This window comes from Lygodium microphyllum, chromosome 29, assembly GCF_053477565.2.
Source record: "Lygodium microphyllum isolate KBCC chromosome 29, Lygodium_microphyllum_v1.1.10, whole genome shotgun sequence".
Lineage (NCBI taxonomy): Eukaryota > Viridiplantae > Streptophyta > Polypodiopsida > Schizaeales > Lygodiaceae > Lygodium > Lygodium microphyllum.
In genome coordinates, this window is record NC_141163.1 from 56,287,584 (window position 1) to 56,359,672 (window position 72,089).

A 72,089-nucleotide genomic window follows, 5' to 3' on the forward strand; every position below is an offset into this window, starting at 1 on the left:
TGTTCACGCAAGGAATGAAGTCACTCCTACAATGAAGTATGGACTAGTTATCTTCGAATATAGAACCATAAATTGAACTCCACTAAAACATTCTGAAAACAAGTGCTTGTGGATAAATAGACAATAATTTAAAACCATATTTAATCATGATTTTTGTGTGATGAATAAAGACACTCCTCCTTATGTTAACATGAGTATAATACAACAACTAGTTTTGTAGAGGAGCTAGATTCGGGGGCATAATTGAGATCTTCTAGGAGAAGAAAAGCAATGGCTTGGAGATTTAATTGCACATGTTTCCTAGTTAGCATTAAACCTCCAAATTTTGTCAATATGCATAAAGCTATAATTTTTAAGATACACATTAGGGCTGGTTCGCACTAGCTCTTTGAGTGCAAATGGGAATGCAATAGGGTGTTGATTCCTTACAATCACGTTAGGGAGATGGGAAGCATTTCAATGGGGAAAAGTTTACATTAATGTTTTACAAAGGGTTGACTTTTCTTTGCTATTGATGGATGACTGCATCAATGTTTCATTTAATTAGACCAATTAGAATTGTTGGCACTGTAAACCCTACTAAACCTTCGCTAGAATTGCTTGAACTGCTCTTCTCACAAGTATTTGTAGGGGTTGTGGAAGGCTATCAAAACCCCACTCCTCCTTCACCGTGTAGGGGCGACAAAGCTTTTGTGGGGGAGGGGGGTTACCTGGCCCCTACTAGAGCTAGTATTTGTAGGGCTTGTGGAAGGCAATCAAAACCCCACTCCTCCTCCACCCTGTAGGGGCAACAAAGCTTTGGTGGGGGAGGGGGTTACATGGCCCCTACTAGAGCTAGTATTTGTAGGAGTTGTGGAAGGCTATCAAAACCCCACTCCACCTTGTAGGGGCGACAAAGCTTTTGTGGGGGAGGGGGGGTTACCTGGCCCCTACTAGAGCTGGGTGCCACCCGGCTCTTAGATAGATGATTGATTGCACTACCGTGATCATCATCAGTTCAGTGCGGAGGCAGCACGGGGAGAGAGAGAGAGAGAGAGAGAGAGAGAGAGAGAGAGAGAGAGAGAATGGCTGGATCAACGGACAGGCCGCTTCAAGAGATCGCGAAGGCTTTCTCTGATCTGGCGTCGGGCATGGGCAACGCGAACCCCCAAGTTCAGGTTTCAAAGTTTGCCCGCGCTTGCTCTCACGTTTCCATCCTCTTTGGCTGCCTCGGTTTTGCCTTCAAATTTGCTGAACGAGATTACGTCTCCAAGGTACATTCGCGTTTCGGAGGCATCGGTTTAGGGTTTAGGACCAGAGCTCTGATTTGACATTATGAGAGAGAGAGAGAGAGAGAGAGAGAGAGAGAGAGAGAGAGTGAGAGTGTGTGTGTGTGTGTGTGGGGGGGGGGGGGGGGGCGCGGGGGGCGCTACAGCATTACTGGGATGCATACCACCTACTTCTGTACTCTAACCTTCCAGTATTCTGAGAGTCTGCACTCTAACCATCAGTCTAAGAGCGAACCTGGAGGAGTAAGGCTCCACATTTTATTTCAGAATCGATCCCAAGAAGATATGCTCGTGTTCACTTGTATTGGCATTCCTGCCTTCTGTATATAGTAAGGATTCGTTTGGAGCTGGTTGAAGACTCACACTGTTAGAGGGTCATCTCCGCTATGGGCAGGCGGGACAAATGAGCAGCCCATCAGGCAGGTAGCGGGCACCCCAGGGCAGGTCGGACAATTGGGAACTTAGGCAGCGCAGGTTAGACAGGCAGGCAGGTCCGACAGGTCAGGCTGCAGTCGACAAGCAGCAGTCTGCTCATTATGGCTGTAGGTTGGCCATATTCATCTGTCTGGCCTGATCTATTAGTGGGCAGGTTGGACAGTTGGGCAGGCAGCGCAGGTCGGACAGGCAGGCAGCACAGGCAGGTTGGGCAGCGATCGGCTCATATATGGCTGCAGGTCGGCCATATTCAGCTATCCAACCCAAGTGCTGCGTTTGCTGATCAGGAGGAGACTTGTGGATCTGATTTTGCGAAGGAATCAGCTGGACTAGTGGTGAGAAGGCTGCGTTCTGAGCTTTTGAAGCATATTTTGCATTGTCATCGCCTTTGATGGTGAAGAACTCAATGAACGAGTGGAGGAAGTCTTAGCTGGTGTGTTGTTGAAGTTAGAGGGTGACTAACCTAGAAGCGTGACAAATTTGAGGTGGGAGAGGGATGTTTAGCGACATAGATTTCCAGTCTCTGATGGACCTCAAGGTCCTTGTTCTACTTGCGCTTCCCCAAGCTCAAAAGCTAGATGGAGACAGCTTAAGCATCCAGAAGGTGATGATGGAGGTCCTATTGGAGTCATATGATCTTATGGAGTTGGTGACTGAAAAGATCTACCGTCCAATGGTCAAGGATCTTAGAACTGTTTCTACTTTTGAGAGAGAGCTGATTTAGACAAGGGTCAAGTGCATTGGGAGAAGTTGAATGCTCGCATCCACTCTTTCATCTCTCTCTCATGCATACCGATGGTCATTCTGCATGTTAAGCATATGACGGGTGCGCATTAGATATGGCTGCATTTGGAGTAGCTTTAGAAGTGGATGATGTGCATGAAGCAAGTGTCTATGGAGGTATGAATGCAGATGTTGGATTCCAACATTGCTCCATGAAGGATCACATTAGCAAGCTGCAATAGCTGCAATAAGAAATTCTCAATGCAAGAAAGGTGATCTCCTCCAAAGATATGGTGGTTGTCTTACTAGCATAGTGACCCGCTCGGTACAATGGGTTTTATTCTTCTTTAATCGCTTTCGGATGGGTTGATATCATCACATGGGAAGAATTGGTGCCCATGGTGTTTGATTAGGAGGATCGCTTCAAGCTAAACTCTCCACAGAAGGGGAAGTTGGAGGCTTTAATAGGCTACAATTCAAATACAAAGAATAAGGGTAAGGAGAAAAAACGGAACAAATCCAAGGACGACTTCAGTAGCCACAAGTATAGCAAGATAGAACATCGAGTTCTCGACGCCAGATATTGTGTGCAAGAGCATCCTCATTTGTGGTAGGTTTACAACCCTATAAAATCTTGGCAAACGAATCTAGTTGGCTTGTATCTTGGCTGGGCTTTGTGTGCCCGTTGGTGTCTCGGAGAAGTGAGTAATGTTTGAATCCTGCATAAGTTGATGAAACCACTGGGGAACAACAACAAACTCATCTTGTTGTGATGGAAACTTAGACCTCCGTACCCGTGATGCACGTGTTGGGATAGGGATTCCTCCTCACTGGGTGTAAGGGTACACCCCCCTCATTAGAAAAAAAGGGGTCCCTTTCTATCGGTTCAATATCCTTGGGAAAAACTTGAGGGGATGGGGAAGGAGTAGAAATACTTGATGAAGAAGAAGGAGCCGGCAAGGGTTGATGGGGAGCAAATGAAGGAGAAGGAGATGGAGGAGGAGGAGTCATAGACGAAGATGGCGCACTAAATGATAACTAAAGGATAGAAAAATCTTGACAATTTGGCAAAAGAGGAATAGTTGCCACTTCACAAACTAGGACGAAAGAGTTGTCACTTGACACCAATGGTGATAAAACCCCCCCTAGCACGCATGTCCTTAAGCCAATCATGTTGTCAGGTCATATGTGAAGAGGCTCCATTGTCTATGAGCCATGGCTTCTTCTCAATGGAAGAAGCAAGTGCTGTATCTTCGACCTTGAATAGATGGATGAAGACATGCTTTATAGTAGCTGGGGGAGCGTTAGGATCTTTGGAACCTACCTTTTGGCTTCAAGTGGAGGAATTTTTGCCAGCACTTCTTCTCCAAATGAGTACCTTTCCCACGGTGTGGGCTCTTCGCCTTGGACTTCTTCTTGTCCTTCTTGTCTTCCTATTGCTTGTTATTGTAGGCCTTCTTGTTGTCCTACTTGTTTCTCCCTTCGGGACCTATTGTAAAAGTCTTTGTGAAGCTGAATCCACTTGCTTTTGTTTCTTTGAGTTGCTCATTGTGCTCTAAGACAAGTGGAGTCGGCTCCCAAAGAAGTGTCACAAAGTCTAGAGGTAAGCAAGCTGGTGTAGAAAACATCGTACTTTGGAGATGGCAACCGGGTAATTAGAATCATTGCCATGTCCTTTGATGAGATAGTTCAAGGAAGGGATGCAAGGTCATCACATGTTCTCCAACTTATTGATGTGATCCTTCATAGGAGTATCATCAACATAGAGTATCTTGAGTTTCTTCTCTAGGGTAATACGATGGGCAAAGGTCTTTTCATGGTAGAGAGAAGAGAGCTTCGTCTATTATTTGAAATCTGGGCACATGTACAAGAACAAAATCTTGTAGACTTGTGAAGAGAAAGGATTGAGCTCGAGAGTTAGAGCTGATTCCATAAGGTAGCGTGGCCAATCATAGAACCAATACTAGGATCCTTCATTGGACGAGGAATAGGGATGGTAACAAAAGATCATAAATAAAAGGTATCAAGGAAAGTGGCCTTATAAGTCAAACAATGCATAATCGACTACACCAATCGACTGGCGTTATATCACAGGGAGTAGTTCGACGCATAGAGTAAATCTTCTTTTGGCAATGAAAGAACTGACACTTGTATTGAGGGTGCTGCGATAATGGCTATGCAAGGGATGAAAGTATGGGCCCTGTGAGAAACATGTAAAGAAGTGGAAGGGAGAGAATGCTGCTTGGATCTTCAAGACTTGTTAGAGTGAGGGTGCTCTTCTATTTTCATCTCGCTTATTGTGACACTTTGTTTGTTGGGGACATTTATCTTGAGAAGAATAGAGAGACTCTTTGTCTGTGTCACGAAAACCATTGAATTGTTGGGACTCCATAGCTCTTATAGACTTGCAAACACACTAGAAAAATTTCTCTCTTGATGTTAAGCATTGTAACGACAAAATGCATTTTCCTAGCATTGAAACCCGAAATGCTTGAAACTCTTGAAACGTTTCACTGAAACATGAAATGCCCTGAGTGAAATGGTAGGCTAAAATAGAATTTTTAAACGACTTGAGGTTTGCGTTTTTTTTTTCCAGTGGCTAGAGAGTCACTGAAAATCTTGCCACTGAAAAAGAAATGCAAAGAGCGAGAAACTCTCTACTACTAGTGTGTGAAGGGAGGATGCGTGGAGTGGAAGCCTGCTAGTGGAAGCAAGAGCTATAGTGGAAGAAGCAAGAGAGCAAGAGCAAAACGCATAGGATGTGGGAACTCCAATAGTCTCAATGTATGACCAGCCTTCCCTTATTGAAACGTCATTGCTAAAGTGATAGTGATGGGCGTCCGCCATGTGCAGTGTACAAGTATGCGAGTATTGTCAATGTAATGAGTACATGGGTGGTTAGGCACATGCGCCTGTACCCCCAACCTTTACGAGGATTAGGAAATTGTCATCTCATCCAGCGCCTATCAGTTTCCTAAGGAAGGTAAAATGCTCCATTAAGAGACTTTTAGTGAGCAGATCAGTAGAATCTTGGTCAGTTGAGATCTCGACAAGCACGATAGACTTGTCCTCAATGACCTCTCTGATAAAGTGGTAACACACCTCAATGTACTTTGTCTTTGCATGGAAGATTGGATTCTTGGCCAATTGAATAGCACTCGTAGAATTCGAATGCAGTATAGGGATCACAGCCAACATGCAAAGAAGAGCAGTGTGAAGATAGAGAGAGTCAATGTAGTCACTCATGAGAATGATAGTGGCAGTGATGTACTGTTTGCTTTTTTTTTTTAGTGCACACTCCTTGATTGTAGATTTTGATGATGACATGCACACTTGGATTCTTGATTCAGGTGCTTCATTCCATGTAACGCCACACCTTGAGTGGCTTTCTGACTTCAGTGGTGGCAGATATGGTGTTGTCCACTTGAGGGGCAATTATGCATGTGACATTGCAGGAATTGGAACTGTGCAGTTAGCATTTTAGTATGTTTCAGTGTTCACTTTGTATAATGTGAGGCATGTACCCTAGCTCAAGAAGAGCTCGATAAGCATAGAGTAGCTAGATGATGAATGCTATCATATCACTTTCGGGGATAGCAAATGGAAGATATGTAAGGGCTCTAGGATTGTTGCTAAAGGCTCTAAAGTGATACTCTGTATCCATTAGATGTATCTAGTGTGCGTGATCATGTTGTTGCCATAATGGAGTAGCCAGGCGTGTCTTTGTGGTATAGCCGGTTGGGGCACATGACTCAGATCGGAATGAAAGTGCTTTCTCATCTGGGTTATTTACCATGTTTGAGGTATGCTGATTTTGACCATTGTGATCATTGTATTTTTGGCAAGCATGCTCAAACATCGCATAAAAAGTCTATTTCATTAAAATCTTCACCCTTAGAGTTGGTACATGTAGATGTATGTCAGATGCTAGGGTTGTCTCTAGGGGGACATACACATTTTATCACTTTTATTGATGATGCCACATGCAAAGAATGGGTTTATTCGATCCGTCATAAAGATGAGGCTTTGGATAAGTTTAAAAAATTCCAGGCACTTGCTAAAAATATGACCAGCAAGTCATTAAAGTGTATTCGCTTTGACAATGGTGGGGAATATGTGCTCACTGTCCCTTATAATCCATCCCAAAATGGTGTCGCAGAGCATATGAATAGGACTATACAGGAGAAGGTCCGTACCATGCTGGCTCATGCTGCATTACCTCATGGATTTTGGGCAAAGGCTGTTATGACAACTGTACACTTGAAAATTCAGTCACCACCAAATAGTTCTTTGGGAAGGAGAGTCCCTCAAAAAGTGTGGTCGGGCAAGCCACCTTTGTATACACACTCGAGAGTGTTTGGTTGTTAGGCATTTGTGCACATATGCAAAGAACAACATAACAAATTGGAGCCAAAGTCTTGTAAATGCATTTTTCGAGGATATGGTGACGAGGGAGAAATGGGATCCTGAAAAGAGGAAAATTGTACGTAGCAATGATATAATCTTCTGGGAATGTCACATGCATAAATAGCTCGAAAAGACAGAGAAAGTGAGAAGGGTTGTGTTTTTAGAAGAAATACCTGTAGGACAGCAAAGAGTGCCTGCTATACAGTAGCAAATACCTATTGTAAATGACCCTATAAATGTAGGGAATGATGCCAAAATTGACCAGCAAGAAGTTGCCCACGATATACCACAATTTCAGCAAGAAAATGTGCCATTGGAATAGTCGAAACAGGCAAGACAACATGTTGAACCTTTTGAACAACAAGTTGTTAATGCAGATTTGCAAACTGATCAGCTAGCAAACACTAATCATTGGGTGTGTAGGTCAACTAGAAATACCAAATAGCCAATAGCTTTGTTCCTTGTGCAAATTATGTTGTTGATTATGTTATGTTGATAGATTGTGGTGAATTGTCAGGCTTCAAGGAAGCAATGGACAGATAAGATAGCAAGAAATGGCACAAAGCTATGCTGTTAGAGATGGAATCTCTTAAGAAAAATGGTACTTGGGATTTGGTGCATTTGCTCAAGGAGCAGAAAATCCTACCATGCAAATGGGTTTACAAGATGAAGGGCATCTCTGGTTCCTCACCAAAGTACAAAGCACGGCTTGTTACCAAAGGGTACAAGTAGAAATACGGGATTGTCTTTGATGAGATCTTTTCTTTTGTTGTCAAAATGATTACTTTCCGAACCATATTGGGCTTGGTTGCATGTGAGGATATGAAACTAATATAGATGGATGTAAAGATTGCTTTCTTACATGTTGATCTGCATGAGGATATATATAAGCAACAACCGGAAGGCTTTATGGCTAAGGGGTAAGAAAAGATGGTATGTAAACTCAACAAAAGCTTGTATGGGCTGAAACAGGCACCGCGTGAATGGTGTCATAAGTTTGATACATTCATGCAATCTCAAGGATTTGAAAGAAGTCAAGTGGATCACTGTTTGTATACCAAGAAGGCAGGCAGCAGATGGCAGCCTTATTATACTGATTTTGTATGTGGATGACATGCTGATTGGTAGTAGAATATTCATGCGTTAGACACATTGAAGTATAACCTACATAGCAGCTTTGATATGAAGGACCTTGGTGAAGCAAATCATATTCTTGGCATGTATATACTTAGGGACAGATTGAAAGGTCTTCTATCTGTCATAGCAGGAATATGTATCCAAGTTTTTGTAGTGTTTCAATATGGAGGGGGGAAAAACAATTGGTGTATTGTTGTCTCTATATGTGAAACTCAATGTAGAAGACAACACTACATTTGATGATGAAAAGGTTGAAATGGCCAAGGTCCCGTATGCTTCAGCTGTGGGTAGCTTGATGTATGCTATGGTTGCTATACATCTTGACATAGCATTTGCGGTGGGAGTGGTTAGTAAGTACATGGCACATCCTGTTAGAAAGCATTGGGAAGCAGTGAAAGGTATCATGAGATATCTCAAGGGCACAAAGGATTTGTGTATCTGCTTTGGAAAGTAGAAAGCATTTGTCACTGGCTTTTCGGATGCAGACTATGCTGGTCATACTAATTGCAGGAAGTCTACTTCATGGTATGTATTCACCTTTACAGGGGGAGCAATTTCCTAGATCTCTAGGCTATAGAAGTGTGTTGCATAGTCTACTACAGAAGTATGTGGCTGCCATTGAGGCATGCAAGTGTTAGCAGATTAGTCAGCTCAGGTGTGAGTCTATGTTGCAGAGGTTGTGGCCTTTTTGTAGTATTTTTTCTCGCATTTTTTGGTGCCCCATTTTAGGGTTGAGGAGCATTTAATGCTGACCGACTGCATTTATTGCTCCCCCCATTTTATGCCTATATATTATTGGGGCTTCTCCTCCTCTAGTGTACTTCAGCCATCATTTGTGGATTCTTTTGGGGAGAGAGGAGCCAATGCCAAGGTACCCACACAGCCAGTGACTCACTGTTGTATGTTGCTGTCTCGTGTTTGATATGGATTCCATTTCCCGAGCATACATCTAAGTTCTCATCTATATTTGTGTTCATTCATTCATTCTTTCTCTTGTCTTGTGTTTCAGCAGTTTATTTCAGCATGTTGTTTATGCTTCCATTGCTGCACCACTTTTGACATGGTATTAGATTTCCGGTTGTGCACACCTTGTGATGTGTTTTATTGCTGATTTCAAGACTGATTTACCCCTCTGCTACCTTGGCGCAGATTTTGGCTTCCATACTCTGCATTTTGATCAGCATCTGCATCGCCTGTCTGTCCAACACCTCCGGCTGCTTGTGTTTTTCTCATCAGGTTACTGGCGACAGTTTCCTACACGTGCCTCATCTATATGTCTATACAGATGCATAGGATCCAGAGAGGGACATCCCTGATGCATCGACCGAAGTCTGGCAGGTACAAATCCTGGAGCTAGGATTGACATCTAGGTTCATGGTGGGTTGGTTACTTGACAAAGAGTGGGAGGCTTTCGTCTAGAGCCCACATGAGGGAACACTTTGGCGGTTCTAGCGGAAGGCGGGGATTCCATGGTCACATGTTCAGAGACATGTTTGGCAGATTGGTCTTGTATGTTCTGAGTGACATAGGTGATATAACACAGAGAGTTGCTATTATTCTTCTCTATTTTTAGGTGGTGCTGTTATGATCGACATCGACGTCAAATACTCTCTGAGGCATCTTGGTGGTGGGCTGGCCACTCACTGCTTGGATATCCATGGTTCTTCTTGTGGTTCTACGTTGTATAGTTTATGATTCCCCATCATTGTACTATTGTATTGTATTAGATCACCCCTGATCTGAGAGAGGGTGTTAGCAGATTAGTCAGCTCAAGTGTGAGTTTGTGCTGCAGAGGCTATGGCATTTTTGTAGTATTTTTTCTCGCATTTTTTGGTGCCCTTTTTAGGGCTGGGGAGCATTTAACGCTGACCGACTGTATTTATTGCTCCCCCCATTTTATGCCTATATATTGCTGGGGCTCCTCCTCCTCTGGTGTACTTCAGCCATCATTTGTGGATTCTTCTAGGGAGAGAGGAGCCGGTGCCAAGGTGCCTACACAACCAGTGACTCATTGTTGTATGTTGCTGTCTCGTGTTTGATATGGATTCCATTTCCCGAGCATTCGTCTGAGTTCTCATCTATATTTGTGTTCATTCATTCATTCTTTCTCTTGTCTTGTGTGTTGTTTATGCTTCCATTGCTGCACCACTTCTGACAACAAGGAGGCTTTATGGCTTTTATATTTGGTAGGAGAGCTTGGCATTATTGAGACTCCTGTCCTCCACTGTGATAGTCAGAGTGCTATAATGCTAGCATAGAATCTCGCCTTTTATGCAAAGACGAAGAACATACGTGCGAAGTATCACTTTATCAGGGATGTACTTGATAGCAAAAGCATTGAGCTTGTCAAGGTACTTATAGATAATAATCTTGGAGATCATCTCACGAAGGATCTTTCAGTAGAGCAGTTTGCTCATTGCCGACAGATGATGGGAGTTGGATAGTATATGTGTATTTTGATTTTGTACCTACTTAGACTTAGTTGATTCTTTTCTCAACCTTAAGGTACGTTGCATTTAGGTGGGAGGTTGTTGGGAATAAAGGGCCATCGTGCCTTTTATACATGCTTGGGTGTGAACACATCCTTAGTACTACTTTAGTACTTTACATATAACTATCACAAAAATCTAAGAGCGGTACAACTCTTTGTATCCACACGTCGTGCATATCACTCATTCTCTCTCTCTCTTCCTTTGCCATTGCCATTGTTGAACATCGAACCTTCACTATGCATCGGCCACCACACTTGGGATGTATGCTCAGAATTGAGGGCCTAGGACTTCCAGCAGTTGAAATTGAGGAATTTCAAGGAAATTCAAGAGGATAGCTAGCCAACATCAAATTTGGGGTTGAATTTGTCTTTCAAGGTGTAGGGTGAAGGTCAATCCCCAAGCAAACCAAGGGCAAATACTTTTAGAAGCTTGCTAGTTAGTTTGGACAGCTGGAGGCACTTGGATTAGTGGAGGAGGTTAGAGGATCTCAGTTGTACTCCATCCATTTGTAATATAAGATAAAGAAATACCGCAAGGGATGCCAATTTTGGGGCCAACAGGATGTCCAATGCCCCAAATTAATGTGGTAAAGTGTGCATTTTCAGTTTACGTGAATTTTAAGCTTGTTGTAACTAGTGCTTAATTAGGTTATTGACCACCCTATCTAAGAAGGAAGGCTGTTTTCAAGGTTCCATTGTCGGATACCATTAATCCCCTCGAATTGGTGGGCTTGAGGCACCTAATCGAAGGTCAGAAGCTTTTCTTTAGTACTGAAATTGTATTCGGCGGAGGAGTATCGCAAGAATGTCTTCAGATAGTGAGATGGGATCAAGTAGGGATGATGCCTCTCGTTCTGAAAATTCACAAAGTTTTGGGGAAAATGTAATGCTTGATCTTGGACAAGGCGCATAGCATGGACAGCAAGTTAATAATGTTGGTTTAGACCAAAATGTGGGTCCTTCTAGGCCTTTAGATCAGCTGAGGACAACAACTGAAATGTTTATGCAACTGGCAAATGATCCTCAATTCGTGCGCTTTTCGAACCCCCTTAAAGAAGGGCAGTAAAGGTAACAAGAGGAAATTGTCTTCAAGATCTTCGGGACATCAAGATGCATCGAAGGAAGAGCCAATATAGCAGCATAATGTTCCAAATGTGGGTAGTGAGCATAACCAAATGGTGCTAGTGAGGGCAATTGATGCATATGCAAGGCCAAGTGCCAATCAATGCTTTTTGGATAACAGGGCATGCACGCAATGATGGGGCTAATGCTATTGTGGGCTTGGGACTACATACAGGGATGTATGGCAAAACTCCTTACAGTATGCGGCAACCAATGCGTGATATGAAGGTCCAATGTATCTGGGTATGGTTGGTAATATGCATAATTCCATGAATAGCAATGTTGGCATAATGTTGGGGCACAAAGTGGCAAGTTTGGCAATGCATATATCTAGCCCATTGTGTTTGGTGTGAATAAATGCTTTAAATGCAAAAATCACAAAACCAATCGTACGATAAAGCATAGATTAATAAACCCAGAACACAATTAGGGTTAGGTTTAGGATAACTTAGAGACAATGAACACAATGAATAATAAAGTGAATGAATAATGAATATACAATGCTCATGCTGCAAACACACTATACAGTGAATAGTGAACCTCAAACTCTTGTATCTTTGGGATCAAGGTAGAGGTTATGAGCTGTAGAGTGTATCGTACTCTGAATAGATCTCGAATTGTAGCAAAGGCAGCTTCCAAGTGCCGAACACCATCAAACGCAGCCAAGGAAGGTTGGATTTAATGCAGACGACAATGCAGGAGAGAGAAAGACTAAAAACGTGAGTACTTGAGGAGAGAAAAACTGAACAACAGTTGTTAGATGCCAACGTAGCAAATAGAGGTGAGAGAATGTGAGGGGGACAGCCAGAAATTGAAAACGCAACATTCAAAGGAGAAAGAAGATCATGGTGACAGTTTCCAGTTGATGGTGACAACACTAGATGTTGACGTCAGCATCAAATGCAACAACAAACTATGGGCAAAAATTGCCAAGAACTTGATGAAGGCTGTATATACGTGGTGAAGGTTGGAATTAGGCACTAGATGGTAGCAGAGGGTTGGGGGAAGCTCTAACCGCCATGTCCTCCAAGAATGGGATGTGGGTAGCAGAGATACAACTCATGAAACGTGCAAAAACGAGATCAAGGGAGAGTGGTGGGCTGCATGCCTATTTACAGAAAGTTTGACCACCCAAATTAGGGTTTTGTATGTGGGACATAATAACTCTCTAGGATTGTGTTTCTTTTTAAAATAAGATGTTTTCTTCATTAATTAAGCATATTTTGGGGCTGTGTAAGTTAGACTTATGCATTTTTAGCTGAACACCCGCTCTCAGGCCCAAAATTGAGCCGTGAGAGCACATCGGTTGCCTAGTGATCTACCAAGACTATAGAGGAGATGACTATCTTACCAAGGGAGCCCAAGTGATTGCCCTAGAGAAGCTAGGGCATCGGAATAAGGGTGCGCGTCGGTTGCCCAGGGGCCTACCAAGTCGTGCATAGACGGATAGAATCAACAATGGAGAATGGACTTTTTGGTTTCATTTTGTTTTTTTTTAATAGGGTTAGTGGTGTAATTTGAATAAAAGATTTCACATTAAGTGATGGTTTTAAATTAGTTTTCGTTTCATTGAGTCATTGTGCCTCGAGGGATGGGAAAATAAGGATGGATAGCCCCACTATCTTTATGAAACAAGCAAAACAATCCCATACACTACTAGGATAAGTGCCTAGGGATTTCTAAGAGTGTGTGCGTGCGCGCGTGTAAATAATATGGAGAATATATGGAGAGAAAGATAAGACGGGTAAGCAAACAAGATAGGCAAAGCTAGCATGGAAGCATAAGAAAAAAAAATACATCTAGAAAAATCATCGACGATAAAAAAGAAGTACGGTGTACCATTTAAGGCGGCAATAGATGTGGGACCACAAACATCTACATGAATGAGCCTAAGGGGTTCCACAGCATGAGTGATAGACTGCTGAGAAAGTGTGTATGATGCTGCTTACCTAGCTGACATGCTTTACAGACCTCTTGAGATAGTCTTAGGTGTGAAAGGCCCTCAACCATTCCTTGACCCGACAAATCATAAAGAGAGTCGTAGCCAAGATGCCCTAAGCGAAAATGCCAAAGATGCTCAGAGTTTGTAGGCTTCCGTGTAGTGGCTAAAGCCCAAAAGCGATGGGACTTTGAATCATCGGCAGTCGGCTTAGTAAGAAAGTGGGTCATGTAGTAAAGGCCATTAGGTTGTGCCTTGTTGTGAGCAATCACAACTTGTTTGAAAGTCTAGGACCTCGATTATGGTCATTGTGAAGAAAACTCCTCGTCCCAACTAGCAAAGCTGCTGAATGGATAACAAGTTCACCCCAAGTTGGGGGACATGATAGACATCATTCAACGAAGCAAGATTTGGACCCAAATCAATGGGAAAGCTAATGTGACCTTGGGTGTGAATCTTGATTGAGGAGTTGTTTCCTATGCGGACACTCCTAGCTGCAAGGGCTTGGAAAATGAAAATGGCCGCTCAAGGAGTCATGTGATGGGTAGCTCCACTGTGCACAAGCCAAACAGGTACTGAGTGTACCAACAATGTGTTGGTACACAGAATAAAATGTATTTATACTTAGGGCATATAAGGGTGTATTCATATGTACAACTGAATAGTGTATGTATACTATACACGGAGGTCAAACGGGCCTTTATCCCAACAACCTTCCACTTAAAGGTCCGAAGTGAACCTCTAACCAACTCCCACTAGTCGTATGCAATGCTCATGCTGAGCTTTGCTTAGACTTTTAGTGAGAACATTTGTAGGGTTGTCTTGTGTTTTGATCTTAGTCAATGTGATTAGACCATCTTCCAGAATCTGTCTGATAAAGTGATATCGCACATCTATATGCATTGTGCGTGAATGATACGTAGCATTCTTAGCTAGATACACAACACTCTGGCTATCACATCCCAAAATTGCAGTATCCATAGACATGCTGAGATCCTTTGCAAGTTTGCTCAACCATATAGCTTCTTTAGAAACTTCAGAAGCTGATATGTATTCAGCTTCAATAGTACTTAGTGTGATGATGTTTTGCAACCTGGAACACCAAGAAACGGCCCCACTAGCAACTGTAAAGACATACCCACTGGCGGACCTATGAGTGTCCAAGTCACTTGCCATGTGTGTATCACTATAGCCCTGCAAACTAAGTGCACCCTGCCCATAGCAAATATACTTTCTTTATGTACCCTTTAGGTATCGAAGAATACGCTTGATAGCCTCCCAATGTGTTTTGCCAGGGTTTAACATAAACCTGCTAACAACTCCCTCTGCATGAGCAATGTCTGGACGAGTAGCAACCATAGCATACACATAGTTACCTTCGTACGTCGTACGGTATTCTGCGCCCCCGCTTTTACTCCGCTTGCCTGCATGGCACTTTTTCGGGGGTGGGAAGCCTTGGATACCTCACCCCACCGCCTTTTCTAGCCATGCATTTCCCTTCCCAGCCCTCTTTGGATTCCTTCTAGCTGGGAGTCCTCTCTTCGACCGTTGACCCCTCTTAGACTGTTTGAACTTTGACCCTTCTCTCATCTACAAAAGGTGCTCCTCTCTTCCATGCTTCCACACCAATTCAGCAAGCACTTGTGACTTACCATTCTCATCTTTCTCTCTTGAATCTTGATTCTTGAATGGACTTGTGATTTGTCATTCTCGAATCTCACCTCCGATCCTCTCTTTTCGCACCCTATCGAAGCATTTGCCAATCTCAAATCTCATCTCCCATCCCCTCTATCTTGCACCCTATCAAAGCATTTGCCATTCTCATCTCCCATCCCCTCTCTCTAACTCTTGCTCTTTCAACTTTACCCCAACCCTAGGGCCTCTCAAGTCTCCCTCTCAACTTTCAAGAGTCGAGACTCAAGCATCTCTTTCTCTCCATAACTCGTGAGAAGCAGGAGGCCTTCAATTTGCATGCGATCCATGTGGAGAGGAACACAAAGAATTCCAACTCTTACCATTGGACATGCAAGCATTGCGGGAAGCACTATACAAGTGGTGCAACTCGACTTCTCCAACATCTTTCCAAGACGAAGGGGCAAGTTGCTCTATGCAGGGAGATTTCTAAAAATATTGCGGAGGAGATTCTCGCCAAGATGAGCGGGGGATCCACAAGAAGAGGAGGAAGTGGCTTATCGGCACCAACTCCTATACCTACTAATGAGGAAGCATCCAATGTGGGCGTATTTTCAACCGATGCGGGAGAGGCCTCTACCATTGGTAGTGGGGGCTCCATATTTGCATTCGGCTCCGGTAAAAGACAGAGTGGAGACTCATGCGGTGCCGGAGAGAATTGTCTCTTTCTCAAGCTCCCGGTCATTTGTATGGATCGGTTGCCTTTCTTAGAGAAAGGCAACGACTTGCAGACATTGAAATTGCATGTATGGTGATTGAGTGCTATCTTGCATTCAATGTCCTAAAGCAAGAGCAATGGAAGAAGATGGTAAAAGCCATTGCCAATATGGGTCTATATGAAGGATGGACCGGTGTCACATACAATGACATGAGGACGAGAAAGATTGATGAAGAGAAGGAGAGGATTGATAGAGTCCACGAACCTATTCGGGCCACATGGATAAAATATGGTTGCTCCATTCTCACCGACGGATGGAGTGATCGTAAGAAACGGGGCATCATTAACATACTCGTCTTATGTCTACACGGCACTTACTTTTTGTGGGCCGTAGATACCGGCAAGAGGAGGAGAAAAATGACGGGCGCATTCATCTACCGCCACATTCGACTAGCTATCATTGAGGTATACATTGCAATTAGTGTTTTAAATTTGTTTCACTTTCTTTCATTATGATAGTATTATGATTCATAATTGAAATTTGATTTATACATAACTTGTAATTTGTAGGTGGTTGTAGGTGGGCCTCTCAAATGTGGTGCAAGTTGTTACCGACAATGCATTGAATTGTCGGTATATGGGCCGTTTGCTTGAGGCCGAGTTCTCTATGATTGTGTGGACTCCATGTAAAAGTCATTGTTTGGACTTGCTCATGGAGGACATTGGAAAGCTCAAGTGGGTGAAGAAAGTGGTCCACAAAGCTACATCCATTGTCACATTCTTTACGGTAAAGGTAAAGGTGCTTGTGATGTATTGTGAGCATAACACATTGGAGTTGAAGAGGCCTTCTTCAACTTGCTTTGCTTACATGTGGTTATTGCTGGAGCGCCTTTATGAGGTGCTGTAACGTGCTCACCTATCGACTGTCCAAGCACGTTTTAGTTGATATCAGAGCGAAACTTCGTAATATTGCATGACTAATTAATGTATGGTTCGTAGACATATCCTAAACAGAATAATCTGAGTGGTATGGCTTGATTGCCAGGCACCTTCTGTACCCACGAATGCTGACATGCAATAGAAGAAATTTCTTCTCAAGCAAATTAAGGCACCCGAGTTTGATGGAGGAGGGATAGATGTCGCAGCAGAGGCGGAGACATGGATCGAATCGATAGATAATTATTTCTCTGCTTCGGGAACTGCCTCCATGAATCAAGCAATGATAGCCAAACTTAAGCTAGCTGGCCAGGCTCGGTTATGGTGAAAGCAATGGTGCAAAGATCAAGGTATTTTTGAAGTTGTTGTCACTTGGGCTCAATTGAAAGATGCTATACGCGGACGATACCTTCCGTCAACCTACTAGACTTTGAAGATGAATGAATTCTTCAAGTTCAAGCAGTTGGAATTAACCTTGGAAACTTACTACTCAAAGTTTGTAATCCTACTAAAATATGTGCCACCTATGGATATTGCACAGCAAGTATCCAAGTTTTGCCATGGCCTAAACACTCCTTTGAACCACCGTCTTGAAGCAATGTCCAACGGACTTGCAAGATGCATTACTCCGAGTGAATCCAATCGTCCAAGAACTTAAATCGGGCAATTGTAGCAAAGATGACTCTCGAGATCGGGGTAAGAGATGCCATACGTGCAGAGAGATAGGGCATATCCGTAGGAGATGTTTCTACCGTCAATGCTTCCATTGCAATGAGCTAGGTCACGTCCAAGCAGACTGCCCTGACTTAAGTCCAGAAGACATTGAGCCTCCAAGAAAACGAAGCTACACAGGTACAGTCTATGGATATATGAAATCAGACGAAGACGAAGACCTAGAATCTACAACATCTCCAGGCATCTTCTTCACCCACGAATGCTGACTTGCAAGAGAAGAAATTTATTCTCAAGCAAATTAAGGCACCCAAGTTTGATGGAGGAGGGATAGACGTCGCAGCAGAGGTGGAGACATGGATCGAATTGATGGATGATTATTTCTCTGCTTCGGGAACTGCATCCATGAATCAAGCAATGATAGCCAAACTTAAGCTAGCTGGCCAACTCGGTTATGGTGGAAGCAATGGTGCAAAGATCAAGGTATTTTTGAAGCCGCTGTCACTTGGGCTCAACTGAAAGATGCTGTACGCGGACGATACCTTTCGGCAACCTACTAGACTTTGAAGATGAATGAATTCTTCAAGCTCAAGCAGCTGGAATTAACCCTGGAAGCTTACTACTCAAAGTTTGTAACCCTACTAAAATATGCGCTACCTATGGATATTGCACAACAAGTATCCAAGTTTTGCCATGTCCTGAACACTCCTTTGAACCACCGTCTTGAAGCGATGCGTCCAACGGACTTGCAAGATGCATTACTTCAAGCGAATCCAATCGTCCAAGAACTTAAATCGGGCAATTGTAGTAAAGATGACTCCCGAGATCAGGGTAAGAGATGCCATATGTGCGGAGAGATAGAGCATATCCGTAGGAGATGTCCCTATTGTCAATGCTTCCATTGCAATGAGCTAGGACACGTCCAAGCAGACTGCCCTGACTTAAGTCCAGAAGACATTGAGTCTCCAAGAAAACGAAGCTACACAGGTGCAGTCTATGGATATATAGAGGAATGAGATGAAGACGAAGACTTAGAACCTACAACACCTCTTCAGGATGATTAGAAATCCTAGAAATTTTGCCGACATGAAATACAACTTGTATTGGAATAAACTTTACTCTTGTAACTACAGTTAACCTGAGTAATATGAGTTGCATCTATTTTGAGCCTAGAACTTGTAAACGATTAGAGATACTCTGGCAAGGAATGACAGTTATAACTTGCAATGAATTTTTCTTAAGTCGTTCCTTCTCAACATATAGATTGGGCCTTACCAAAATGCCAAAGCTTGGAAGTATTCTTTAATATTACAAGCAAAGCTGATTGTCTATGGAGCTCAGTCTTGAACTAAGAAAATGACAATTTGGGAACATAGTTTCCGAGATAAAGGACCATTCCAATCTGCTAAAAGGATCCTAGGACAATTTGGTCTAAAGAAGAGACTCCTGCCAAGGACAACCAAGAACCTTGTGACCGCTAGTGATAAAGCTTCGTGTTGTTTCTATTGCAGGGAGTTAGGTCATTTCAAAAGGGAATGCCCAAAGCACCCTAAACATTGATGCTTTGGGTGCCACAACATTGGACATAACTACATCAATTGTCCCAGCAGAACTCGAAGAGAACTTGAGCTTACAAGAAATAAAGTTGTACAAGCTCCAGTGATCTAGAATATCGAGGTGCTTAGGAAAAACACTAGAAGATATCCATGAGATGTAAGTATAATAAATTTTCTCTTGTAATCAAAACTCGGATATATCAAATACAATAGGTTGTTTTAAAAGACTACATGCCTGTGTTGAGTGATCAGAATAGCGCAACGAAAGCGTGGTGGATCCATAACCCACATGTTCCAAAATGATACCCCCAGTTTTCGTGAGATGAGGACATCTCGATTTCTCTAAGGGGAGGAGGATGTAATATTTCCACGCAATAAAAATTAGTTGGTTAGTTCGAAAGTTAGTTAGTCATTTAATAAGTTAGTAAGTTTACCAACTAAAGACTAACTAAGGTAAAAACTAACTAATGTTAATAGTTAATGATTTTTATTTAAAAACTATATATGTTAAAAAAACCGAGAGTCATAAATCCGATATTTTCTCAGATTGACAAGGACCGTAGCCACCCTTCATGGAAGTTACATCGTGAACGAGACTTGTGAGCCATATTAACCACTAGTATTAATGTGTATAGTTTGGATGGTCCAAAAATATTAGATTTTGGGCAAAACTAGCATATTCTAGATATTTTAGATATTATCCTAAAAAGATAGAACTAGATGCCATTTAAAAGAAAAGACAAACAAGTGATGTTTTAGTTAGTTTTGGAGATTTTATAAAAATAAAAAAATAAAAAAAAGTGATTCGCGAAATCGCGCGCGCCGCGATTGCAGTCTACAGATAGTAGACAATACTTCAAACAGAGAAAAGGAGTGAACTGAGAGCTTTCTAATCAAGCGTCTTGGGGTTTTACCCTCCTTTTGGAGCCAATGCAACCATCAGATTTATGAGTTAAGCATCGGATCACTGAGTTTTCCAAGAGTCTCTCCACCAAGAACTTTGTTCTCAGTCTCATCCCCTCCTCTCTAATTCATTATAAATATGAGGCATGGGGAGGCACAAGGGAGCATAAGGAGATCCTGAGAGGCTGCGAGAGAGAGGTAGAGAGAAGGATACCCCTCCAAGAGATTGTGTTTGTGAGAGAGAGAGAGAGAGAGAGAGAGAGAGAGAGAAGAGTTACCTCGAGAGGCTACACAATTCTCTCTATCTCGATCCTCGACTTAAACCATCTTTTCTTACGCTCTCCCATCTTGAATCTATTCCGCCTTCTTAATCTTTTTGAGTCTACTTGCGGATGAGGGTCTCCAAGCGAAGAATGTCGCGTGCGGATGGCAATCCTACAACTAGCAACGAAGCTTCGAGCGAAGGCATCACTGTCAATCCAATTGCGGTTCCGCTCGTAAGTAATGCATTTCTAAATTGATAGATGCTTCCTTTGATTCTCGCGTGAGATACATTAGGTCCATGCTATGATGTACGAGAATAGGTCATGGGAAGGGATAGCGACCAACATGGACCAAGCAGGCGACGACCAGGCGTGGGAAACCTGACAAGTTCTGCGCGTGCGGGCTGGCGATGGGTGTGAAGCAGGCGACAGAGCGGGCAGGCACTAGGTATGTGTGATGACGGGACTCCAGGCGTCGGCAGGCGTGACAGCCGTCACATGACGGGGCAGGGTCAACGGTCCCTCCCTCGCTATTTATTTAAAGAATCAAAAAATTCCTTCAATTTCAAAGTTACCCCTTCTTCTTACTAGGGATTTACACGTGAAAGCACAGTTGTAAATTCTGCTTAAAATTGAGCCCGAAATTTGGGGCTTTTCCACATTTGACTTGTTTATGCCCCTTAGTGATTTTCAAGTCAGAAATTGTAGACATTACGTGTGGTGACCTTAATTAATTTGGGGATTTTGTCAAATTAGTCAGAATTTTTCTCTTTTGAGTAAATTTTCTTGACAATGGATCCCAGAAAATTTGGGCTTTTCATGTATTGGAAAAATTTCGCTCAACTGGGTCAGATTGGTTGACATTGATGCAAATTAGAAGAATGCAGGAGATGAGAAAAAGAATAAGGATAAGACAGGTACATCTGAGGCAATCAAAGGCAAAAAAAAGGCCAATGTGGCCTCTAGTGTGGTCATAGAGGAGCTTTCAGATACAGAGGCTAATGTATTATGTGCAGTTGATTATGATGCCCTTGTATGTCACATGCAGGACATGTAGATTACCAAGGTTGATGTGATTGATGCACTTTTGTCAGTTCATGATGGTGTCACTCAAACTTGGATTATAGACTTTGGTGCTCTTTCCATGTAACTCCATGTAACTCCTTGGTTGGAGTGTTTTGCTATGTTTAATGCAGGCAGTTATGGGAAGGTGTATCTTGGAAATAACCATGCTTGCAACATTGATGGGTTTGGCAATGTACACTTGTCTTTAGACAATGGGCAAGAGCTTGTGTTGAAAGACGTCAGATATGTACCTGGCATTAAAAAGAGTTTACACTACACTATTTGGTGGTGGTTTGTGGAAAGTGAAAAAGGGTTCCATGCTGATTGCAAAAGGAACCAAGAAGGGCACTTTGTATTGTTTGCACTGTAAAGCCTTGAATGGCAAGTTTCTTGCAGTTGCTGAAATTTGCAGTCACTTGGAGTTATGGCATAAGAGATTAAGCCATATGAGCCAAAAAGGACTTGATGTCCTTACCTCTTTGAAGAGGGTTGATGGAAAAGGCTCTGAACTTCACTTTTGTAATGAGTGTCATTTTGGAAAGCAAATAAGAAATTCCTTTTACTTTGGTGTCTCTTGAAAGTTTAATGTCTTGGATTTAGTGCATTTTGATGTACGTAGTATGCCTGTGAAATCGTTGGGTGGTGCTGCATATTTTATCTCCTTTATAGATGATTGTTCCAAAAAGATTTGGATATACATGTTGAAAAAGAAAAGTGAAGTGTTTGCTGTTTTTAAAACTTTTCATGCATTTGTGACCACTCAGACAGGTAGAAAGCTTAAATGCTTAAGAATTGATAATGGGGGTGAGTTCACATCAACTGAATTCAAGTTCTTTTGTGACTTGCATGGAATTAAGAGGGATCTTACAGCTCCTTACAACCCTTCTTCAAATGGAGTGGCTGAAAGATATAATAGGACTTTATGTGAAAGAGTGCAGTGCATGCTGCCCATTGTTAATCTCCCTCATGAATTTTGGGGAGAGGCACTCAAAACTGCGGTTCAAATTTGCAATTGCTCTCTAAACAGGCCTTTAAATAATGGCATCCCTGAGGAGGTTTGGTCTAGCAAATCGGTCTTATATGACCATTTATGCATATTTGGCTGTGATGCTTTTGTGCATGTTAGAGATTAGCTGGGGAACAAACTAGACCCAAAATCCACCAAAGGCATCTTCATGGACTATGGTGATGAGGGTGAATTTGGCTATAGAGTGTGGTTACCTCAATCCAGGAAAATTATTCGCAGCCGTAATGTTGTGTTTAATGAGGCAAAATTGTTGAAAGGTACGTTAGCCTCTAATGAAGATATGAAAAAGGTCAAATTTTAGAGTTTGTAGCAACCTATTACTTCAAAAAATGAGCCTCATGTTGTTGTACCACAAGCTGAAATTGATGATCGGCCGGTTATTTTTGAGCCAGATGATGATGGAAGAACTAGGAGCACAAGGAGGTCATGGATAACAAGATAGACTTGTTGATTATGAAAATGCAGATGCTGGTAATGAAAATGAAGGTGTTGTACAGCATGAACAACATGCTGAAAATGGCTTGCAACAACCAATAAATGCTAAAAATTATATACCTCCGGATGTAGACCCAATTCTTGAAAATGTCGATCATTGGGTACGTAGGTCTACATGCGTAAGAAGGCAATCACGTAGGTTTGACCCCCTCCTTGCATTATGTGATGCTTACAGATGAGGGTGAGCCTCTTACATACAAAGAGGCTAAGCCATGTGAGTTCAGCAGTAAGTGGAAGCTAGCTATGTAAGAAGAGATTAAATCTCTGTATGCGAATGATATTTGGGATCTTGTATTGTTACCCAAAGAAAGGAAGCCTCTTCCAAACAAATGGGTATACAAAGTAAAGACTGTTGATGGGAAACCCAAGTACAAGGCGAGACTGGTTGCCAAAGGGTATGCAAAAAAGGAAGGGATTGACTTTCAAGAGGTCTTTTCACCGATTGTGAAGATGACCACTCTACGTGTGCTTTTTGCTCTCACTGCTATATTGGACTTAGAGCTGTATCAAATGGATATAAAAACAGCTTTCGTGCATGGTGACATTGATGAGGAAATCTACATGAAACAGCTTGAGGGCTTTGTAGTTCTTGGAAAAGAGCAGATAGTGTGTAAACTAAAACACAACCTGTATGGGCTGAAGCAAGCAACACGGCGGTGGTACAAAAAGTTTGACACTTTTATGCTATCTCATGAGTTTACACGCAGCCATGTAGATCATTGCTTGTACATGAAAAAAAATACAGATGGCAACCCCATCATACTTGTTTTGTATGTGGATGATATGTTGCTAGATGGGAAAAGAAAAACTAGCTTGGATGCTCTAAAAAATCAGCTGAAAACAGCCTTCTCCATGAAAGATTTGGGAAACGCAGAGCATATTTTGGGCATGAGGATTCGTAGAGATAGAATGCAAAAATTGTTATTTTTATCTCAAGAAAAGTACATTGAAAAGGTATTGGACAGATTAAACATATCTGAAGCTAAGCCTTTTGGGGTACCCTTACCTCCTTATCTTAAGCTTAGCAAAGCCAACAACCCAAAAGATGACGTGGAAGCAAATGCTATGAAGGGAGTTACTTATGCATCAAGTTGTGTCTCTCTTATGTATGCTATGTTTGCTACTCGTCCAGACATTGCTCATGCAGTGGGAGGAGTTAGCAGGTTTCTGTGAAGTCCTAGCAAAACACATTGGGAGGCTGTCAAGTGTATTCTTCGATACCTAAAGGATACACAAAGAAAGTGTACTTGCGATGGGCAGGGTACACTTAGTTTGTAGGGTTATTGTGATGTAGACATGGCAGGTGACTTGGACACTCGTAGGTCCACCAGCGGGTATGTCTTTACAGTTGCTGGTGGGGTTGTTTTCTGGTGTTCCAGGTTGCAGAACATCGTCGCACTGAGTACTAATGAAGTTGAATACATATCAGCTATCTACTGAAGCTTCTAAGGAAGCTATATGGTTGAGCAGACTTGTAGAGGATCTTGGCATGTCTATGGTTACTGTACTTTTGGGATGTGATAGCCAGAGTATTGTGTATCTAGCTAAGAATGCCATGTATCATTCACGCACAAAGCATATAGATGTGCGATATCACTTTATTAGATAGATTCTGGAAGATGGTCAAATCACATTGACCAAGATCAAAACACAGGAGAACCTTGTAGATTTTCTCACTAAAAGGCTAGGCAAAGCTCAGCATGAGCATTGCATACGACTAGTGGGTGTTGGTTAGAGTTTCACTTCGGACCTTTAAGTGGGAGTTTGTTGGGATAAAGGCCCGGTTTAACCTCCGTGTATAGTACACGCACATTATTTAGTTGTACATGTGAATGCACCCTTACGTGCCCTAAGTATAAATACATTTTATTCTTTGTGTACCAACACTGTTGATATGCTCATATCGCATCATACTTGACTCTCCCTCTCTGACTCTCACCAGTCGTCACACTCTCATGCTCACTCCTCGAACTTCTGCTGCATCCAGCTGAGCTCCAACATGTGGGAGTCATTAAGCTGATTTCGAAAGTGCCATCACCCTTGATGTCAAAGCATTGGTGATCCACTTCTTTGATGGGATCTATGTATATGATCTTCTCTAAAGTCATGGCTAATCGTCTCCATAAGCACCTTCTTGGCCTTGTATGCCATAATTAGTAAGGGCAAGAATATTTTGCACAATGTGTTGAATGTTCAAATGGCCATTGACTATGCAAAACACTCCAAGCAGGAAGTCATGTTGGTTCAATTGGATCCTGAAAAGGCTTTTGATTACTTGGAATTGTCTTCCGTGGTGGAGCTTATGCATGCTATGGGTTTTGGTCCAGCATGTCTGGTTTGACACACACGGTTAGCACGGATGCCTCTTTGCGGGTCATGCTCAATGGTGGGGTCATTGAGGCATTTGTTCTTGCATGCTTAGTTAGACAAGGCTGCCCTTTGAGCCCCTTGTTCTTTGACTTGGCAACCCATCCGGTCCTCTCCAGTCTATCCCATTTGGTGGACACGGGACATTTGGCTGCTCTCTCCTCCCTTCGGCAAACACTTTGTGGGCCAATCAGTAGCAGATGACACTTTTATGATTCTCAAAGCAGAACGAGATAACCTCCATAAGGCATTGGACGTATGGAATCTTTTTGGATAGTCCTTTGGTCTTCATATCAATGCAGCCTAATCCTCCCTCATTAATTGTATGGAACTCAAGGATATAGGGACTTGTTGAAACCAGCTTTTGACGCCACTGCAGCCCAAAGAGCACTTCCTTGCCCTCGATTCTGATCGTCCATGGCAGTATTGGGACGTTGCAGGTTGGTTGACTTGGAAAAGGCTTCAGCTAGTCAAGTGTATCACCTTATGATGAAGGACCACCATTGGCTGGTTGCCAAGGGCCATACTGTTTGGGGCTTGCATAAATCTCAGGATTGGTGGAAAATGACTGTCATTGAGGGTTAGATCAACAAGACTCTGTACAAATGTAAAGTCATCCTTTGGCGTGTCATCGTTGGTGGGCCTCCTCTTGCTATGGCACTTGCAAAACACTGAATTTTCGGGAAACTGCTCCTCTGTCTCACTAGTGTGGAATTCATGCCTCCATTTTCTTTCATGCTGCTTGGCACAGAAAATCTGGATCATTTTGTCTGATATTTGGACGATCTAATTGGCTTATTGATCATCTTTCTAGGGAGGATCTGGTTCCTTGGCATACAGCAATTTCTACTGCTTTGTTGCTGTAACTTTTGTACTCTTCTAGTCATTTGACTTTTTGTACTATTGTAATTGCTTGATATAATATAAATACTCATTAGGACACAGAGAGATTCTTAAAATTCTGCAAGTATAAATCAAGTAAAATAGTACAAGGGGTTAGGACCAAACCAGGTGTTATAGTCACCATCAAGAGCGGCAACGTTGCTTTGTACCTCTGCCAGACCTGAGTCCACTGACAAGTGAGTTTCTGCAGTACACCTAGAAAGAAGCCTCTTACTTGCCTCCAATGCTGCCATCAATTGTCTTCTTTTCATGGACAAGTGGGAAAGTCGGATTTTGTAGATGGAGCCGGAACAGGCCGATCAGCAAGTCCGATCTCCTTCTGCTATGTGACAAGTGTTACCAGGCTGGGTTTCGCTGATTTGGTCTGCTGGCTGATGTTGCCTGCCTGGTGCCTGGTGCCTGTCTTCTGGCTGCCTCTTGCACCTAGATGATTGCTTGTCACCTCCATTTGGCTGTCACTCTGTGTTATATTAATAAGGTAAATTACGGGAAACAGGCACGAGGGATGACCGTCCGGGGCCTTGGGCGCCCGAACGGGGTTTAGGGGAGCCTAGAATTAAAGAGAGTCCAGGAATAGTAGGACTCACCAACAAATGACGGCTGGCAATCGGATTACGATGAGAGTTGCTAGCAATAACTAGGCAAGGCTGGGAGGAAAAAAGGATCTCGTGCCCTTTGAGTGTCGGACTGTATTCTCTTGGGTTCTCTTCATCTTTTCAGTCGTTTAACATTGGTATCAGAGTAGGCGCAGGCGTTGGATTCTCCTTCTTGAGAAGTCGTCGGATTATTCTGTCTTCAAGAGCCGACGGGTCTCGCTCGGTTTACCCGCTCCGTTTACTCGTGAAGTTGTTCTTCCTCGGCGCCCTTATGACACGTCATACGAAATTTGACGTGAGGTTCATTTTCGCCACGTCACTTATCATTCGGCGAAAAGAGGCTGCCCTTCACGTCTAACGCCGTATCTTGGATCACGTGTGAGACGCAAACAAATAAAATTGATGCTATTCTCTAGTCTCTCTGTGACCAGCCAACTGCACGCTATCCTCTACTGTCTGGTATCTCTGTCGCCAGCCCCGACTGCACTTGTATGACAAGTACAGGTTGAGCAGAGAACAAATTCAGGAAAGGTGTATTGATGGTCTGCGTGATCATTAAGAAGGGGACTAAATACTAGCCGTTTCTGCCAATAAGCTCAATTTCCTGCGTAACCGGCTTAGTTCGGAAGATAAAAATTGTTCCTCACTCTTCGGGCTTACTAATAAAACCAGCAACAGCTGCCCTGTCATTATAACCAGGGAAGTACTTTACTTTGTATGCAAATTTCTTATCTTTGCTTTCCAATTCTAGTGTATTAATGGCAGAAAAAGGGAAAGGAGGAGTAATGGAAGGTTCTAGTTGTGGGGACTACCCTATGGTAGATTCCCATGAAACGGAGATGCAAGAAGAACAGTGGGAAGAATTCTTTGCCACACGAGAACAATTTGATGATCTAACTGCTCGTGTGCAGGCACAGGGGGTTCAAATGGAATTTTTAACTAACACTCACTGAAATAAAATCTCAATTAACTTTATTACTAGAAAGGGATAAAAATAAGATAGAAACCTCGGATATCCCATCTTCATCGAAAGATTTAGATGTGACTATGCGAGATCCTAAGGAACCCCACCACATGTTGAGGGATAATTCAGTTCTAAAAGATATGAAACCCCCTCAGTTTCACGGGGAGGAAAAAGATAGAAATAAAGACACTATCTTTAATTTTCTCCAAAAATGGGAAGATTTACATAAACTTAAAAATACTCCACCACATCTCCAAGCACTGGAGGCCAGTTTAACTTTGGGGCCAAAAGCGTATAAATGGTGGCGAACTTTAAAGGAGGCAAATAAAATACCTGAAACTTGGGCTCAATTTAAATCCGTCTTTTTGAAAGAATTCCTTCCTGAAAATAAAATGGAAAGAAATTGGGAAGATTGGGATTATGTCAGACAAAGGGGAAGACCCCTGCTGACATATTTGGAAGAATATCGTGAGATAATCCTCAAATTGAAAGGAATAGATGAATTTCAAAAGACAAGAGGATTCATTAGGGGACTAGATAAGGCTTGTAAAAAGGAACTAAAAAGGAGTTCACCTAAGACGCTGGAAGAGACAATTAAATTTGCATTAATCAATGAAGATAGTACGCGTCCAGGTACACTCACTAGTCTCACTGATACGGAGCCCAAGTCTAAGGAATTGGAAACCTCAAAATTTGTGGGCAAATTTAAAAGGAAAATGCTATTTTTAAAGGATAAAAAATAACCTTTTGAAAAGAAACAATATATAAGGCCAAAGTTAAGTCCAGATGACTTTGATAAGGCCAAAAAAGAAAAGCTGTGTTTCAATTGCCTATCCCCTAACCATGCTGCTTGGAATTGCCCTCAAAGGAAAAAGGGGAAAGACAAAGGAAAGGATAAGGACAAGGGCAAGGGAAAGGAAAAACAAATCCATGTAGTGCAGACCTTAGAATTAAAGGGGCATGAAAGGTATAAATCTTTAGAGGTCTTGCACATGGATGTACAACACAAGTGTTGTATGTCAACTTCTATGTGGCAGCCTACCTTTGGGCCACATGATTTAGTTAGAGTGCATGGATTGATAGCTGGAAAGAGGGTTAGAGTCATGATTGATGACTTTGCTACCCACAATTTCATAAATTATGCACTTGTCAAAAAATTGAAACTTTCCCAACAAAAGAGTGGGCATCAATATGTTGTTCGTATGATGCAAGGTCAAGATAATAAAATATGGGATACAATGGTATCCAATTTGGAAATTGAGATTCAAGGATATAAAGATAAACTTGATTTCCAAATTATGAACGTGGAAAGAGCCGATATTGCTCTAGGGAGGGAGTGGCTATGGGGATTGGAACCATCCTTAAAACGTAGTTATCATCATAATACACTGGAATTTGAAAGGGATGGTAAAACTTTTGTCATTCAAGGTGAACATGAAGTATCTGATAATCCTTTGTTGTGTTCCACTGAGGTTCAGAAGCTGATAAAGAAGGAAGTTTGTGAGATATACATGTTATGGTCTCTTCCTGTACAAAACACTTTTACTTTCTGTAATATAAAGCAACAATTTTCTTATGTTTGTGAGTTGAATGTAAATAATGAATTAAGTAGTTTGTTAGATGACTTTAAAGATGTGTTTCCTTCTGATTTACGAAGTGGCCTTCCACGAGATAGGGGTGATATAAATCAACCAATTGACACAAATAAGGATACTCACCCTATTTCTAAACCACCTTATAAGTTAAGTGAAACGCAACACCAAGAAGTTGAAATACAAATTAAGGATTACCTTGATAAAGGGTTTATACAACCCAGTAATTCACCTTGGGCTTCGCCAATTTTATTAGTAAAGAAAAAAGATGGTTCTATGCGACTTTGTGTTGATTATAGAGCACTTAATAAAATAACAGTGAAGAATAAAATTCCTATGCCTAGAATGGAAGATCTTTTTGATCAATTACAAGGGGCAAAATTCTTCACAAACATAGATTTAAGATCAGGCTATCACCAAGTAAGAATTAAGGCACAAGATGTTCCTAAGACAGCATTTCGTACTAGATACGAGCATTATGATTTTTTGGTGATGCCTTTTGGTCTCACTAATGCACCAGCTACCTTTATGAAGCTGATGAATAGTGTCTTACGGCCCTATCTAGGACATTTGTAGTAGTCTTCTTGGATGATATCTTGATCTTTAGTAAATCAAGAGAAGAACATTTGGAACACTTACAATTGGTATTCCAACTGTTAAGAACACATTCCCTTTATGCGAAGAAAACTAAATGTGAATTCTTCGTACAAGAGGTCAAATATTTGGGGCATATTATCTCGAAAGAGGGAATCAAGATGGATCTAGAAAAAGTAGGGGCAATTATTGAATGGCCATCTCCAAGGAACCTGGAAGAGCTGTAAATCTTCCTAGGTTTATCTGGATTTTATCGTAGATTCATTTGAGATTATGCCAAAATAGCTGTTCCAATGACAGACCAACTTAAAGGGAAAGGAAAGAGCTTTAATTGGGGAACAGACCAAAATAAAAGTTTTCAAAAACTTAAGGTAGCTATTGCTACAGCTCCAGTACTATTAATTGTGGATCCCAATAAACCATTTGTGGTTGAAGTTGATGCCAGTGATAAGGCGATAGGCGCGGTCTTATTACAAGAAGGTCAACCAGTTGCTTTTGAAAGCAAGAAATTGTTAGCAGTCATGTTTGTCATGCCTTGTCATCTCCTGGCTGTGAGCCTCAGTCTGAGTCAGACGAGGACATTAGGAGCTCTGACATGTCTGTCATGTGTTATGATGGGGGAGGCTAGTCACTCTTGACTGGCTGTCTTAGGATGTGTATTTCTTTTTGGCCTCTTTTAGTGGGCAGCCACTGGCTGCCCAGCCACTTTTTGGTCACTGTTGTGGGGCGCCCATTTTAGGGCATTTTTAGGGTTTGCGCCCATTTTAGGGTTAGGGTTAGGGTTTGTCCGTTGCCTATTTATAGGCAGCCCCCCTCCCCACTTGGTCACTTGTCTTCTTGCAGATTCCGACACTCCTCCCCTGTGGTGGTGCTGCCATCATCATCAGCCTGATCTGGTGCCCTCACTGACGCTGTGGGCTGCATGCAGGGACTGATCAGTCCATTTCAGTGTATTCATTATTCATTTCAGTCAGTGCAGATTTCTCTTCCTTATTTTCTGCTCTCTCTCTCTCTCTCTCCCTCCGTGTTCGTATTTCCTCTTCCGCAGCGCACTCTCACATGGTATCTGAGCCGAAGGAGAGTACACGGAGCTGAGATTTACGCGGGAGAACACCCACAACTTTGCGTTTGCTGGTCAAGACGTCTCCAACAGCTGAGGCGTCACCTTCTGCACTATCTTCTTGATCAAGGCGGCCTGTGTTGGTGTCCCAAATATTTGTGTTTGCTGCTGGCGCCTCCTCCAGTGGCTGCCACATCATCACCAACCTCTTCCTGCTTGCGTTTTCAGCCTGGGCGGCCCTCCTCCAGCTGGGCGACACTCCTCCAGCTTGCACCTTGTTGTTCTGGCTGTTGTTCCATCTTCAGCCGGCTCTTTTCCTGCTGGCGACCTATTTCCAGGCTGCGTTTTCAGGCAGGTGGCTGTTTTTCTGTGGTGATTGCATCGTTAGCATTTGGGTTTGACATCATCCTTGCGTTCTGTGCAAGGCGGCTAGCTCAGGAGCTTCTGGTGTTTGTGTTTCGGCACCGGCAACCTTCCCTTGTTGTGTTTTGGTGTTTGCAGATATCAAAGATGTCTTCTCATCAGTTTACGGGATTTGATAACTCAGATGACGAGCTTTTGTCTCGACACTCATCTGAACGGAGGCGTGATTTCTATCACGAGGACCGCCGTCCGGAGTCTATTCCTCTTTCCCGTTCCCCTTCTATTCATGTATCTCGGCGATCCTCTTCCAGTGGACCGAAGATGCAGCCTTTGGTACCCCCTGTACAGGTACCCGTACTTCCTCAGCTGCCCAAAGAGGACCGGTTGGATGGCTCCAACTTTTCTCTATGGTCCTGCAAGGTGGAGTGTATCTTGGACTCCTTCGATCTTTGGGAGCTTGTTTCTGTTCCTATTCCCCGGCCTAAGGTGGATCCCGCAGATGGGACATCTATGGATCGTGCAACCTTATGGGATCGGCTCAATTCTAGAGCCAGATCTTTCCTCTTTCTGAGTTTGCAGGATTCTGTCCTTGTTCATGTTCACAGGTTCAAGACTGCAGCAGACGTGTGGAGAAAGCTCGCGTCTCTCTATCAACAGAAGACGTTTGCCCACCGGATATCTCTCGAAAAGAAGTTGCGGATGCTCGCTATTGATGATAGTCCTTCCACGAAGGACCACATCAACAGATTACAGGATATGAGGGATGAGCTTGCATCCCTCGGTCGGACGATATCTTCTGAAGACATGGCTATGATTCTTTTGATTCAGCTGCCATCGCCTCGGTTTGATGTCTTCTACACCAGCCTTTTTACATCGAGGACCCGTGAGAAGCTTCTATGGGAGGAGCTATCCCCGCTTGTCTTGGAGCATGACGAGCGACTCAGAGAGATCAGTGCTAGTGGATCTGACTTCACTAGAGCCTTTGTTGCAGGTTCGGGAGGACAGAAGAAGAAGAAGAAGTCAAAGGCTAAGAAGAAGGACAGTTCTTCAGGCTTTGACACAGATTCAGAGAGCCCGAAGTGCCCACACTGTGGGAAAGGGACACATCCCGAGGAGAAATGCTGGAAGAAGTACCCTCACCTTCGTCCGGGAGCGACGGGTGGATCTACATCGGAGCCTTCTTCTACCTCTACACCAGGTGCTACCCATGAGTCAGTGTTCCTTCATATCCATGCTTTGGAGGAGGATCCTTCTTCCGTGGCTGCAATGTCTTCTGCGCAGCCTTGGTTAGTGGACAGTGGTGCTTCGAGTCATATGACTCCCCGAGGTGATTTGTTACAGGATCTTCGTCCATTAGAGGGTTCAGTCACTGTTGGTGACATTTTATCGGTGCCTATTAGTGGTGTTGGCACATTGCCTTTGTTTACCGACCGACCTTCGAGCTCCTTTTCACAGGCCCTACATGTTCCGGATTTGGGCCTTCCCCTCCTCTCAGTTTATGGCCTTACGAGGCTTGGCACATGAGTGATCTTCACCGAGCATGCTGTTGTTATTGAGGATTCTCTTACAGGAGCTGTCTTATCTACAGGTTGGCAGGAGAGCGGGCTTTACAGGCTCCATTCCCCTTCTTTGATGCAGGGTCCTCCGAGGCAGTCTATTGCTACACCCGTTTCCACTTGTGCACCCTCTTTTCCACAGGTTCCTTCCCATCCCCCACCTTCTCCTTCGGTGGTTCCCTCGCACCCCCCATCCCTTTTAGCGGGGGACGATCTCAGTGATGCGGCTATGGATTCCCTGGCCCCTAGTGTTTTAGAGGGGGATTCCCAGGATCGTGAGGAGCTCCTTCAGCGGCAGTCTACATCGACGGACTTCATCGACATTGGCATTCCTCTTGCCACCCCAGGATCTATTTCCTCTTCGGCCTTCAGCCACATCCAGGATCTGAGAGGGGAGGGGGTGTTAGCAGTCATGTTTGTCATGCCTTGTCCTCTCCTGCCTGTGAGCCTCAGTCTGAGTCAGACGAGGACATTAGGAGCTCTGACATGTCTGTCATGTGTTATGATGGGGGAGGCTAGTCACTCTTGACTGGCTGTCTTAGGATGTGTATTTCTTTTTGGCCTCGTTTGGTGGGCAGCCACTGGCTGCCCGGCCACTTTTTGGTCACTGTTGTGGGGTGCCCATTTTAGGGCATTTTTAGGGTTTGCGCCCATTTTAGGGTTAGGGTTAGGGTTTGTCCGTTGCCTATTTATAGGCACCCCCCTCCCCACTTGGTCACTTGTCTTCTTGCAGATTCCGACACTCCTTCTTCTCCCTCGTGGTGGTGCTGCCATCATCATCAGCCTGATCTGGTGCCCTCACTGACGCTGTGGGCTGCGTGCAGGGACTGATTAGTCCATTTCAGTGTATTCAGCATTCATTTCAGTCAGTGCAGATTTCTCTTCCTTATTTTCTGCTTTCTCTCTCTCTCTCCCTCCGTGTTCGTATTTCCTCTTCCGCAGTGCACTCTCACAGAAATTAGACCGTGCAAAATAGAATTATTCTGTTTATGAGAGGGAGCTGTATGCAATAGTACATGCAATGAAGAAATGGAGACACTATCTGTACGGTGCCAAACTTTTGATTTTATCGGATCATGAAAGCATTAAGTGGCTTAATGATCAACCGGATTTATACGGGCGTAAAGCCAGATGGGCCGAACTCCTCCAAGAGTTCGACTGTGAGATAAGATATAGAAAAGGAAAGTATAATATAGTAGCTGATGCACTCAGCAGAATGCCCATCATAAATGAATTGAGTTTTACTCAGTTCACTTCCGACTTGCTTGAATCTTTAAAAGGGAAATGCCAGGTTGATCCGGCATATTCCAACATATGGGAAGCAATAAAAAATGGGGATCCAAATGAAAGTGCTTCTACTGAGGAAGGAATATCTGAGGATGTTCAACAAGGAAATGGAGCATCAGGGGTTGCTTAAACCGGATTCGAGTGGAAGAATTTTACCATTGATAATGGTTATTTACTCTACAAGGGTAGGGTATGTGTCCCGAAAGATACAGAAATAAGGCGCTAGATACTCTTTGAGTGTCATGATATCCCTAGCGTGGGACATCCAGGAGTTAATAAGACTTATAGTCTTATTAAAAGGCAGTTCTATTGGCCTGGAATGAATAAGGACGTCCTTGACTATGTGGTCAAATGTAATAAATGCCAGGTTAATAAAGCTGAAAGATTGAAAATGGGAGGACTTCTCCATCCACTAGAGATTCCTTCAGGAAAATGGGAGAGTATCTCCATGGATTTTATTGTTGCATTACCCAGAACACAGAGGGGGCACGACTCTGTGTGGGTGATTGTGGATAGGTTAACCAAAATGGCTAGGTTCATTCCAACTTCAACTGATGTTAAAACACCAGAATTGGCTAGATTGTTCGTAGAGAACATATACCGATTGTATGGCCTTCCGGCAAATATAGTTTCTGATTGGGATAGAAAATTTGATAGTCAATTTTGGCGTGCGGCATTTAGGAAGTTGGATACTAAACTTAGCATGAGTACGGCGGATCACCCGCAGACTGATGGGCAAACTGAAAGGGTTAACCAAATCCTTGAAGATATGCTTAGGGCATATGTAAGTAAAAGGCAAACTAATTGGGAAGAGTATCTACCGATAGCAGAGTTTGCATATAATAGTGCCAAGCACTCTTTCACTGGATATAGTCCATTTATGTTAATGTATGGGTTTCAGCCCAGAGCTCCTCATGCAGTAGGACTGCATAAGGAAAAGGTTCAGGCAGCTAAGGATTTTTTGGAGGATATGAATAGTATGTTAAAATTTGCTCAAGAAAATATTAAAAAAGCTCAAAATCGAGCTAGAGCATATGCAGATCCTCACCGAAGAGACATCTCCTTTGAAGAAGGAGAATTGGTCTATCTTAAGGTGCCTGAACAAACCAAAACCATGAAACGGGACAATGTCCAAAACTTTCACCCAGGTATTGTGGTCCTTTCACAATACTTAAAAAGGTGGGAGAACTGGCTTACAAGCTCCAACTACCTGCTGGTAGTAAAATACATCCAGTTTTTCATGTAAGTAAGTTAAGGAAGAAGCTGGGTGATTTGGATAATCTAATCTTAAATGATAACATTGAGGAGCTATTGGATGACCAATCTAATCCACATGAACCAGAAAGAATATTAAATGTTCGTAACAGACGAACAAGGAATACTATTTATCAAGAATGTTTGGTTAAGTGGAAAGATTGTTCAGAAGAAAGCTCAACATGGGAGCGAGTAAGTACCCTAAGGAAAAGGTTTCCCAATTTACAGTTAGACCTTCCAAGTATCGTTTTCGAGGACGAAACCGATTTTTAAGGGGAAGGAAATGTTATATTAATAAGGTAAATTACGGGAAACAGGCACGAGGGATGACCGTCCGGGGCCTTGGGCGCCCGAACGGGGTTTAGGGGAGCCTAGAATTAAAGAGAGTCTAGGAATAGTAGGACTAACCAACAAATGACGGCTGGCAATTGGATTACGATGAGAGTTGCTAGCAATAACTAGGCAAGGCTGGGAGGAAAAAAGGATCTCGTGCCCTTTGAGTGTCAGACTGTATTCTCTTGGGTTCTCTTCATCTTTTCAGTTGTTTAACACTCTGGCATCTCCTTACTGCTGTTGGTGTCCGGACACTTGTCCATGTTTTAGCACATCTCATGCTCCCATGCATCTAGCAAATATTTATTGTGTTTCTATCTGCCAGGTGCCCAAGTGAGTTTTGTTCAGGACTGTTCAGCAGGTGCAGACATTATGGGACTAGAGTATAGCTTAAACCCTTTGTGTTGAGGTATGACCTCAAATAGGAAATCAATTCATCTATATAAAATCTTACGGAAGACATCTGCACTTCTACACTCTTCTCAAAACTGCAGGCAAATATCCTCACAAGTGCAGCCTTCAGTAAGGCACATCTGTTCCATGAGCCTTCAATATGAGCACAGACATTTAAGGCAATATTATACTCTTTAAAAATCTTAACAGATTGAAGCATTTCTGAATATTGGATCTTCTGTTTGTGAATTCTTTGAAAAGTAACTTTGTGGTGTCATTGGATTGTTTTTAAAATTATGTCTCATCGGATTATTTGAAAACTTCTGTAATGTCATTTTATTTTATCATTCACATCATGCTACCAAATACAGGTCCAAGATCTTGAAGTTGTGTCAAAGAATGTTGAAACACTGCAGTCACTGATTGAGCTGGATGTGAGGGATGATTGTGTAAGAGAACCAGGCAGTCATTCACGTAACTTACTGAGGGTTAAACGTGGGCTTGATATGGTTAAAGTGCTTTTTCAAGGCATTCTGGATGACAAGTAAAATACCGCACTGTATCTATAGCACTAAGTTTGGAGTTTGTATTTGTTTGTTCATGCTAGATGAATCTAACAAAAGAACAGTAAGGAACACTAAGTCAGTAATGCATATGGAATTTGACAGAAGTTGAAGTGCTGTGCCATTTTACTACATCCAAGTGACATTGTTTTACTTTTCAGGGACAGTTCTCTTAAACATTCGGCATCCCATGCATATGCTCAAGTATTTGCTCCATACCATAGCTTTCCAATCAGAACAGCAGTGGCAGCAGGGTTTTACACTCTTCCAACAAGGTCACAGTTACTAGACAAGCTTAATGAAGATGGTAATACATTTCCTTCAGTAGTAAGAACTTGAATTTAAAAAAAAAGGTGTTGTTTGGATTTTAAAATGGGCCTAGAACAAGTTCAATCCCTGCTGCATGCTTTATGTGACACTGCCATTCTTTTAGCAGTAACAGGATTCGGATGGATGAAGCAAGCTACAAATTTAATTGTGAAGAAATATAAAGGCAATATGCAAGTTTTCAGACTAAACCTATAATGCAAATTCAGACTGTAGAAACATATCAGAACTACATTATCATATCAGGATTAGGTGCCTGTATTGTAAGCAAGTACAGCATGATCAGCTTCAAGCTTAATACATAGTAGTGTTGGTTAGTCTTCTTGAGGATGTAGGCACCATGGCAGATGTCCCCACATGTCTACAGGTATCCTTTTTTGCCATCATGTGTAGTTGGTAATTTTGGCTCATCTCCCTCTTCACTTTCAACCCTACGGTATTCCCTTTTAGCCTTATCCTGCATGGTTGTAGATTCCTTATATTGTTGATCTATGTTTTATGCTTCGATAGCTCTTGTTTACACAAATTTCCTCTTGTTTGTGATCATTTTGTTTCTTTGAACGCTTTTGTGAAACAACAGGACTAACAAATGAATGTCTAGATAATGTAATGAAATGATGCACTAAATAGACAAGAATTGGAATGAATACGATAGGGCCCTGGTTTACACAAAGTTTCCTCTTTTTTCAACACTCTTTGTGTAAGACTCCGTTCATGATATTTGAACTTCTATCTTGAAGTTGAATAAAACAATGTATTTTATTCGCAAAATTTTTGTGTATGTTCCATATCATACATATTCACATACTGAACATATTGTACAAATCATGCATGACTACCTTGAACTAGGGCTAACTGAGAGTTCACAAAGATGTATGAACAACATGACCAACAAATGAGTGCTTAGATGATAAAACGAAATGATGCACTAAATCAACAAGAATGGGAATGATTACATAATACAAAGTATGGGGAAACTGATCAGCCGGAGCAAATGTGGAGGCTTGAAGTAGAGTAGAGAGAAACACTTACAAGCCTCTATCTCTTCAGGTTCATGCTTTGGACTTTGTCTGGCAACCCCTATCTGGTATGCAACTCAGCTTGATTGATGTAGTCTCAGTACTTAATGGTCAATTCCCTTTTTTCACATCCTATGACTTGAGGTTTTGTGGCAAGCCAGTTTTTACAAAACCTGGATTATTCCTATAATTTTAGTTGATGGTATGTCTCAGTTGCTTTATCTAGCTCACAAGAGTCAATGTATAGGCTTGTGGGGCTCACATCCGTTTTAAGAGTGCTCGCTAGTGTCTGGGATTGCTTGAGAGCTTAATAGAGATGACTGGAGGATGTCCATTTGTAGGGGTCATAGTGGTCCGTTTAAGAAACCTTGCTGGTGTTTGGGATTCCTTGGCATCCTAATAGAGATGATTGGAGGATTTCAGTGTTCATTTTCTTCACACTTTCCACTGTGTGCATTCATGGTGTCAATCACCTTGACTAGTTCTGCACCCCCAAGTATGTGATCTAGCTATGCACTACCTTTCATATTGCAATTTTTGTCATTTTCTGTGCATTCAATGGCTGCATCATAGATTTTCCTATACACGTACTCTCATAGTATAGAAGTACAACATAGTATGGTTGGCTGCCTCCGGGTGAACATTAGGTGCCCCTAAAATTTATGATATTTTTAAGGAGCTGACTCATTTCCACATAGCTGGCTGCCAGACAGATGTTGAATTGTGGCTGTTGGAAGGTTTGATATATGTAAGCGTACAGTATATTTATCATGCATGCATGCAGTGTAAGTATTGAGATAAAAAAGAGTGATCATTGCATTGATTGCTGTCTTTGAGGGTATCGAGGTGGGTAACAAGGGCTGTCTATTAAGCAACGATTCAAAGGACTATCAATTTTAATGGCATTGTTAGTCCTGGAAATGATCTTTGCAGGCAAGACCATGGAGTAGGTAACCATTCAAAGGGATATGTTGACTAGATTGATAGGCCAAAGAATGATGGGCTCCTGATTGTGCCATTATATATGTTTCCTAAACTCACTGAATTGCAAGACTTCTTTTGATGATGTTTGGGTACAATACTCTTGAAATGTCTAGATTCTGATGTGCAAAAATTTGGCTTTATCATTGTGATGTAAAACAGTGGTAAGAAATTTAAAAGGAACTGCTTCTTGTTGTAGATACAATTAAAGCTGGGATGGGTCATGATGCTTATGTTGTCAACATATTGTCCCTTGTGTTTTTCTTGTACAGAAACCTCTGCAAAAGACCTCATGCAAGAGTACATTGTTTCTGTGGATCCTGTCATCAAATATGTTGATGACCTCTTCCTAGTTCGTGGACTTGGCATTGATTGGTAGAAAATCAGCGATTGCTGCAGGGAGGTTGGGTGAAAAATACGAGGAAGTGTGGATTTTGGGAATCTAGAAATCAGACAATTAAACAACGGTGGTTCAAAAGGAACCACATTGTATAAGCAGAGTAAAATGAGTTTCAGATCAGGCAGTTTGACAAGAAATGCAGCAGTATCAGACTATCAGAGGAGTTTGCATACTTGCCATGCCATATACACCTTATAATGATTGGAATCCCTTTTTAATAGTACCATTGACAGTGACAGTGCTGATTTTCCAATAGCAATGTACAACTGCCTCATGCAGAGCTTCTTGTTGTACATTTGAAAGTTGTAATTATTTAAATAATGCAAGTTGTCCAGGCCACTTGGAATTTGAACTCCAGTAACATATGGTTATAGTAACAGATGTTCAAGGGGACCTTCATGTCTCAAGTTTAAATCCTCCCTAGCAGGTCCAAAAAGAATGGACCTCCCAAAGTAGCCAGGACCGCTGTGGTTGGTGTGTGTGAGGCTAGGGCTACCTTTTGTTGAGGAAAAGGAAGATAAATAGAAAGGGAATTCTGATAAATTAGTGAGTTGGGAAAAAAAAAACTGTCGAGAGAGAGGTGATGGTTGGATTAGTTTTGGGCACATTTGGCAGACATGTGTTTGCATTTATTTTTGATTTGGCCTTTTGTATCCGTGTCCATGTGGGCCTTGTTTGAGGATTGTTATTATGGCAAGTTCCATGGTTTTCACTGGTGTGATCCTTATAGAGGCAGTTGGTTTGTGTATAGATATCATCTGCACCACGCCGGTTGTGCCAATTTAGTGATCCTCTTCTTTTGTCATTGTAGCCATGTATTTGGTACCCTTTTGGCTGCATGTGTTGTTCTCTACCTGTCTTTGAGTTCTGCTTGGTTGGCCATAAGGCCCCTAGTAAATATTGCTGATTGTTTCAATTCATGAATTCTAACTTCTCCACACAAAAAGATAGGTGATGCTTTGAGGAAGAGACGGTTGATAAAAGGTAGGGAGATCTTGAAACACACACACACACACACACACACACACACACACAAATACATCCTCATGCATGCATAAGTACCCTTGTTAACTCTTAAGAATCATTACATGCATAAAAACTCTTATTATCTCTAAGAATCACTACATGGATAAATGGAAAAAATGTTTGCTAAATTTTAGTGGTTCACAAATATCATGGCAAAAACAAGTGGGTCCTTTATGGCCTTGCTAACACACGCCAAAAGAGTAGAAATTAGTACTTAAATATGGATGGTTCCAAACTTAACAAGGTTGACAAGATTATGGAGTTTTTCATTTGTCAAAGCTTTTTGTAGTCTTCCCTATTATGTTAAAGTTGAGATAAGGCTTCTAAGCAAAGAATTTTGTCTTTGGGCTTGCTAAAGGAAGCAAGGCCATTGTGGTTGTGTGGGAGAAAAATAGAAAGAACTTCTGAAAAGAAAGAAAAAATCTTTTAGACTTAACTTACAAGATTGAATAGAGCTATTTGTTTTGTGGAGCTTTTTAAATTGATAATGCTTGTGTTGAAATGTCAAGATGAGGCTTTTGAGTAGTTAAGTATTTTTTTTCAAGGCTTGCCAGGAACATAACATTGTGGTTGTGTTGAGGCTGTTTTTCTTTGAGAAAAAGGAAGATAAATAGAAAAGGAAATTTAAAAAATAAAGTAGGTAGAAATCACTATTGCATATCTAGAACTTCAAATAAATTGAAATTTTTGCAATTTATTTCACCAAATTGGCTTGACCACATGGTTGGAACACTATTTTGTGAATGCAGATGCTCAATTTTAAAGTTTGGCATTGATCTTATTTGAAAGGGTTGGCCAAAATTTCAAACCTCTAATTGAAGGGTAAGATAATGGACCTTTTTTCCATGCCTTATCTTTCTCCTTTCCCTTTGTTGCCAGAAGTATAAGATCTTGTTAACTTAATGGTACTAGTGTTGCTCGTCCATTTCACACACTAGGGATGCTAGGCCACCTTACAATAACTTTGCACATCCTTGCTTCTTCCATGGAGTTGTGGGAGGTTGCTAAGATTCTCCCTCCAATTTCTCCATCTTTTTCACTCTCCTCTCCTCTCCCCAATCTCTCTCTACCACTCAAGATACAAAGTGTGATGCATGCAGTCCATTGATACACATCCTCACTTGAGATCCAATGCACTAATAGAGGATATAGACGATATTGACACACCATTGAGCAACCCTACATTGATGCTTCATGTTATCCATGTTGAATAGAACTACAACACACACACACACACACACACATAAAATTCCTAGTGCTTCTAATCTTTTGGATTATTTGTTGTTTCTTAGCTAGATGTTTCCTCTTTGGTTATGGTTTTTTTTATTGGACTTGAGAAATTTGATAATCCCATCAAATTTTAATGTTTCTATTTTTTACTTGGATTGATTGGGGCTTTTGTATACATCAATACAACTCTCTCTCTCTCTCTCTCTCTCTCTGTGACACACACACACACACACACACACACACACACACACACACACACACACACACATCTCTCTCTCTCTCTCTCTCTCTCTCTCTCTCTCTCTCTCTCTCAACATCCATCACTATGTTGTTGCCTCAATGATTCCATGCCCACTTCTGCACTTTTGTTACATCCACTTTCGTGCTTGCTACCACACACAATGTCATGTTGCTATGTAGACATAATGTGAAACCTTGGAGTGCATCATCATTTGATGTTCTTATTAATCTAGAGTCAATATCATATTAGTCATTAGTGTTAGTGTCCATAGTATGGATGGTTCAAAATTACGAGATTTTTGGACAATTTTAGCCTATTTTGATATTACGAGATCGCATTTTTAAGGCAGCAAACACTACAGATGGGAGGAGAGGAGCAATCCGGGAGAATTCTGATTAGGTATCCTCGAGTTTTACCCCCCTTTCGGAGCCAATGGAACCATCAGATTTGCTAAGCAATAGAGTACAAGCTAGTGTTTGGTATGAGTGTTTGGAGATACAAGGGTGACATAGGACAGGGTGAAGGGGAGACTCATTGTAGACAAGTTTTCTTAATCAAGGATTGGTTTTGGGATCCTTTGAGCCTTTTGTCTCTTGCATGTATATTGTTTTATCTCTCGTTGGTCTCTACTCTAGGTAATCTCTATCATCATCTTTGCTCTCATACAAGAACATGCATAATCTCTTACTATCATTAATTCTCGCTTAAGAATCTCTTTAACAACATATACATCTATTTATCCATTACTACTCTTATTTACTTCCACAGCCAAAGACTTGCTATTTTCCCGACATATGCATAGATTATCTTGACATCTTTTCGGTGAACCCAACCTGAAGGGTGGGGTGAAGAGTTAGGTATGGATGTAGATGCACATATACTTTTGGGACAAGATAGACAAGAGGGTATGGAGTATCTTCAAAAGCTGCTTGAGCTTAGATACATAGATGATGTAGTTGGGACGTAACTTTTGGCTATATGTATGATGCTCCTTGAAGCTTATAAGTCCTTGATGAAATTGGATGAGTCTAACGATGAACATATGCTTTGTATGTGAAAGATACAATAAGTGTTGGATGTTAGTGCAGTGATGAGTGAGCTTGGATATGTAACTTATGTCACTTATGGATTTTGAAAGAAATTTGAGGATGTATGCAAGAGGCTTATTGTAGCATATAAGTATCAACAACAACAATGGGAGAAGCAAGAAGAGGAAGAACAAAGGAGGTGGGATGAGGATGAAGCAAGAAGACACATAGAGGAGGCATTTTGGATGTGGAAAGAGGAGGAATTAAGGATGCATATGCAGCTAGAGAAGGATAAATGTATAGAGGAAGCACATGCTTTTGCCCAAGCTTTACTACTTGCTACCGAGGCTGAACGACAACCTGCTATGGATGTTTTTGATGCACTTACCGAGGAGTTAAAAAATTATGCAATGAATGCCTATGTTGAAAGTACGAAGGTTGCAATTTACCCTACTGATGAGGTCTCTATAGTTACGATGGATGCTTTTAAGTCACCAAATAGATGATCTTAATACATGTACTTTTGATGGTGTGAGTACACATGAAGATGATGTCTTGAATGAGCATAAAGGAAATGACAGGTTTTTTAAGTGTTTATGAGGAAGCCTATGAGGCTGATGTAGTACTGGATGTAGTAGAGACTATTGATGTGTTGGCTAGTCATACCACCATGGATGCCTTAGAAGAGCCTATAGTGGAAGTTAGTCATTGCATATGCAGATTTTCTTAGTGCATACGAAAAGGCTTACGAAGCTCATATTTTACTTGATGCAGGGACTTAGAGGGAGATTGGCCACTTGCTGGATGCACATGATTTGCAAGTGCCTATGGAGAATGTTAGATGTGATGCTTCACAAATGCACAATGTTTCAGATGCTTTTTCTGTGCCTTGACATGAAATGTAGAGATGCTTCAAGATTTGGAATGTTTAGATGTTTTCAAAGATAGTCTGAGTGTAGTAGATGCATTTATTCTGTTGGATGTGGAGTAATAAGGTTATCAGAAGTAGCTTCCCATGTGATGGATTCTGAAAGAGCAGGCATGTTGCTATATATTTGTTGATGGGTGCATTTTGAGCATGTATATAAAGGTTCCACAGCCTTTGGTGTATGATGCGCACCCAAGGCCTTCTGACCCTAGAGGAGGTGTTAGGTGTGGTTCAAGAGTTGTATAGATGCTGAGTATTTTGATCTATGATCTACATGGATGCTTGCTAATGTACATGATCAGAGAAGTGCTTGTTATTTGGGTGTTGACCAGGGTGGGTGCATCAGTGGCACATACCAAAGGATGTGCATGTTCAGAGTGGGTGGATGTCCTGTAGCTATATGCGAACACAGCATGAAAAACCCTTGAGCGCATCATCATTGAGTTTTCTTATTAATCTATAGAGTCAATGTCGTATTAGTTATTAGTGTTAGTGTCCATAGTATGGATGGTTCAAAACTATGGGATTTTTGGACAATTTTAACCTATTTTTGATATTTTGGATATTATTTATTATAAATATTCTCGAAAGGTGTAGGAAACTTCTAGAATAGGGTGTTATGGATAAAGCAAGTTACTTTTTAGCAAGTTTTGGGAATCTCATGCAAAAAGAAGGGCTCCCGAATTCGTGTCGTGCATGATCGTAGTTTTAAGGCATCAAACAACACTGTGGACAGGAGGAGGAGAGGAGCGATCCAGGAGAGTTTTGATTAGGTGTCCTAGGGTTTTACCCTCCTTTTGGAGGCAACGGAACCATCCGATTTTCCATCTAAGCAGTAGAGTAGAAGTTAGTGTTTGGTGCAAGTTTTTGGATATACAAGGGGGTAAAATAGGATATAGTGAAGGGGCGACTCATAGTAAATATGTTTTCTTAATCAAGGATTGGTTTTGGGATACTTTGAGCATATGATCTCTTGCATGTGTGTTGTTTCATCTCTCATTGGTCTCTACTCTATGTAATCTCTATTATCATCTCTGCTCTCATACAAAAATTTGCCTAATCTCTTACTACCATTAATTCTCACACACTTAAGAGTCTCTCTAACATCATATACATCTATCTATCCATTACTCCTATTATTCACTCCCACAACCAGAGACTTGGTGTCTTCCCGGCATACACGTAGATTATCTTGACATTGTACACACACACACACGCGCGCGCACGCGCGCGCACACACACACACACACACACACATGCATGCATACATACATACATATACATTATATATATATGGGCTCCCGAATTCGCGTCGTGCATGATCGCAGTTTTAAGGTAGCAAGCAACAGTGCGCACAGGAGGAGGAGAGGAGTGATCCAAGAGAGTTTTGATTAGGTGTCCTAGGGTTTTACCCCCCTTTCGAAGGCAACGAAACCATCCGATTTTCCGTCTAAGCAGTAGAGTAGAAGCTAGTGTTTGGTGCAAGTTTTTGGATATACAAGGGGTTGAAATAGGACACATCGAAGGGGTGACTCATTGTAAACATGTTTTCTTAATCAAGGATTGGTTTTGGGATAGTTTGAGCGTCTGATCTCTTGCATGTGTGTTGTTTCATCTCTCATTGTTCTCTACTCTATGTAATCTCTATCATAATCTCTGCTCTCATACAAGAATTTGCCTAATCTCTTACTACCATTAATCCTCGCGTGCTTAAGAATCTCTCTAACATCATATACATCTATCTATCCATTACTATATAGTTGAGAAATAGACAAATGTTGTATGCTCAAGGAAGAGATGTCCTGAATCCCATATGCACAGTGAGGAGAGTGGAACAACCCATCTTTTATAAAGCATTGTACTTAACTATCACTTTCATAATGATGAATACAATATCATGATGCTTTCCTCTTTCAATTAGTGTCATTATCAGTCCAATACATAAGATTATCTTTATGAGTGTAAGCTTCCATCTTGGAACCTAATTCACTTGTGTAGCAGTTGTCTACTCATTGTCCATGTCAACATGAATTTAGTCTTCATCTTCCAACCTCCATAGCTCCTGCCATGCTCTAGATCTGACATTTTAACATGGTATCAAAGCTCAACTGAGCATGGCATAACTCTCCTATGTGCTCTCTTAGTCCCTTTTAACCTCAGGTTAGCTCAAATCCAGCTCATGGTTTCATTTCTCACTTCCATCTCCACTGACTTGTGGCAGCCATATGCAAAACAACACCTAGTTGACTTTGAGCTTCTGGATCTCTCAAACGAGAGTATATCTCTTCAAGCTCTCTTTTGGAGATCTCTCCCTTGACTTCATGGTTAACTTTCTATCACTTCAACACTAACATGTCCTTGGCTATAGCTCATCATTGACAAAATTTGAGCTAGTCTGAAACTGCGGTTGCTGATGTTTTTGTACAGCCTGCTCTTCCTGCATGCAACGCGATACTTACCGTCACCATAGGGCAATTGAAGCTCTACCTCTAAGATTTCTCAAGCTCAGAGGGTTCCCTAAATGATCTCTTTTATGAGCTGAAATATGAGAAAAAAAAGTTGGGTACAGAAACCCTAACTGTGTACTCCATATCCATTGACCTTCGAGGTCATAAGACCTTTCATTTTCTTACTCCTCTCAATCCTTTGAAGGCTCTATCACTCTGGTCTTACTGAGCACTTAATTTCCAGCAAAGCATCACACTAAATCAGCTGACTAATTTTTTGATGATAAAAAATGGCAGAGCTCGAACAAATAGCTAAGTTTAATGGGTGGAGAAGGCTTCCATGCATGGAAGAAAAAGACCATGTACCACCTCATGAGGAAAGACCTCTAGGATCTCTTTGAAGATGATGAAGGTGATGTAGATGGTGGGAAAGAAGATTCAAAAAGTGGGATCCTTGCAATAGCTCCACCAAAACCAAAGAATGGAAGAAGATGAATAACAAGGCACTAGGCATCATTGCATGGGGACTAAGTGATGATGTGCTACATCATATCTCTGGCATCAGAGATGCTAGAATTGCTTGGGAGGAACTTGATAGGATCTTTGGTACCCAAGCAAAGAATTCAAAGGTAAAATTACTGATGTAGTTTTATAAACTGGATATAAACGATAGTACTTCCATGACCATACACATTAACAAGTTCAAGAGCCTAAAAACCTAGCTTGCAACTCTTAAGAAGAATATTGATGAAGATGAAGCAATAGCCGTACTGCTTGCAAGTGTAAATAAGGATCCATATGAGAATCTTGTGTCCACCCTAAGTAATGTTCCAAGTCTCTCACTTAACGATATTGAGCACTCACTATATTTGATGGAGAAAGAAAAGTTGAAAGCAAGGATGCAAAGGAACACATCACCAACAATAGTCTCTTGTACACCAAGGGCACTTATGGAGCAAGAGGCCGTGGTTGAGGACTCAGCACCAACAACAACAAGGATCAGATTATATGTCATTATTGTGGCAAGACTGGCCATACAACCAGTGAATGTTTCCACAAGAAAAGAGCACAGCAGATGCAGAATGATCACCACTAGAACCAATTCATGAATGAAGAAGAAGATGCTTTCGCTACCATCAACAACTCTGACAGATTATTCTAAAGAATTTTCATTGTATCTTTCATATGTTTTTCCCATAGTGGATTTCTATTTTTCCCTTATTGGATTTACTTTGTAAAAACTCTTGCCAAAGATGTAAAGTTTCAAGCTTTAACTTGACTAGGCTGTCTATGAGCTAGTCTCCCAGGCCATATCACCATGTAAGGGGGGCAAAAGCTAGCAAGTGTAGGGACTCATCATTTGAGGAGGGTTGTTGAGAAATAGACAAATGATGTATGCTCCAGGAAGAGATGTCCTGTATCCCATATGTACAGTGAGGAGAGTGGAACAACCCAACTTCTATAAATCATTATAGTTGACTATCACTTTCATAATGATGAATACAATATCATGATGCTTTCCTCTTTCAATTAGTGTAATTTCCAGTCCAATACAAAAGATTGTCTTTATGAGTCTAAGCTTCCATCTTGGAACCTAATTCACTTGTGTAACAATTGTCTACTCATTGACCATGTCAACATAAATTTAGTCTTCATCTTTCAACCTCCATAGCTCCTGCCATGCTCTAGATCTAACATTCTAACACACACACACACACACACACACACACACACACACACACCATAAAAAGTAATAAATGGATGCTTATTGCACTTACAACTAAGAATTGAGCATTGATATGCATGTGATGTAACCACACAATGTGATGTCTCCATGCATACATGAACATATTAACCAACTCATCAAGGCAATATAAATTTTGATTTGGATCTAGTTTCTCTTTAATGATATACACACAGATCTATAGTTGTAGTCTTTATACTTATTTCTAACCTCATGTATACAAACACACTACTCATTCACACACTTGTTATAGTGGTGTGATGTAATTGCCCATGTTTTGATCATGCCAAGTTGTACATGAAGACCTACTCTATGTGTATGCTAGTACACAAGTAAGCTTAAGATGTGTTGCACTTGTTCGACAACCCAAGTCATACATTAGGCTACAATGGCATTCCATTTGACTAAGAAAAATGGCCTTAGCTACAAGCTTTATCGAGTATCAATACCCATAACTCCAAGAAAGTAGTGTGAGCTTTAAATGTTTGCATGAGGAATGAGATCGATCTCTATAAAACCAATGTGCTCTAACGATTTAACAAAACTTTACTAGTATCACCAATAGGACAAAAGCTAAAGTTTGAGAAGAATCATATTATTATGAATATCTTTGCCATTATTTCCATCTCCACCATAGCTTGCAAATGTTTCTCACCATGTTTAACTTAAACAATCTACCATATTTGTCCATATTCCCTAGGAGGGACATGGCATCTCCATGTGTCACTTTCTCATTTAACTTTTTCCCTTCCTATTCTCAGCACAACAAAACCATGGGAGGAGAAGGGAAGTCTAGTTGAGGCAAAGGTGCAATAAGGGAAGTGGGCCAAGGTGGATACGTGCATGAGGGAAAAAGCAAAGGTGAAGGGAGAGGCTAAGAGGAGAGAGAGACCAAGGACTAGAGGGAGATGGGAGGACCAAGTCTCAAAGGAGGAGAGAGAGATTCACTTTTCCTAATGGTCCTACCAAAAAGCAAGATCTAGGCATAGCATGCCTCCACATGAACCAAAGTTATTGACACTAATAAAGAAAGTGCATACATAGTGATATTGAGAGAGAGAGATTATCCTTCCTTATTGGCCATGCCAAAAAGGAAAGACCTAAGCACAACATGCCTCCACATGTGCCAAAGTTATTAACACTAATAAAAATTTTGCTTACATGTGATATTTTGTTGGTTTTAGGATAGATATTAACATTTTCAGCTTTTTGGATCCTTCTTTTGTGGGTTCCAAATGATATTTGAATTATTTTACTAAATATTTCACATGATGATAATGATTGATCTTGCATGTAAGGCTTTACCATTGAATGCTCTTACAAGTAGGGTCACAATTTGTCTTCTTATTCACCTCCTTTTTTAGTTCAAACTTTTTTTAACTACATTTCCTTGTCTATTTGTTAGTTATTGTTTGGGTGTTTTCAACATAAATATTTTTAACAAATGGTAGTCATTACTCTTACATTGAAGGCTTATCATTGAATGCTCTTACATATAGAATGGTAGTCATTCTCATATTTAAGGCTTACCATTAGATGCTCTACACACATTTATCATTGCTATTACATAAAAGGCTTGCCATTGAATGTTCTTACATATAGAATGATAATCATTCTTTCATTTAAGGCTTATCATTGATTGCTGTTACATGTAGAGATGATAATCTATCTTCTTAATCTCATTTTCATTCAATGTTTATTATTTTCTCATTTTCCAACCGATCCACATTTTACTTTTCTACATTGAAGGGTGATAATGTTTGTTCACATGATACTCTCTCTTTGTCTACCTATGGGAAGACCATAGCCAACAATCCTTAGCTCTTTTTTTTATTGTGGCATGACTTCTCTCTTTGCTTTCTTCATATCAAAATAATGAATTCTTCACTGAAATATTTAAAGAATTTAGCATGTATTCTTTTATAACTAACATCTATTCTTTTTTTGTGGAAGGCAATGCTCAAACAATGGTGACAATTTGAAGTAGTATTATATTTTGTAGTTAGACCAAGTTGACTTAAGTTCACTTATGTGTGTTAATAGCATGTCAACAAATCAAGTGTGTTTTCTACTTAAATGTGACAATTTGGAAAATGCCAAAAAGGAATAAATAAATAAATTTATGAAAGAGATATAAGAAGAGTGATTCCTAATAGAGAAGGGAGAAAGTAACGCTTCAATATATCCTTCCCTCACTAACCCTACCCATAACATGGCTTAGGACCATTTTAGATGCATAAAGACAAATACTTCTGAAATGGGCATTAAATGCCTTAACAAACTCATATTGTTGGAAAATCACAAAGGGTGCAGGGTGTGTGGTCAATTAGTTTCAATCTCCCATTCACCCTAAGATTTTATCCTTCATCTTCCAATCAATGGGGCTGATAATTATTCTCTCATTAAAGAGTAGTTTCAATCTTCCATTCATCATGAGACTCTACCTTGACATTCCAACCAAGGGTTTATAATCCATTATTTATATTACAATTTTCAAAAGGTGTTAACTTGAAAAACACTTGGAATAGCCATTGGGTTTGAGTATTTACTTTTAGGTAAATCTTTGTGAAGAGAACTTTGAACTTAACAAAGCACAACATGTTGCTTGTAAGGACAACTGAACATGTAGTCTTAAGGTCTACCAAACATCAAAGGATTTTGTATTAATTCAATGCTAGGGCTTACATCAAGTCTAATTATTGTGAGAATCCAAAATGATATCTATGGTAAGAGATAGTTAAAAGATTTTTTATTAGTTGAATGTTATAGCTTTCATCAAGACTAATTATTGTGAGAATCCAAAATGATATCTATAGTAGGAGGTAGTTAATTTAAAAAAACAAGTGAATTGTGACAAAAGTAAACTAACACCAAGAAGGAGTTAGCACTGAGCAGGGTTCTAAAGTTCCATGCTTGATTGGAAAAAGGACAACTAAGTTTTTAAGTGTCTCTAGTAGCTTTCTCAAAAGGAGTATTCATTTAGACCCCTACTATCCATGCTCAATTGATAGAGGGAAAAGTATACATCATGATAGAAGAACTTCATTTAGATGGAGTATTGCTTAGTATGTACTTGTTTTGCAATCAATATTTGAAATATTAATCTTTGGACTAGCTTAAGTTCTATAAAGCTTCATGAGTTTTTTGTTTTAGAAAAAAGTTTATTTACTTTCGATTAAGAGAAAGAAAAACAACGTTTCTTACTTAAGGCCTAACGGCTGTGAGAGCACTTTTTGATAATTATTTTATTAGATAAAATATGACGTATTGTACTACAAATGACTGTAGTTTAGTGGTTAGAATTCCACATTGTGACCGTGGAGACTTGGTCTCGAATCCTAGTAGCCACATACTTGCACTCTCGCTATTTTGCACTTTTGGTACTAGAGTTGTGGGCCAGAATCCTATCATATTAAATGACTCTCCTCTTGTCCATGCATTGATTAATTTCATAAGACAAATATACAAGCACACGTTCGAAGATTCTCCCTCAACCCTTATTTTAATACGAACTCAAGAGATCATATTATATTGATAAAACGAGTGTTATATCATATTGATATGTACACCCTTATTTGATCCTTTTTGCGCGGCAAGGATATCAAGATACCCAATATTTATGTTGTCCATTGTGAGGCAAGGATACAAAAATCCAAGGTGCCACATAGTATAATGGGGCATAACTTAGAAATGCCATTATTTTTGCAAAGATTTTACAAGATAATATGGAAGTTGGGGGTTTTTAGGATAGTTGAAAGCTTCCATATTATCAGGCCACTTACCCTCTAACTCATTGCCCTTTTACATTTTCTTATCGTGTAACACCTCATTGGTCTTTTTCATTGCATGAGAAGAGAATCTTCTCATGGCCATGCCATAGTTGTGAATATAGGTGAGTACAACTAAGTGTGGTATTAGAGAGGCTCTTGAGATGGCAAGCTCAACACGTGCGGACATTGATGATGGACCGCCTGGCTAGATGGGTCCACACGTCTACACTTAGCACGTTGGTGGTCATTATGATACTCACATGGCCGCTGACTTATCACTTATTATATTTAGTTTGTTACACCTACCTACAGCTGGCAAAGACATAGCGCAAGTCGATTAGTGTAGTCGATTATGCAAAGACATAGCGCCAGTCGATTAGTGTAGTCGATTATGCACTGTTTGATTTTCTTAGCAGGCCACTTTCCTTTATGTTGTATCTTATCTATACTTTGTGTACATTGTATAGTGTGTGAAAGAAGAAGAAAAAACCAGCAAGAAAACATTTTGGCCTCCATCTCTTTTCTTGTGTTCTTGAGTGAGCTTCCTTTTGTGTATATAGTGTGTGTTTGGTGCAGCAGCTCAAGTAAGTCTCCCCACCACACGATTCTTGACACGGTATCAGAGCCGCACCACTGAGAGAGGCTGATTTCTAAGGCTGAAGTGAAGGAGAAGAAGCAAGGTTCGAGCAAGCAAGCAATGGATAAGAAGCTCTCCCATTCTTCCACTCTCTCTCTTGGATAGTGCCTGTTGAGGCACTGGAAGCAGGGTTGAGCAAAAATCTCAGATTGTTGTGAGATTTGGTGTACGAGAAAATCACAGTATATTTTGGGCGTTTGAGGCCGTTTCAGGCCCCGTTTTAGAGCTGCAAGGTTGCGGACAGTAGTTTCAGGGTACACTGTGATTTCGGCTATATTGATCGAAAGTGGGTGCATAGGTTACATATTGTGAATTTGTAATTTTTGAGGTGTTTGCAGGAAGCAAACATAAGGTTTATCTACAAACAGGTTGTAGATTACATGTACTATTGAGCAATCAGTGAAAAAGGTTGCTTGGTGTATTGCTGTGCACATGTTGTGAAAGATTGCAGAAGACTAGCTTGCTATGTTGTATCCTTGTTTGTGATAATGGCAGAGAATAGTGGAAATCTGATTATTGAGAAGCTCAACAAGAACAACTACCCTCATGGAAGTTCCATGTGACGAACTTCCTTATTAGAAAGGGCCTTTATGAGTTTGTCTCAGGTGAAGAAAAGGAGCCAGAGCTGGGTATCCCTCCGACTACAGATGAGTTAAAAGTATGGAAAGAGTGGAATGCAAAAGACAAAAAGGTGATGTATTGGCTATCTGCAATCATTGATAATACTATGCTGGGACATATTAGGAATGCTAAAACTTCACAAGTAGCTTGGATAATTTTTGAGAGCATGTTTTCAGTAAATACAAGGGTACGAAAGATTCAACTCAAGCAAGAGCTGAATGCCTTGAAGAAAGGGAAAATGTCTGTCAATGAGAATGTTTTGAAGGTGAGGAGCATTGCAGATGCCTTAGCAGTGATGGATGCAATGCCGAATGATGATGATTTGGTTTCATCCACTCTGAGTGGCCTTAACAATGAGAAGGCATGGAAATCATTTGTTACTTCAGTATATGTACGGAAGCCATTTCCAGATTTTGATGAGCTGATCTCTCTCATGATTTTTGAAGAGATCAATATGCAAGATGATTCGTCTGAAAGAAATGGTGAACAGATCCAAGCATTTTACTCGAGTTCAGGAAGGGGACGTGGAAGATCCTCTTCGAGAGGTCGTGGTATGGGACATGCTGGCGATAACCAGCAAAATAGGTTCAATCAACAGTTTGATGAAATGCAGGTTTCTGGAGGCAGAGGAAACTTTAGAGGCAGGGGGATCTCTAGAGGAAGAGGTGGATGGTAGAATAGAGGTTCTGGAAATTCTGCTATTGTTTGCCATTATTGTGGCAAAACAGGCCATATTGCAGTCCATTGCTATGCAAAGAAGGATGATATTCGCAGTGGTAAATTGTAGCAAGGAAACTATGCATCGTCTTCACGACAGAATGCAGACAAAAATGAGCGTCTATTTGTTATGCAGCATATGATGAATGCAGTTACAGGAAAGGGGACACATGATGATGTATTGTATGTTGATTCAGGTGCATCTAATCATATGACCCATCATGTTGAATGGTTTGGAGAGATGCAAGACTTACAAAACCTAGGTTATGTGCAGACGGGTGATGATTCATGCCACCCAATTTCACACATTGGAAAGGTTTCCTTGTCCTTGTATGATGGCCAGACAAAGAGTCTGACAGATGTATTACATGTGCCTTCAATTACAAAGAATCTAGTATCTGTTGACCAAATGATAGAGCAGGGGTTGCAGGTCCGATTCAATGCAAAAGGTTGTTTTGTAGAAGACTTTAATGATAAGTGTAGGTTGGTCGCAAAAGGAAGTAGAGTTAGCCGGATGTTCACTTTAGATGCTAGAATTCCTGCAATGGATGCTGCTATGTATGCTAAAGGAAAAGGAGTAGCTGTAGATATTGAAATATGGCATAAACGTATTGGACATGCAAATGTAAAAAGGTTGAAATTAATGCAGTCCAGAGGATTGGTTACATGGTTGCCTTCTTTTAGAGTTATGGAATTGCATAAAGTCTGTGAAGCATGCCAGTTTGGTAAGCAGGCAAGACAACCCTTCTCATATGATAGAGAAGTGAGCAGAAATATACTTGATGTAGTACATACAGATGTTTGGGGGCCTACACAGAATATATCTCTTGGTAGTAGCAAATACTTTGTCACATGTATTGATGACTGTTCAAGGAAGCTATGGGTATACTTCATGAAGGAAAAGAGTGATGTGTTTGAGTGCTTCAAATCTTTTAAGGCAGCTATTGAAATAGAAATAGGCTTAAAAGTGAAGTGCTTGAGATCAGATGGAGAGGGAGAGTACCTCTCTAATGAGTACAGTGGCTTCTTGAGGACTCATGGGATAAAGAGGCAATTTAAGGTATACCCCACAACAAAATGGTGTTGCAGAAAGAAAAAACAGGCATATTGCAGAAGTTGCACAGGCATTAATGGCTGAAAAGAATATGCCCAAACATTTTTGGTCTGAGGTTGTCCATACTGCTATCTACATTATGAACAGAACTCCCACAGCTGCAGTTCATGGGATGACTCCTGAAGAATGCTTTACTAGCAAGAAGCCTGATGTATCACACTTGAAAGTATTTGGCTGTGTTGCATAGTTCATGTGCCGGATGAGCTATGGAAGAAGCTTGATCCAAAGGCATAAAAATGTGTTTTTATTGGATACTCTTTAGAGCAGAAAGGGTATCGCTGTTATAACCTTGTCACAGGTGAGTTCAGAGTGAGTAGGGATGTTATCTTTGATGAGATGGGGAAGTTGGTATACACCTGCTGGTGATGTTTTGGATGATGATAATGATCAAGACAGCTATGTGCAGAAAGATAAACAAGAATCGCGGAGTCTTAGTGGACCAGAAACATCATCTGGTACTACACCTACATTGAGCCCTTGGTCTGGGAGACTAAGGAGTAGCCCCACACCTTCAGGTGGATCTATAAGTGTTGTAGGGAAGGACAAAGAAAAGAAGAATGTGCTGGATGGTAATGATGCATCTACCGGTCATTTGGGATCTACAAAGATTCTAGTGGTTCAGAGAGTTTGGATGATGAGCTTGGTATTCCTTCAGTCAGGACACCATGTGTACAGAGAGCTCATAGTAATGTAAAGGCTCCATTGAGTGATCTGGTGGTACGCAAATCTAGCAGGGTCAAATACCCTATTAAAAGATTTGGTTTTGAAGGTTATGCAGCTCACCATTATGCCTATATGGTGAAACTAGTTGAGGATGTCGAGCCCACTTATTTTGAGGATGCTATTGGTCATGCTCATTGGGATGCAGCAATGGATGAGGAGATGGCTGCATTAGAAGCCAATAAGACTTGGGATTTGGTACCCTTACCTAAGGGTAAGAAAGCTATTGGCTGTAAGTGGGTTTACAAAGTCAAGCATAATGCAGATGGTTCAGTTAGCAGGTATAAGGCTAGGCTAGTTGTAAAAGGCTATGCTCAAATATATGGCATAGATTATGAAGAGACATTGAGTCCAGTTGCTAGGATGGCAACTGTTAGGTGTGTGATTGCCTTGGTAGTAGCCAAAGGTTGGAGTTTGCAGTAAATGGATGTTAAGAATGCCTTCTTGCATGGTGAATTGCATGAAGAAGTATATATGGAGCAGCCAACAGGTTATGAGGATTTAGAGCATCCAACATATGTGTGCAGGTTAAAGAAGGCGTTCTATGGGCTCAAGCAAGCACCTAGAGCATGGTTTGAAAGGATTGGAGAGTATCTTGTAAATATTGGATTTTGTATTTCTGACGCTGATCACTTACTTTATGTGAGAAAGGGAGATGCAGGTTTGGTCATCATAGTCATCTATGTGGATGACTTGATTATTATAGGTGACAGTGACAATGGGATTGTTAAAGTTAAGGACTTCTTGAAGAAGAAGTTTGAGATGAAAGATTTGGGTGATCTAAGATACTTTCTTGATATTGAAGTGATCAAATGTGATGATGGTATATGGCTATCCCAAAGGTAGTATGGCTTAGATATGTTATCCAAGTATGGTATGACAGCATGTAAGCCTCTTTCAGTACCATTGGAGCAAAATGTGAAGTTGAGTGCTGATGTTGGAGATGAGATAGAAAACCCTACTATGTTCAGGAGGATAGGAGGGAGTTTGATTTACATGACTATCACAAGGCCAGACTTGAGCTATGCTGTTGGCCTTGTCAATCAGTTTATGCAGATGCCTTGAAAGCTCATTTGGATGCAATTAGACGTATATTGATGTACGTGAAGTCCACTTTACATTATGGAATTTTTTATGAAGCAGGTAAGGATGTACAGGTCTTTGGATACACAGATTCAAATTGGGCTGGTAGCATGTCATACAGAAGATCTACAAGTGGATTCATGTTTTCCCTTGGTAGTGCAGCAGTTACATGGAGCAGCAAAAAGCAACCTACAGTTGCTTTATCGAGTACAGAGGCTGAGTATAGAGGTGCTGCTATGGCAGCATGTGAGGTGGTTTGGCTACAAAAGTTATTAGGTGATTTGGACGTGTAGGGAGATGGTCCAATTGTCATTAATTGTGACAACATGAGCAGCATACAGCTAGCTAGGAATCCAGTGTTCCATGCTAGGACAAAACACATTGAGGTGCACTACCACTTTTTGAGAGAGAAGGTACTTGCAGGAGAGATTGACTTGATATATGTCAACACACAGGATCAGATAGCTGACATTTTCACAAAGGCATTGGGTGCAGAGAAGCTTCAAAAGTTTCGAAGCTTACTTGGAGTTGCAGAGATAGAGTTGAGCTTGAGGGGGAGTGTTGAGATGGCAAGCTCAACACTTGCAGACATTGATGATGGACCGTCTGGCTAGATGGGTCTGCACGTCTACACTTAGCACGTTGGTGGTCATTATGATACTCACATGGCCACTGACTTATCACTTATTATATTTAGTTTGTTACACCTATCTACAGCTGGCAAAGACATAACGCCAGTCAATCAGTGTAGTCGATTATGTACTGTTTGACTTAGTAGGCCACTTTCCTTTACGTTGTATCGTATCTATACTTTGTGTACATTGTATAGTGTGAGAAAGAAGAAGAAAAAACCAGCAAGAAAACGTTTTGGCCTCCATCTCTCTTCTTGTGTTCTTGAGTGAGCTTCCTCTTGTGTATATAGTGTGTGTTTGGTGCAACAGCTCAAGCAAGTCTCCCCACCACGCGATTCTTGATAGAGGCCACTTTAGATGTGAAAGTATTTTTTGTTGATTGAATTTTTACAGCTTATATCAAGAATTATAGTTAAGGGGCATCCAAACCCTTGACTACCAACTCAACAGGCAGTTCATGATTAGCACATCCATCTTGGTAATCGGCTAAGTGGAGCCACAATCACTTTTTACATTATATAGATGAAGGCACTTCTGCCTATAAGAATGGAAGCCTTGACCTTGGACTCAATACATTATCTTAGTACCACTTGAGGTAGCAGAGCTTGGCTAAACATGCCAACTTTAACATGAATTTTGGCAAATTCAATTTAAATCATTTGAATATATTTACTTAAAGTCAAGTTATTTAATATTGGGAATCGTTCTCATGCTACATTGACAATGAATTTCTTAAGTTAAATTTGGTTTTTATTTCTTTTTTGTTCAAAATGTAAGTATTTTTGACAAGTCACTTTCCATTTTCATGCTATTTTAAGAGGATTCTTTAAAACATAAAGGTGTGTCTAAAATGAAGAGTTGCCTTCAGGATTCAAAAGCATCTAAATTAGGTAGAAGATCATTTGCCTTCAATATAATACTCAAACACAATGCTCTCTTTTTCTTGTAGATTGGAAACTATTGCAAAAAATTTAGTTGAAAAAAATATGTGAAAATGGTTAGCTAAATGATCCTCTAGCTATTCTAGTTATTTTGGACTCCTTAGAAATCTATAAGTAAAACTATACTCTCATATATGCTTGCTTAGTTAGAGAAATTACATGCGATACATACATACATATATATATATATATATATATTAGTGTGATTACTTGGTTAGCGTAAGATAACTCAAGTATTTTCAATGAAACCCATTATAAATGTAGTCAAAACCCAAATGGAACTTATGTGATCTTATACACTATAGCATAAATGTCCTGACACCCATTACAAATAATACCCAGTATAAATATACTCAAAACCCAAATGGAACTTATGTGATCTTATACACTACATCATAACGTATTGAGGGTGACTTGATCGACTTTATGTGCAATTACATGCTAGAATTCCTCTACAAATGTGCAATCATATGCTCAAATTCCTCTACAATTGTGTAATGCTAAGTTGAAATTCCTCTACAAATCACTAGATTCACAAGATGGTAATCCACTTGCTACAAGCCATGATTTAGTGCAAGGCCCATGCAAGGTGAACATGATCTTACCCACTATGGAAAAATAGAAGGGTCAATGGCTCAACTTTATATGTTGAAACTTCTCTATAAATGGCTAGATACCTGAGATGGCCACTCACTTGTTGCAAACCATGATTCAATGCAAGGTCAATAGACTTGCAATGAACCATGATTTACATACAAAGTAAATTCAAGAACAACACATAGAGAAAAATACAATTTGTAGTGAAGTTGTCTTATGGCAAGTGATGCATAATGATGCATGTGAAAGGAAGTAATTGCTAGTAATATTCATAGAATCTCTATTCTTGGTTGCATGTTTTTTAGATAATTGAATTTTATAGAGATACTCCAATTGGAAACTATCCTACCTTACAAATTCATATACTTCTTGGATAATTGTTTTCGACAAATTCTTGTAACATGGATCTATAATTTTGAAGATAATTATTTTGTATAGAATCCTTGTAAAATGAACCATATTGCCTTATAGAGAGCTTGTCTCATATGTGAATATTGACTTCTTTGAGTCAATATGACAAATGTGAGAAACCTATACATGTTTTGTAAAGTTGAGAATAGTTGTACGCACATCAAGTGTAAAGATGATACCCTTTGGACTTTTAAAACTCCACTACAACTTTGAGAATTTTTTGAAGTGTTTTTATACCTGTTATAACATTGTGAATATGTTTTGAAAGAATGTTAGTAGTTAAAAGTGCTTAATAATATTGTCTCTCTTCAAAGTGTCAAAAAGTCATAAAAGGGCTTCAATATACATAGAAGTGCTTTAAAACATTATATTGATGTATAAATACACATTATGGTTGTTGATTTAAAGTGTTCTATAGGTACTTTGAGAAGCTGTATCTAGTATAGTACAAGTGTTTCAAACTACATTGGAAGTAGAGTGTTTTGGTGTTGGGGGTAAAGGCGTCTCTACCTAGCTGTCCGTGTATTACTACACTAACAGTACTCGCCACTGCACACTGCATGAGGTGGGCACCCATCACAGTCACTTATTCTTTATTCTTTTAGTGACAATTTGAATAAAGGAAGGCCCGGCCACACATTGTGGTTGTTGGAGTTCCCACTTTTGAGTCTCTCTCTCTCTTGGCTCTTACTCTCCATCCGACATAGCTCTCATCGCCAAGCTTCTTCCTCCTGGGTTCCACTTCCCTTTCAACTAGTATCAGAGCAAATGCATTGGAGCTTGCCCGGCATTCTCTTCAGCCCAGATTTGAAGAGCTTCAACCTAAGCTTCAATGGTAGCCTTGGCATGTTTTGATCTCCCGCCTCTTCCCCGAGCTTTCGGACCTTCATCGTCTTCTTCCCGGGCTGCATTGGAGCCCCCTCGACATTGCCAAGTGCCTTCAAGGGCTGTTGAAGACCCCCCAGCTCCCAAGATCAGCTAGCACAATTTTCGGTGCATTTTTAGGGGGCTAGGCAGACCTGCTCTCAGCATTTCCCTGCTCTTCCTCGGCTTCCCGACACTCTTGGCAACCTTCCCGAGCATTTCTTGACTCCCGATGATTGATTCGAGTGCCTACCCTTTAGCCCTTTGCTTTATACACAGTCCCAGGACTGTCAAAACAGGGCAGCACTTGACATTTACTGTTTGATGCTTCTTGGCATTGCTCGTTTGATGCCTATTGATGCCCGGTGATGCCCGGATGTTATGGGATGCTATGTCTATGCTTTGGGACCGATTTGGAGCAGATTTGCACACCGTTTGAGCTTCATTTAATAGTAAATTGCTTGCTATAATATAGTGGGCTGAAGCTCATTTACTTGGTGTATGCATTAGTTCATGGATACAGAGTGCTCAACACTAGAGGTTTGAATGATCATACCGATGTATTTGGAGATTATCAAATGCTTCTTCTTGGTTTCGGAATGCTTTTGAGCTTGGATTAAGCTCCGACTTGGTCATTCTTCACTAGCATTTGGCTTTAGTTGGCATGATTTGGACCGGTCTATGCCTATTGTCACAGCTTGACATTTAGGCCTCTTGCATTTATGCTTTGGTCAAATATGAATGCCACTTGGTTTGCCCATGCTTGACAGCTACTTGGAGCTTCATCTTCAGATATATTTGAGCATTTTGGATCTACTGGTCATTATATTTGGTTGACAATTACACTGCTCTTTGTATGCTTTCAAGCTTATGCTTTATGAGTCTAAGATAGCTTGGGATTTATGCTCCGGATGTACCCTACTAGGATTTGGCATGTCTGATGCTATGTATTTGATGTATTAGAGTGTTGCTTTCTCTCTTTGCATCTAACTTCACTTCCAGTGGGAGCCTCTTGGTATATTCGGATGTACATAGAGTCATATTTATAGATGAGCTTGAGCTTGTGGGATAGTTACATGCATTTGCTCTCTTGAGAGCTTTATGTCTGTAGTTTGTCTATAGTGGGATGATTTGATATGCCTATTGGGGCAGGCACCTATCTCTGTCACAGGTTTGTCAGTTTTGTATGATCTTGGATGGTTATGTATTGAGCTTCTTGCTCTATCAATTGTGCTTGTGCTTGGTCTCTTCTCTTACCCCGAGACCCATTGCATGCATGACTTCTAGACCTATGAGATGTCTCTTGCCTGACAGGTGATTGGTTTGACAGTTCTTGGTACCTTCTTACCCCTAGAAACTAAGTGTTGGATGTATCTTGCTACCTGGCGGTTGAATGGCATATGTATCAGTGATTGCTTCATTTTGGGACAGTTTTACATGATGCTATCATTTATTATAGCAAGCTAAAATCTGCAGATTTTGAGTACTTCTATGAGGGTAATGCTTACTATTTGATGTTATCTTGGTCATATTTGGTGGATAGGTGCTTCTCTTGGTGAAATCCACCCTTTCAGCCAGTTTTAGCAGTGGTTTTAGTGCATTTTCTACTAATTACAGCAACTTGCAATTTTACTTTTTTGCTTTGATTTGGGATAATATGGCTAGTCATCTGAAAGATACAGCTCTCTTTAACATTGCAAAGTTGGATGGTACCAACTATGGGTATTGGAAGTCCCAAATATGACAGGTTTTGGTGCAGAAATTGTAGATTAAGCCCTTGAGTTTCAAGGGCGTTAAACCTAAGGATACGGATGATGACGTTTGGATGGAAGTTGATGAGCTATGCAAGTCTACCATTATTTTGTCACTCTCAGAAGAGGTCCATCATAATGTTGTTGAAGATGAGAATTAGAATGCATGGGATTTATGGGAGAAGATTCAGGAGATCTATGCGTAGCAAAGTCCTGCATCACAGATGTATTGACTGAAGCAGTTAATGGACCTTCACATGAAGGAGGGGACCTCCCTTTAATCTCATTTCAGCCAGTTTTATGCTATCATGAAGAGTCTGTTGTCACAGGGTATTGAATTCAAAGACAACTTGCACCCGTTGTTTCTGCTTGGCACCTTGCCTGAATCATGGGATGCCTTCCGTATTGCCATATGCATGAACAAGCTTGATGGGCTGAAAATCAAAGATGTTGAGAGCGCTTTATTGACTGAGGAAATCAACAGGAGAAACAATGATGCTTCCCGCTCTTCACATGCATTGACCATTAGAGGTGGTAGACATGGCAGGCATGATAATGATCATAAGGGTAGGGACTCTCAGAAGTCCAGGTCCAAGTCACGTGATCGCAGTAAGTCCCGTGGATGGAAGTCTGATCTTACCTGTCATTATTGTGGAAAATCAGGATATATTAGGCCGCAGTGCCATAAAATGCACGATGATAAGTACAAGGAAAAGGGAAAAGAAAAAGTGCAGGAAAAGTCTTCTGAGCGCAGTATTGTACCTGCAAAGTCCAGTGTAAAGATAGAAGAGGTTAATGTCATGCAGGCCACTAATTCAGATTATGATTACATACTTGCAGCTTCTTCATGCAATGCCTTACAAACTTCTAGGATACATTCTATGTATGCGCAGTGCTGGCTCTTGGATTTAGGTGCGTCCTTTCATGTGACACCCTGTAGAGATTGGTTTCATACCTATTATACCATGTCTGGTTCTGTGCGTCTCGGTGATGACAGGTCTCTTGACATTCTGGGCATTGGAGATGTTAGGCTACAGTTTCCTTATGGCAGTTCTTTTGTTTTACATGATGTATGCCATGTACCTGCGTTGACTTGCAGCCTTATGTCAGCTGGACTGCTTGATGATGCAGGGTATTTTGTGTCTTTTGCACACTTTGCATGGAAGATTACTCGTAGCAAGCTTGTACTTGCAAGAGGTGCAAAGTTTTGCAGCCTCTATCCCTTACTTGTATCTGGAGCTGCGTTGGATCATGTTTTGTCTGTGGGTTCTATTCCCCATGTATCCCTTTGGCATGCTCGTTTGGGGCATATGTCTCTTAAAGGAATGAAAATGCTCTGTGCTTTGTAATATCTTCCACCTTTTGACTCTTCGCATTTTGATTCTTGTGATCATTTTTTGTATGCCAAGTAAACTAGAAATACGCATAAAAAGTCTGGTAAGAAACGCATGGGTGAGCCCTTGGCTCTTATGCAGTCAGATGTATGTGGGCCCATGCCCTGTCAGTCACTTGGTGGGACAAAGTACTTTGTTACTTTCATAGATGATTACTCACGTAAGGTTTGGGCTTATCCCATAAAGAAAAGATCCGATGTCTTAGCACATTTCAGCGTTGGCTTGCATTGGCAGAGAACCAGTCTGGGAAAAGGCTCAAATGCCTAAGGTCAGATAATGGGGGTGAGTATGTATCACGTGCTTTTGAGCAGTTTTGTGATGAGTGGGGTATTAAGCGTCAGTTGATCGCCCCTTACACCCCACCCCAGAATGGTATGGCTGAACGCATGAATAGGACCATTTAGGAGAGGGTCCATAAGCATGCTTAGCCAGGCGGCTAGCTTACCGCAACACTTTTGGGCTGAGGCAATTACTACTGTAGTGCATCTCATTAACAAGTTGCCTAGCAATGGCATTGACCTTTAGGTTGCAGAGGAGGTATGGGCAGGCAAGCCCCCCTCTTATGATCATTTGCATGTCTTTGGATGTGAGGCATTCTACCATGTACCCAAGGACAAATGTAATAAGCTAGATTCTAAAAGTGTTAAATGCATTTTCATTGGCTATGGAGATGCAGGAGCGATGGGTTATCATCTATGGGATCCACAGGCACGAAAAGTGATCCACAACCATGATGTCATCTTTCATGAGGACAAAATGCATATGCAACCTAAGAAAGTGGTTGAGGTACGCAGAGTTATCTTTCGGGAGGAGCCACCTGCTCCCGTTCAGCCCACTCCACGGCCAGCTAGACAGCGCGCGGCATCACCTGATGCTCATAGACCAGATGCTAGACATGTTGATGTTAGACAGGATGTCAGTTAGGCAGCAAAGCCTGGGTTGAGGCGTTCTACCAGAGATAGATGACCTCCTGATCATTTTGCAACCTCTATGGATTATGTACTGGTTACAGATGCAGGAGAGCCTCTCACTTATGATGAGGTTATGCGCAAGGGTGATTGTCACTCTTGGGAGAGGGCTATGCACTCTAAGCTTGACTCATTGGATAAGAATCAAACTTGGGATTTGGTTTCCTTGCCTCAGGGTAAGAAGGCTTTGCCATGTAAGTGGGTGTACAAGCTGAAAAATACCCCTGGACACCCCAAGCCGGCATACAAGGCTCAATTGGTTGCTAAGGGTTTTAAGCAGGAGCATGGTATTGACTTTGATGAAGTCTTTTCTCCTGTGGTCAAGATGACCACCCTACGCTTAGTCTTGGCCTTGATTTCACAGCTTGACATGGACTTGTACCAGATGGATGTCAAGACGACTTTTTAATATGGGAACTTGCATGATGAGATTTACATGGAGCAGTCTAAGGGCTTTGCAAACCCTAGTAGGAAACACTTAGTGTGCAAGCTAAAGAAGAGCCTATATGGCTTGAAGCAGGCACCTAGGGAATGGTACCATAAGTTTGATGCATTCATGCAATCACAGGGCTACAACCGCAGTGCTATGGATCTGTGCTTGTATACGAAGAAAGCCCGTGACAGTTCTTTACTGATTTTGGTACTCTATGTGGATAACATGCTTTTAGCAGGGACAGCTCATAAGGAGCTAGATGCTCTTAAGGCTTAGCTCAAGAAGAGCTTTGAGAGGAAAGATCTAGGACATGCCTCTCATATACTTGGTATGCGCATTACTCATGATTGATCTCAAGGACTACTCTATCTGGTCACAGAGGGAGTACATTCATAAAGTCCTTGAGCATTTCCGCATGCAGGATGTTAAGCCTATTAGATGTACAGTACCTTCTCATGCGAAGGTTTCACAAGACGATTGTTCGTAGATAGATGAGCAGATGGCCAAGATTCCCTATGCATCAGCCGTAGGCAGTCTTATGTATGCCATGATAGCCACCTGTCCAGATATTGCTTTTGCAGTTGGGGTTGTGGCATGTTATATGGCTACACCTGGCAAGAAACATTGGGATAACCACACATTGGAACTCCAACAAGCACAATATGTGTCTTTGTTATGGTAGCCAGGATACTGGAGTCGTGGGGTACACTGACTCTGATTATGCTGGACATGCAGATAGTAGGAAGTCCACTTCTGGGTATGTGTTCACTTATGCTAGAGTGGCTATCTCTTGGATGTCTAGGGTGTAGAAGTGTATGGCCCTTTCTACTACAGAGGCTGAGTATATTGCAGCCACAAAGGCTTGCAAGGAGGCTATCTAGTTAGGCCCTTTGATTGCTGACCTTGGTATGATAGATGCTATGCTTACACTGCATTCAGATTCCATGAGTGCCATTCAGTTGGCCTAGCCAAGAATCCGGTCTTCCATGCGAAGACGAAACATATTGAGGTGAGGTATCACTTCATTCACGAGGTCGTTGAGGACACGTCTGTTGACCTTGTCAATATTTTGATTGAGCACAATCCTGCAGACATGCTCACGAAGAGCCTCACTATTGAGCGCTTTGCCTTCCTCAGAAGATTGATGGGCATTGGATGAGATGGCATCTTTTTTCTCATCCTATTGTACATCTGTACATGTATTGTCTTTTCTTTTTTCTCTCTCACTGGGACAGATTCGCCTTTAAGTGGGAGGTTGTTGGGGGTAAAGGCGCCTCTGCCTAGCTGCCCGTGTATTACTACACTAACAGTACCTACCATTGCACATTGTAGGTGGCGACTGCCCATCATAGTCACTTATTCTTTATTCTTTTAGTGACAATTTGAATAAAGGAAGGCCCGGCCACACATTGTGATTGTTGGAGTTCCCACTTTTGAGTCTCTCTCTCCCTTAGCTCTTGCTCTCCATCCGCCATAGCTCTCACCACCAAGCTTCTTCCTCCTGGGTTCCACTTCCCTTTCAACTGGGATGTCTTAATGTATTGTTCAAGAGTTTTCTAGGAATGTATAGGTATTTTGCATAGGTTTCTCTCTCTCTCTCTCTATTGCTTCATACAGTTCCAAATCTTTTTTAATATTATTAGATATAATTAGATAGATAAGATAAAGTAGATAGATAAAATAGATATGATATAAAACATCATATAGATATGTGTGCTTGCCATGTTGTTTTAACATTGTGGGTTTCCCCTACTTGTTTTGAGCTATTGCTTACTAGCAAATGGCTGAGAGAAATTTACCCCTTATTTGGGTAAGGGCAATGTCTTGATTTGAAAAGTACGGATTTTTGAGGGTATGACATAGGTAGGGATCAACTTCACCATTGGCTCCTTTTCCAAGTAGACTACCTTGCTTGAAATTGCTTTTGCTTGGCTTTAGACCTTGATAACTCTTTAATTGCAAGATGTTTGGAGAATGGCCTTTTTGTGTGTCCTCTTCTCCTCAAATGGGAGGTGTATAGTTGTCTCATAGTCCTCTTTCTCCTTTAACTATGATGAAGTAGTGCCTCTTTTTTTGCTTGAGCTTGGACTTTTCTTGCTATGAAGTAATGCCCCTGATTTGTTTATTTTTGTGGGAAAGTTTTGACCTAAACCTTGGGGACTCTTGCATTTTTTCTTTGCCTTGAGATCCTCATGATAGTTGGATCCTTGGCTCCTTTTTCTTTTCTTTGCCTAGATATTTGGATTGGACAAGGCATGCAAATCATCTTTGAGCATGTTTATGGCACTACCAAAAGCTTATAGTTGGTGTGATTGTCTTCATCCCTTGAGATAACTAATTTGGCTTGATGATCAAGTGATGCACCACATGTAGCCCATTGCAGTTCCAATTTTTGGAGATTATCTGTCATCAAGAGATCCTTTATTAGCAACTTTGCAATCCTAATCATTATCAAGTTGTGCCTTCTTGAGACACAAAAGAACTTAATGATGCAAGATGAGATCACAAGCATTTGTTCACTTGATACTCGACTCCTAAATAGATCTATCTCTCATAGAAATTTTCTCATACCCTTGCTTTGGACAATCTATGACTTCCCTACATGCATACTATACATGAAGAAATACAAGATTTTCTTGATTGTGAGAGCACACATGCATGTGCACGTGCACATGCACTTGCCCACATGCACGTGCACATGCGTGCGCACACACACGCACACGCGCACGCGCGCGCACGTGCACACACACACACAAGATTCTTCCATTACTTTGAACTTTAAGCACCATGGGATTATAAAAGTGGATTCTCCTACACATTTCCTCTAAAATCTATGCATTTACAATGCCCATAAGCCTTCATAGCATGTTCATGGATTATAGTGTGTACTACAGTAATAGGCTTTTGGGTATTTACTTGTAAAATTTGAGAAACTTACCAAAAAGTAAAATCATTCATGGGTTGAGAATTCATGGAAATGAACTTGATGCTTGGATTTTACAATTGAATATTTTTATGTGCTACTTGATTTCCAAATCTACCTTTAAATTTTACAAAACTTGAAATTTTGTATTGACTTACTATTTTTAGTAATAGGGAAGCCTAAAATAACTCCAAATTTTATTATTGCATATATATGGCTATTTTTAGCATTCGATATAAGCATGTTTGACTATTAGGTGACTCTTGCTTTAGATTTTGATATTTAGGTATGTACATGTGACTTTTTGAAGCCTCTTTTGACCTTAAGTTTGATTTTTGATTTTGCAAATTAAAAAAATTACCCTCCTTTTGTTGTTACCATAAACCCCTTAATATTACCTCCCTTGCTAGCTTATATCAATCCCACAACACTCATGATGTGCCAAAGGGGTCTACTAGAAAAGCGATGGATCAATGGTGAGTAAAAGGGTAGTTATTGATGGTTTTTCCTTGCTCCATCCTTCCTATGGGGTGTGCCTACAGTGTTGTGGATGAATAAGGAGAAGTCTAACTTAGGTGATCCAATAGTCCCTAGGTATGTCTTATACTAAGGACCTAATAAATGGTACTCATCATGGTATTTAGCATGTGGTGCAATGAATCTATGTAGTCAGGTCTCAGCAAGCTCAAAATTCCTTGCCGTTAATGTGCCTTGGATAATGTGTGTGAAGGGAAAAGGACTAGGGGGTTATAGAAGGAGCCATATGATCAAATCATTTAGAAATTATTAACTTGATAATCCCTACCCTAGGTGCATTGTTGTGCATGTGGTACAATTGGAGCATTTTATCTTTTTTGGTTTTGTTTTTATTTCTCTCTCTTTTCTTTTGGATTTACTCTAGATGGGTTGGAGAATTGGGGGTTGATTCATAAGATAGAGAGGGATTGTACATTGAAGGTGTGGTGGGCATCCATAACTATCACTTCATTCTTTATTCTTTCAGTGACATTTGAATAAGGGAAGGCTAGTCACACAGTGTGATTGTTGGAGTTCCTACATAAGCTCAAGCTCTCTCTCTCTCTCTCTCTCTCTCTCTCTCTCTCTCTCTCTCTCTCTCTCTCTCTCTCTCTCTCTCTCTCTCTCTCTCTCTCTCTCTCTCTCTCTCTCTCTCTCTCTCTCTCTCTCTCTCTCTCTCTCTCTCTCTCTCTCTCTCTCTCTCTCTACCATAGCTCTTGATTTTCTTTTGCTTCCACTTATGTGCTTTTACTTGGGATCTATCTTTCATTTTCCCTAGTTATCAATATATCATCCACATAAAGGACCAACACTATCAAGCTACCATCTCTAGCCTTTCTTGTGTATAAACAATGACCTATCTCACTTCTCTTGTTGCCATGAGATTGCATAAAAGAATCAAATTTATTGTACCATTCCTATAGATCATGTATTAATCCACACAGAATATTTTTAGCTTACAAACAAGTTTTTCTCTGCCATGTTTCATAAAACCCTTTGGCAACTACATGTAGATCTCACCATGAAGATCACCATATAGAAATGTTGACTTGACATCCAATTGTACAAGGTTCATATCATCCTTAGCCACCAAGGCAAGCATTGTGTGAAGAGTAATCGATTTCACCATAGGTGAAAAGATCTTATCAAAGTCTATACATTTTTCACTTGTAACCTTCAACTTATAGATCCACTTAGATAGCAAAGTTTTTTTGCCCTTGGGAAAATGAACCAACTCTCAAGTTTGATTTTTCATAATGTAATCATTTCAAATTGCATAGCTAGCTCCCACTTAAGCTTATCATCATGAATCATGGCCTCTTTAAAACAAGATGGCTCCTTACAATGTGTCACCATCACATAGCAAACTCTAAGATGAAATCTCTTAGGAGGACAAGAGATACAAGTAGATCTGCATAATACAATGGGCTGACTTGGAGTGGGAATTTCAACCTCTATTCTTTTGTCATAAGATACCATAGGGCTCTCAACCTACTATATAATAAATCTCCATGCTTCCTACTCACTAATTAAAACATTACTTATACCCTTTGTCTACATATTTGGTGTACTAGTACTTGCCCTACTACTTGGCAAAATAATAGGTAGCATTGCATTTCGGAAAGTAACTTTTCTTATTTCCCCTTCCTTAAGAGGCTGCTTATGTATCTTCTTCTCATTGAAGATCACATCATTACTATGGATAATCTTTCTACCTTTTGGATCCCAAAGGTGATACCCATCTTGCTACTTTTGTCCATAGTCCAAAAAGATGAACTCAACACATTTTGGTTCTAACTTACGATGTTTTTTCTTTGGCAATGCATATAAGCTTCACAAACCAAGCACTCTTATGTGATCATAAAAGGGCTTCTTTCTCGAGGATGCCTCTTTAGGAATGCCACTATCCAAAGTAGTATTAGGCAACATGTTTATCAAATCGATAGTACTTGCCATAGCCTCAGTCAAAAATCCTTGAGTAAGATTGGCATTGGACGGCATAACATCCTTTCATTTATCATCATATTCATATGCTTTGTAACACGATTTTAGATAGGATTCCTAGGTGCAATGAGCTCTCTTTTCAAGCCATGTGCTTCATAAAAAATTTTGAACTTGTAAGAGACATATTCTCCACCATTATTTGTTTTAAGTCACTTAAATATCTTGCAAGATTGATTTTTTGCAAGTGCCACAAATTTCTAAAAGCAAGACAAAGCCTATCTTTCCTACCCATAGCAAAAGCCCACACATTTCTAGTTGCATCATCAGTGAATATGATAAAATAGAATGCCCCCCCCATAGATTTTGTAGGCATAGGTCCACCTATATCGCTATGCACAAAGTCAAGTGGCTCACTTATTTTCTTGTTTAAGTCTTTCTTATAGACTGAACATGCATACTTTTCGTGTATAGAATGCTCAGAAATAGAAAGATAAGAAAAATCAATAGAATGAAAATAACCCAAATGAGATAGAATTTCCATTCCTTTTCTAGGTATATGTCAATTGACAATGCCATAATAATACATTTGGCTGCTTGGTTCCTATAATTGCATGATTTTTGATAGAAGGTACATAAAGGCAATAAAAACTATCACATTTGGCTCCTTTAGCAATATTAACCTCAGTTCAAGATGGCAGAAAAACAAAGCAAAAAGCCGAAAAAGAACAGAAGAAGAGCAAAGGTGCAAAGGCGGCCCCTAAGAGCTAAGCTGAGGCGAAAGCACAATTTTAAATAGAAGGCGCCTCAAAAAACTCTAAAAACTCTTGTAAAAGAGTGCCAGGCCCCCTCCTGTGCCATTTGTAAAGGAATAGATGGGTGTAGGCTTAAGGCATGAGGAAAAAGGGAAATAGGAAAAATGACATTGCCACAAAGGCCAGTCATGTAAAAAAGGATGGGCGCCCATGGAATTTTAGGGCTTGTATATAAAGTTCAAAAAAGTGAATGGAAGGTCATTCTTTGGGGTGTGGCTAACAAGAGACCTCTCTTCCTCCTTTCTTCTCCTCTCTTGGCTTGTGTGTGTACTCTTGAGAGAGGGAGTGTGAGAGTGTGAGGGAGTAAGTGTGTGGGAGTGAGGGATCAAGAGGGTGAAGCTCTTCACCATCTCTACTTCTCTTCTTCTCTTCTGTTCTCTTTGCTCTCGCGTGCAAAGCTGTGGTGGATGGAGCTTGATGGAGGAGGCTTGAGGGTGCTTGAGCTAGCATCAAGGATCATGGAGCTATCGGTGTGTGTGAAGGAGGAGGCAACTCATTTCGGCATTGAGGTAAGCTCACTACATTCGTAGGTTCGAAGGCGCGTTGACTATGTGAGAGGTAGCCATTAGAGCTCGCTTGGAATGCTTGAAACAATAAGCGGTCCGTGGGTCTTGGCAGTTGAGCGAGAGCTCCCACATTTTGGTTCCGTTGTCGGGACCACAGATTCAAGCTTGAGCACTTGCACGCCTCATATCGAGCATCGAAGTAAGGGATCATCCCCGAACCAGAGCTTGAGATAGATAGGAAGTTGGGGCTTTTGATCTTTGATACAAGTAAGTATTCTGGTTATTTTGGTTGTTCAATGATTGGAAAAGAAGAGGAGATCATTTCAGCTACTTGCTTTTGATTCTTGTTGCATTTAGCATAGGATAGAATTACGAAATCAGATTGGAGAAGCATAGGGTTTACTACTGTAAAACAGGGTAAAACATGCACAGATTGGGGTAAATGGGAAAAAGGAGTGGTAGGAATGATTAATCCCGGCAAGGGAGTGATTGGGGATAGCTAAACCCTGCTCAGGAAGGGGTTTAAGGGTTAGGACACCATAGAAGAGCTCATTTTTCACCCTAGTAGAGAGAGAGAGAGAGAGAGAGAGAGAGAGTTTGAGAGAGTTTCCATTCGATTCGACCTTGCCATCGGGGAGTTCTTCGCACGATTTAGGTATATCAGAACCTTCCTACTATGTATTTATTGTGATCTGGAAGTCAACGTGCCTGTGATTGCATGGATTGTTGGATTTAACGAGATCATCCTCG

The 72,089-nt window shown here is 41.0% G+C and overlaps 1 protein-coding gene across 1 annotated transcript; it reads left to right on the plus strand.

Moving 5' to 3' along the window:
* Positions 1–902: 902 nt before the first annotated feature.
* Positions 903–39,902, plus strand: ACD11 (Glycolipid transfer protein (GLTP) family protein). Its single transcript, XM_087670993.1, has 4 exons — positions 903–1,253; positions 36,423–36,595; positions 36,776–36,921; positions 39,214–39,902. The coding sequence occupies exons 1-4, from the start codon at positions 1,065–1,067 to the stop codon at positions 39,318–39,320; spliced, it is 615 nt and encodes a 204-aa protein (XP_087527119.1). The 5' UTR covers positions 903–1,064; the 3' UTR covers positions 39,321–39,902.
* Positions 39,903–72,089: the final 32,187 nt, after the last annotated feature.

Coding starts and splice junctions, on each gene's coding strand:
- ACD11 (XM_087670993.1), top strand. CDS start 1,065: ATGGCTGGATCAACGGACAGGCCGCTTCAAGAGATCGCGAAGGCTTTC. Junction 1,254..36,422: donor AACGAGATTACGTCTCCAAG/GTACATTCGCGT, acceptor TACCAAATACAG/GTCCAAGATCTTGAAGTTGT. Junction 36,596..36,775: donor CAAGGCATTCTGGATGACAA/GTAAAATACCGC, acceptor TTTACTTTTCAG/GGACAGTTCTCTTAAACATT.